This window comes from Mytilus californianus, unplaced genomic scaffold (assembly GCF_021869535.1).
Source record: "Mytilus californianus isolate M0D057914Y unplaced genomic scaffold, xbMytCali1.0.p SCAF_15, whole genome shotgun sequence".
NCBI lineage: Eukaryota > Metazoa > Mollusca > Bivalvia > Mytilida > Mytilidae > Mytilus > Mytilus californianus.
In genome coordinates, this window is record NW_026262637.1 from 3,904,917 (window position 1) to 3,977,005 (window position 72,089).

The window sequence follows — 72,089 nt, forward strand, 5'->3', positions numbered from 1 at the left end:
TGCGTATTTAAACATCGCAAACAAACGGCCGTTAAAATATAATAATAAATTTTGACTAAGGTTAACTAGTTGAACGTGGCTTGGTACTTTTACATCCCTCAAAAAATTAAGCAATTTAAATTGGTATATTCAACAGATTTATATTAGAGATGAGTAATTTAAAGAAATAGAAACAGAGACTGTAATGATAAGTAATATAACCCAAATGTGAAGCACTGCATGGAGTCGAACTACATCTTTTCATTTATCCCATTTGGTGCCAAAGTTGTTAATTTTCTTATCCAAAATCTTTCCCGAGTGAGTCTATCCTCCCTAGACCAAGCAGAGTTATGGTCAATGATTGTAATGGTCAGTCGATTGAGATCTGCCTTAGTGTGGCTAGGGGGTCTCAAATGTCGACTGAGAGGGAGGTCTGGTTTGCATTGGTAGTCGCTACGATGACCGTTTATTCGTTTGTGAAACGGCTGTTCTGGCTCGCCAACATACTGTTTACCCCATTTACACTGTAGGAGATACACAACATTTGTAGTCTTGCAATTAACATTGCAAAATATGGTGTATTCTGTACCAGTGGAGTGACTGTTAAAAGTCTGGGTAACCAGTATTTGTTTGCAAGTCAGACATCGTTTGTTTCCGCAACCAGCGATCCAGCGCACTCGTGGGAAAAATCGTTGACTATTATTCAGACGTTTTATATATACCGTACGTATATATATATATATATACCTACAAAGCGCCCACAAATTAATGAAATAAAAATATATTTGTTCTGTCTGTATGAACCAATTAAGAGCTAACAAATCTAAGAATATATGTATACGTTGAACATGTAAAGGAATATTTTCAATTTACAAATATACCGAAAATATGTATGTTCCATTAACTGTTTATTTCCTCTCATTAAACAAGCGTCTTTAAATTAGTACATGTTTGAGACATTGAACTAGTTTACCGATTTACTTTATTAGGCATATTGAATGTACCTTTTATGTACATTTTGATTATCCAATGATCAATATTAACAAGGGGAGGGTTGAGATCTATTCCCCTCATTTTTACGTGTCTGTCTAAAAGCTAGGCACATTGTTAGTCGTTGTCTTATGATATATTGTTTTTTCTTTCTTTTTTTATGTTGATGTTAGATCTTTTATAGTTTCTATTTATATAAAAATAAAGGGATGTGGCCTTTTGACAATAAGAGATTTATCAATACAGACCAAATGACCAAGCTTTGAATAATAACAGGTTACCGCACGGCTATTTACAATGAGTAAAGCCCATACATTACATGAGTAAGCATTAAAATGTCCAGGTTTTTAATTTATCAACAACCAGCTTTGACTGGGGACGATAATAATTATTTCCTATATAGCGACATGTCTATTGTTTGAATCCTTATGGCAACATCAGCAAAAGTCATCAATTGTATAATAATGCCCTCTAAATGATTATTTACTATATAGCGACATGTCTATTGTTTGCATCCTTATGGAAACTTCAGCAAAAGTCATGAATTGTATAATAATACCTTCTAAATGACGTTCGGTTATTGCTAGCTTTTGATTGCTGTCTCTTTGACAAATACTTCAAATCTCCATTTAATGATACAATTATATTATACAGAGAAGTCTCAAATCCGTGTAAAGGTTCAAAAATACAAATGTATGATTTGGTGAATTTCTGTGAAATGTTTGAATAAAAACAACATAGCTAACTTCAACAATTGACATCATAAAGTGATATTTGTATTGTATCCATGATAATGATACTAAGTTTCTCTCTATTATCAATTCTAATAGAAAATGTCATCTTCGCCAGGGAATTATTATTCGTGTTATACCATTATATCCTGCTTGATTGATTTCATAAACAGATAACATGAAATGCACACTTTACAAACAATATAAATGTTAATGCATATTACAATAAATGCATGTGCGTGTCTCTTCGCGTAGGATCTTTTCCAACGAAATGCCACAAAAATGAATGGGCTTATTTTAAAGTTGTACAGTATTTTCATTTTGACTCTACAAACAGATGGTTTCATTTTACCAAACCAGACCGAATTCCACAGTATACAAGATGTTTGCATGAATGATATATTCAGCTTTGATTTTTTGACTCGAAGGAGCAATGGCCTGTTAGTGCATTTAGAGTCCAACAACAGCAAACAGCATCAATTTACGGTAACTATTGAAGATGGTGAGTTGGTATTCACTTATCGGAAAAATAGTAAAAACAGATCTTCTATAATACCCTATGATGACGCAGAAATGGTCAACAAATGGAACGACAACCGCTGGCATAAGTTGATAGTAGAACGGACTTTAGATGAAGGAAAGTATGTTTCAGTAAAAGTGCTTGTAGATGAACAGATTCATAGACTTGATTCTGTAATAGAAGTGAAGGGGCATGTTCTGGGATCAAATGATGTTTACCTTGGTGAAACCCCTTATGCTGATGTTAAAAATGCCATTTACATAAACTGTAATTGTTTAAAAATGTATTTGAAAATCGGAGAAGACAGGAGCGAAGTCGACAAATGTTGCCAGGAGATTAAAAGGAAAAATAGAGAGACTAAAAAATGTGATGGAGTCCTCGGAAAGATCAAATGCAGAAATCGTGAGTAGTAAATTATACATTTGTATACATGTAGTAAAACTAAAAAAGGCCAATATTTAAAAGCGCATATTATTCTTTAACCCACAGCACCATTCGCCAGCAATCAAAAACGTACAAAAATGAAATGTATTAGCATCTTAATCAAACACAGATATCACTTCTTCAAACAATTATTATACGTCTTTCTTTGGAAAATTGCTGTACCAAGTCAGCAAAATGACAGTTGTTTTCCTTTCGTTTCGTTGGTTGTTCAAGTTTAATGTTTGTTTTTGTCAGTTTTTATGGACTTCCCCCTTTTTGAATTTTCATCGGACATAATATAGCAATTCGAATGTACAAAAAAAAAAATAATAAGTTGAGGGATTTGTCAAATGTTATAAGGTCTTCATCATTTATATTGATACGAATAATTATTCAATTCCTTGAAATAGAAATAAACAAATACGTCTAGAAAATAGTCACAGACCTTTCTTAGATACGCTATTCGGGTCGTCAAGTAAAAACCAGCCAGTACAAAAACATATACCATATACAATAAGAACTAAGATAAAAAGAAAAATCAGCTCTCTGTATCATGTCTTTAAGAACTAGAGTGCACAAAAATCACACGGATGGCCCGTGAACGATCATGAATAATGCAGAGTGTTCCTCAACTATAATAGACAGATAGAAACTTTAAAACACAAATATGATTATCCATACAAGTTATAGAAAAAAGTCAACATGGTTGAAATAGTCAGTCGACTCTTCATAGTAGTAGTTGCCCTTAAATGCCAGTTTATATTAATGTTTGGTGTGGATGCCTATTATATTTAAACTATAACGGGTAGAGAGAAACTTTAAATAGCAAAAATGATCCACAAGACAGAGTCTTTAAATAAGTCGAATTGCTGAAATCGTTGGTCAACCCTTTATAGGAGTTAAAGACCTTAAAAGACATTTTTACCAATTTTAAACGTTTTGCTCTATAATCTGGAAAACTATAATTGAAGTTAAAAATATTTGAACGCAATAATGATCAGCAAGACAAAATCCGAAAATATGTCAGCAATATATGAAACAGTCAGTTGTTTTTTATAGGAGTTAGTGCCCTTAAAAGACAATTTTTTCCAATTATTCCATTTCTGCCCATTTATTGGAAAACAGTAATAGATTGATAGAAACCTTAAATATCAAAAGTTCAGCAAGACGAGATCTACAAATGTCAGATAGTCTATGATATATGAAATAGCCAGTTGTTTTCCTATAGAAGTAGGACAACACATAGTCTATGATATATGAAATAGCCAGTTGTTTTCCTATAGGAGTAGGACAACACATAGTCTATGATATATGAAATAGCCAGTTGTTTTCCTATAGGAGTGGGTGCACATAGTCTATGATATATGAAATAGCCAGTTGTTTTACTATAGAATTAGGACAACACATAGTCTATGATATGTGAAATAGCCAGTTGTTTTCCTATAGGAGTAGGACAACACATAGTCTATGATATATGAAATAGCCAGTTGTTGTCCTATAGGAGTAGGACAACACATAGTCTATGATATATGAAATAGCCAGTTGTTGTCCTATAGAAGTAGGACAACACATAGTCTATGATATATGAAATAGCCAGTTGTTTTCCTATAGGAGTAGGACAACACATAGTCTATGATATATGAAATAGACAGTTGTTTTCCTATAGGAGTAGGACAACACATAGTCTATGATATATGAAAAAGCCAGTTGTTGTCCTATAGGAGTAGGACAACACATAGTCTATGATATATGAAATAGCCAGTTGTTTTTCTATAGAAGAAGGACAACACATAGTCTATGATATATGAAATAGCCAGTTGTTGTCCTATAGGAGTAGGACAACACATAGTCTATGATATATGAAATAGCCAGTTGTTTTCCTATAGGAGTAGGACAACACATAGTCTATGATATATGAAATAGCCAGTTGTTTTCCTATAGGAGTAGGACAACACATAGTCTATGATATATGAAATAGCCAGTTGTTTTCCTATAGGAGTAGGACAATTTGTGCCCTTTTTTGTGTTTTTGCAAAACCTATATAGCGAGAAACTGTACACAGAGAAAATGATCAGCAATAAAAGAGATCTTCCATGTTTGAGAGTGTCCATTGTGGAAGATGTATAGTACTAGTTTATTGGCCGAAGTTGTTATGTCTTTTTCACTATAGTTTTGGTTGGTGAAATGGATAATGCGCTCATGTGATCGCATTTTTGCGTTATCATTTATTCATTGAGCAAATCTGCTTTAAATATATTGTTTGTCTATGAATTTGTACTACAAGATCTGTTAACGTGGTAGAATTCTTTAATTCAGAGACAAAGATTTAATAAATATATTTTATTTTTGCGAATTGCGATGAGTTGATGGCGTGGTCAATAGTATTATCATTTAGTTTCTGTTATGATTTATTCATTTTCGTGTCAACATCGTCAATGCCACCGAGGCAAAATAAATATAGTCAAGAGATGTGTTTGGTCTTTGCCTTTTTTAAATACCCATACAGATATTGGCATATGACGAAAGATATGTCTTCACTGTTTTTCCGTTAACATGGGAATAGTGCTCACTATTGAACATAAACCTATTGAATTTTATTTTTTTGTAAACGAGTAGACTTCCATTAAGCTTTATTGCAATCTTCATTAAAGCTTGGGGAAGTCGGTATATAGAGAGAATACAATCAGAGAAAAAACGTATATCTAGTCTGACCCCGCAATATATGCATATGCCTGTCGTAAATAATGAAGCTCGTCGGTGGTTGTATTATGTGATATTGTTTTTGTTATATGGAAAATTTCATGTTGATGGAAGTTTGCTGTTAAATTTATTCACATTTTCTTAACTTAGGACGATTAAGAGCATGATATATTGTATATAAACCTATTTTTAAGACTGTATGCTACCTTTTGTATGTGGTTGTTGTGTTTTTGACGTATACCCTACATCTCCTTTAGGATATAAATCAGGTTAATCTGGGAGTGGAGAAGATTTGAAGGGTTCTAAATAAATCATTCAAAAAGTAGGCGGTATTTATTTATGTATAATCCTATTTACATGTGACCTTAAATGAAATCTTTAAATTCAGACATCTTTTAACTCGGTAAGGAATTTATAGAGATTACTGGTTGACAGGCATTATTCACATTTCTTATTTTGAACTTATAGGAACGCCAAAACTTCGAGTTGTTCATAAAAAGATACTGCTATTCGTATATATTCATAATCTCGCTTTCAAGCTCTTCGGACAATTTGTTTTTTTTAATTTTTAGTGATATTTTGGCTGATATAAGATGCTTTCCTTCAGACCAACTGAGTAGGTTAGAAAATAGGTCTTAAAAGGTTTGTTGGTTTTGGGGTTGCAAAAAGCAAAATTATCAAATTCATGATAATACTATTACGAGATTAATTTTAGCATAACCTTTATTCGTCCGGGAAACCACAAATCTGTCAAACAAATAAAATTGAGAATGGAAATGGGGAATATGTCAAAAAGACAACAACCCGACCAAAGAACAGACAACAGCCGAAGGCCACCAATGGGTCTTCAATGCAGCGAGAAAATCCCGCACCCGGAGATGGTCCTCAGCTGGCCCCTAAATAAAATTGTGTACTAGTTCAGTGAAAATGGACGTCACACTAAACTCCAAAACATATAAATGAACTAAAATTAAAAAACACACAAAACTAACAAAGGCCAGAGGCTCCTGACTTGGGACAGGCGCATAATTGCGGCGGGGTTAAACATGTTTTGTGAGATCTCAACCCCCCCCCCCCCCCTATACCTCTAGCCAATGTAGAAAAAAGAAACACATAGCAATACGCACAGTAAAACTCAGTTCAAAAGAAGTTCGAGCCCGATGTCAGAATAGGTAACAAAAGAAACTAAGCAAAATGACAATGATACATAAATGAACAAAGGACTACTAGCAGTTACTGACATGCCAGCTCCAAACCTCAATTAAACTGACTGAAAGATTATGTCTTCATCATATGAAAATCAAGTACAATCCCTCTCGTTAGGGGTTAAGTATCATACCATCATAATATATATGAGAAGAACATAACCCGTATCATGCCAACAACTGGTTTTAGAATAAATGTGTTTATTTCCGATACAAAGACCCTATGAGTGAATCAATATTAATACCAACATATGCAATCCTTAATGACTTGACAACAGTATCGTAACTATATCCTTTCCGAATAAGTCTGTTTAAAGGTTTGGTTAGCTTTTGAGGTGAATGCCGACATTATTGTGCTTTGTAAAGAATATTATCATAAAATATTGGATGTGAAATACCTGAACGTATAAGATGTCTGCATGTTGATTTGTATTTACGAATGATGTCCTTGTATCGATAATAAATTTTAGTAAATGTTTTGACTAGTTTGTGATATCGAAAACCCTGGTGTAATTATATTTCAGTAATACAGAGATTTCTTTTGTTGAAATCAAATACGTTGTTACATACACGAGCGAATCGAACACGTTGAGATATATAAACACCATAAGATGGCGACAAGGGAACGTCATCATCTAAAAATGGATAATTAACAACAGGAAATGAAAAATCATCTCTTTTATCATAAATTTTGGTATTAAGTTTCCCGTTAAAAATAAAGATATCAAGATCAAGGAAAGGGCAGTGTTAATTGTTAGTATTAGCTTTATTTAAAGTCAATTCGGTAGGATAAATCTCTTTAGTGTACATACTGAAGTCGTCATTATTGAGAGCCAATATATCATCTAAATATCTAAAAGTGTTATTAAATTTTTGAATCAGATGTTGTTTCGATGGGTCTTTGCTGATTTTAGTCATAAATTGTAACTCATAACAATATAGAAACAGGTCCGCAATAAGTGGTGCACAGTTAGTCCCCATGGGAATTCCGATAACCTGACGATATACGGAATCTCCATAGCGAACAAAAATGTTATCTAGTAAAAATTCAAGGGCAGTTATAGTATCAAAGCAGGTCCAATTGACATAGTTCTTTTGTTTGTTGTTACTAAAAACTGACCTAAAAGAGTTTGAACATATATATTTGCATTCCGACTTTTTAAATGCCCATTTAATCAGGTGTGTGAATTTTTTCTTAATAAGATTATGAGGCACCGTGGTATATAGGGTAGAAAAATCAAAACTTTGAACAGATTCGAAATCACCAATATAATAGATATAAGAAGATGTGGTATGAGTGCCAATGAGACAACTCTCCATCCAAGTCAAAATTTATAAAAGTAAACCTTTATAGGTCAAAGTACGGTCTTCAACACGGAGCCTTGGCTATATAAGCATGTAATTTATCAAGTACTTCCAACGAATTTTTGACACAACAAAAGTAATTAATTCCACTATTTTCAAAGGCCTTATTTGAACAATTTATTACCAGGTTTTTGATTGTACCAAGTGTACTTGTAAGTAGAATAGATAGTTTGTAGTGGAACAATGACTTGGAGACAAAATAAATCTATATTTGTAAGGAGTTTTATGCAGCTTCGGAAGCCAGTACATAGTTGGAACTTTCCTTGTATTTGGTTCTGCTTGTAAAGAGGTAGCTAAAAGTTTATGTATGTTGCAGATGTCATTTTCCGAAAATGGAGTCAGTTAGAATGTTGGTGAATTCGTGATTTCCTTTTGTAGAACATCAATGTAAAATTTACGTCAAACAATAATGATATTGTTAGCAGCCTTATCAGCCGGGACAAAAATGTATTCCTTGGCGAGTTCTTTTAGCTTATGTTTGATACGGGAAATTGGGCTATTATGGTTGTTGTTAGGAGTAAAATGATCCTTAAAGATGTTGAATACATATATCAACTATGTTCATTACCGAATTAAAAAAAAATCTAGTGATTTCTTGTCAGCTTTTTCTCGTTTTATCCATTTAGAGCAGTAAATACGGAGTGAGTCTAGGATGATGTTACGACACTCATTCCAATTAATAATTGACGGGGGACGATATTTAGGTCCTTTACTGATAAATGATTTCAACTCTCGGTCGCGAACGATGTTAAGGTCTCCTGTTATAACATGGGAACTGGGGCCATAAATGTATTCGGATTTACTGCAATTTCATCAGGTAGGTGTATTGTCACTGATATTAACATCTTTACACACTTCGCTGTAATTAAACACATATTTCCGGGTAGATTTTTTTTAAACATAACAAATAAGAGGGAGTTCGGTATTATCAAAATAGCCAGGAATATGTTCTTTAACAGAATGATAGTTAAAAATACCGGCAATATTAACAAAATCAAAACCTTTATTGACATATTTAATTTTGATAAAATGTTTTTTGTGATCTTCAGGGCGATTAATTTTGGGAAACAATTTAGAATAACAATATGCAATTATAATTTGTACGATTTCATACTTATTACTGCAATATGGAATTGTGTTGCATTCCTCCAAAATTTGATGTAATTTATTAACAGGAAAGAACAGAGCTTGGTTAATAGATAGTGTCTACCGTTGTTTTTTTAAATAGAAATTAGGTCCGAAATATTAGTATTGTTATTACGAAATTTTTTTTGATTGCGATTTATTCTACGCCCATGAGAACGTTTTTTACGTACTGTTTTAGAAACTATATCCAAAATGTTAACAGAATCTGTTCTAGATATATTACCAATTCCCATGTCGTTAAGACCGAGAGGATAGACTGTCTGTATTTTTTTAATCCAATTTAATTCAATTATTTTTTGTGATCGTACAAATTTTGAATGAGATTCCCCAGGCTACTTATTAAATACTTCTAAAGGTTGAACTGTTAAATATTTAAAAGGATGATTGTGCTTCTTAAGGTGTTGATAAATGATACTTTTGAATTTATGGGGTCTTTTAAAACGATAAAGGTGTTTTTGCGTGCGTTTTGATAAATATCGTCGTTTCACTTACGTACTGAATACCGCATTCCAGTTTGTTTCATGTGAGTAAATATATGATACTGTTATTTTTTCAAGTGATATCAGTTTCAGAATTTAGGGAAAATGTGCGACCATTAAACGTGGACCTTATCGTATTGTTGGTGGAAAGACGGGGACATGTAAGTCATTTTTTGGCATGACACTTATAGATAGAAGGGTATCCACGATTTTCGTTATTGAAAATGTTAACGATTGTAGTATTTTTAGATAATCGATTTTGAAGATTGAGACGTGTAGATACCCTTTGAACGAGTTTAGTATTAAGTATTTTTCCATTTCGAAGTTTCATGATATCTTTTGAAAGATGTTCTTCTATGAATTTATAATACGTTTTGATTTTCGAATTGAAGGGACTATAATAAAGTGACTTTTTCGTTCATTCCCCTATGTCATGACAAAGACATATACTGTACAGATAATAAAATATAGATGTCAAATATAGTCGTTGAACCTTACACTGAAATTAGACAGCAAAGGCATGTGTAGTTAAAATTAATACATAAATCAATATTTCCCTGCTAAGAGTTATATTTCTTTCTCCTTATAAGAGTGAAGTGTGTACTTGATGTATTTCAGAAACAGCATCTGGGGTTTCTATGAGTGTTGCTGCATGTTTAGAAGGAGCAGATACCTGTCATGTCAACGCCAAGTATGTCTACCTTGACACTGCCGCCTGCTGCGAATGTAACACGCCGTTCTATGGGAATGGAATTCGATGTTTGAAAACAGGTTAATGTATTGAAAAAGTGTAAATTAGTATAGCAATCAAACATAGAATTCTTTTTTCTCCGTATCTTAAATTATTTAACTATTGTCTTATCTAATTTGTGTACATCTAAAGTGGTTACAAAATGACTTTTGTTTCCACCATGAGCAGTGTAAAGTTTCTTAACTCTCCTAAGGTAAGTACTGCTATTTAATATGTAATTCATAATTTTGTATATTATTTTTACGATACCTTGAATAAAATTAACCTTTTTCAAATATTTTCCAATTTATTTTTAAAATCATGGTATTGGTGCATTTTTAATCTTAGAGAAATGACGAGAATTGAAAATGAAATATCCCTATTAGCACTACGATTATTATGCTAGGCCAATCTTCGTGATCATGACTGACGATGAATTAAAACCTTTTGTCGTTACATGAATAGGGAAAAGACTAATACTGAGAGGTATTGTTAATGGTGTATTGAACAACAAAGCCATAGGGAATGTGGACTTACTTTCTTATGTATATACAACCAATGGACGAATAGAAACACTTATAAGACGTAAACAAAACACTGCGAGAGCATTGATGAAAATATTGCAGCCTATCGGTGACATCATTGGGTGGATGTTTGCTGTTCCACAGGGGAAGAAGGCTAAAAACGGATTCATGATGACAGGTGTGTTCACTATGAGATGTATTATTCTTATATGGATACATTCAAATTCAGACTATGTTTGTCTGTATTGCAAAGGTAACACTGCGCCTTCGAACACTGGAACAAAAAAAAAGATTAGTTCATAGATATTTTCCCAAACACAGACATGACACTAGACCAAATTAGGAAAATATAAGCTCTAATTTGCAGGATGCAAGATTTAGCAGACATCGCCTTTTTATATAGCGCGTCATTGTTTTTGATATCCTGTGGTGTCTGTCGTTGATGGAATATTTCGTTGTTGTTCTGTGGTTTGCATGTTGTGTCGACTATTATATTATTTGTTTGTGCGTTTCTCTGTGATGAAAGTTCTTACGTGTGTTTGTGCTGTATTTCTGTCACGTAGTGTTTTAGCGACATTTTTTAACAGTGTCATAAAGCGGGAGGTTTAGCTAGCCATTAAACCAGGTTCAACCCACCATTTTCCTTAAAAGTCAGGAATATGGCAGTTGTTATCAAATAGTTCGTTTCTATGTTTGTTGGCGTTTGTTTTTGTTGCACTTCAGTGTTCCTGTTGTTCCTTTGTTTTCCTCTTATAGTTGATGTGTTTCCCTCGGTTTTAGTTTGTAACCCGGAATTGTTTTTCTCTTAATCGATTTACGACTTTTGAACACCGGTATACTACTGTTGCCTTTATTTATCAATCCTATGAAAAGTTAAATGTTCTTTGTTAATTTAAAAATACAAATTTCAATTTAAACAGCCATTTTTTTTCGTATGTTGCTTCTAAAAAAATCTCATTAAGTGTGCATTCGACCAACAATGGAATTGTCTCTACATTGTAGTCTTAGGATAAGAGAGTTTTTTTCTTATTCAAATTAGGCCAGAAATTTCAATATACATGTATGTATAAAATTATATGCACGTTCACATTCTAGAAACAAGGGTCGGAAAAAACAGATAAGAACAAAAAATTGAATTGACAACCAATTTCTTGTTTTAGGTGGAGAACTGAACAGAACATCATATATCACATATCACAGTGGCGAGATAGTGGTAATTACACAGCAGTTCTTTACCTTTTTGTCAGAGTTAAGAGTTCAGACATATGTTAAAGGGACAGTCCCGGATTATGTCGGCAGTATATTATTCAATGGCTTCCAGGAACAACACAAAAGCGTTTCCAGAGGTATTATGATTTAACTAGATATATATGGCATTTGTATTATATTGTATAGTTTTAATCAACTTTCATGTTGGCAATACACATATGTGTATTATAAATAACAAAAATCTTACAATACAGCATGACTATTGAGGCATTTGATTAGGAATGTCGAAATCAAGCAAGGCTTCTTTCTCCTAATAAGTTTACTTTACAATATAATTCTCATTTTTGCTTCCGGAGTAAAAAGAATTTTTATTGATTAGTCATTAAGAGGACAATATAGCAACAATACAAAGCAAAGCCAGCGAGAAAGGTAGACATTTATATGAACAGAGAAAAAAATCAGACTAAACCTTTTTATGCAGTATGATCAAATGCAATACCTTTGTTTTATTGCTACCAAGAAATACACGTAATTATTTATTATAATTGTATCTTTCTCTTAGCGGGAAACAGTGAGGATTAGGAATTATGTAAACGTTAACTATGGTGAAGATCTCTATATAGTTCTTATACCTTTGGACTCTCTTATTTCATAGGCGTTATTAAATCATGTTCAACAAGACGATATGAAATGAATGGGTTAACATCCTATTTCACAGTGGACCAGATTCTAGAGTTCAGTGAATGCCAATTTAGTCCATTTAGATATATATTACACAGTATGAGACATGTTGTTACCCTAAATGATAGAAAGAACGATGTCCTTAGATTTACCTCGACCAATCAGATCCAAGCTCTTGATGGTAAATTTTATTATGCATTTAAAATTGTACACTAATGATTAAAAATACAAATCATAAAAATTGGATGGAGAATTTTGGCAAAGTAAGTCACAACTAAATTGGAACATTTGTGGATAACAATATTGCTGAGATATAAATTCAATTCTTTACTATATTGATATAATGAAAATCTGCCACATCAATTCGGGAATTTGCATAAAACTTGATATTTTGCTAGCATTATGCATCACAATTTTTCCTTTTATGTCTATATATTTAGACATTGTCGTTTGTTTGAAATTGATAAAATACAATTGCACTTTTTTGCATCAAAAAGTAAAAAATGCATTATTGGACAAAAAAATAGAAATAAATGTATATGAGGTTTAGCTAGCTATAAAACCAGGTTTAATCCACCATTTTCTACATAAGAAAATGCCTGTACCAAGTCAGGAATACGACAGTTGTTTTCCGTTCGTTTGATGTGTAAGGGCTTTTGATTTTGCCATTTGATAAGGGACTTCCCGATTTGAATTTTCTTTGGAGTTCGATATTTTTGTTATTTCACTTTTTACTCATCAAGTAAATCATACTTTATAAATTTGTTGCGTACGAAGCGCTATTATGGATTACCTTTTATCTGGAACGCTCATACCCAAAATATTGAACGATAAGGATGTATAACAACATGAGCACACGAAGAGCTTTATGACCAAAAGGGGCTAAAAAAACAACAAGTATTAAATAGTGTCAACTTTTCCTGAGGGAAGTAGGACATTTAATTTTTAAACTGATATATCAATTTATCAAACGAAAATTTAATTCAAAAAGTATTTTACAAATAATGTCAGTACCGAGCGGCAACTACAAAAGTTCCCGTTTATAATATTTTAAGTATTGTGAAACTAACCGTACAAAGTCACAAGATTTTGACATAACATTTTGTTTACTGTCTGTCTTTATTTTACATTTTGAAAAGTATTATTTCCCCTAATTTTACTTCACACTGTCATTATTTTTTTAAATAATTCTTATTATTCCTTACATTGTGTTTGAACAGTCTGAACATTTGTTTACAATACATTCTTAACAGTCTATACACTGTCTGAATTTGTTTGAACAAATTCTAAACATTCGTTATGCATTGCAGAATTAACTTATTCTGATATTGTCTGGACGCATTTTAAACAGTTAAATATTAACAGCAATAAGTGTCCTTTTCTAGATTTAGATATTTCAATTATACACCAGAAACTTTTACGAAAATGGGATGATTTTTTTCCCTATTGTTAATTTTCCTTTTTTGGACGGTGATGTTCCTTTGGCATAATCTTACTGTGTTTATATATCACAACTCGTTCGTTATGCTCAAAATTGATGGACCCGGTTTTGTCAATGTTGTTTACTACATATGGACCCGGTTTTGTCTTTCATATAGGTCCCGGTTTTGTCAATGTTGTTTACTACATAAGGACCCGGTTTTGTCTTTGTATAGGTCCCGGTTTTGTTTTGTTTTGAAACCACAAATTTATGAAAAGCAATGTTAACACGGATCTGAACATTGTCCGTCGAAAGAAATTAAATGTATGAGCATAGATGTTATTGTAAAACAAACCTGTCGTGTTAAAATTTAAAACGGAAACTTTTCGAAACAGGGAGTACACATTTTTCGAATGCTATACGTATACCTTATTGCACCTATCTTCGAACTAAGTCTAAATGGAATATGAATACTTTATACCGCGCACTTACATTAATTCTTTAATAACATTATGATGTTTGTTTGTTTTCTATACTAGTTTGAAATAAACGTATAATACAATTATGTATTTGCAAGGTGAATAAAAGTTGGTTTGCAACATACTAACGTCAATTTATCTTCGTCTTATTTAGAACAACCTAATTGGCCACTTACCCGTGAAAAATGCAATGAGTCAACTTTCCATCAGAGACCAAATGACGTAAAAGTTAGCAAATATAGATTACCGTATGGCATCCAACAATGAGAACTAATGAAAAAGGCCCCGAAATGAAAAATGTAAAAAAAATTTCAAAGGAGAAAACTAACGTCCTGATTATGTACAAAACAAACAAAAAAACGAAAAACAAATATCATATAAAGCAGCAAAAGACAACAACAACTGACTCCAGGATTCTGGAATGACACGTACAGAATTGCGGGGTTGAACGTGTTAACGCCACACCCTCCCCCACAAAAAAGAAAAGTGTTATAACAACACAACATAAGAACAAATGATTAAAATCAGTTGAAAAAGACTTAACTCATTCGATTACAGAGTCTGTGTAGTAAATGCGCGATTGGCACTCAAAGTTGTGCCCTCTTTTTTTTTATTATATTTCATAATGGTAAACAATATAGTTATATTATATCAGAGGCGGATCCAGGGGTGTAGAGTGAGTACGCCCCCTTTTGATAACTCTAAAAAATATTATATCATGTTTTTTTCACGATTTATATATGACTTTTTAGCATAAAATCGTCCAAACAAAGAACCGTTTAATTATTTATAATATTATCAACAAAATAATCACTATTGTATTTTCCGGATGGCCTGAGACTATTCTACTATTTTATATTTAGTAAAGTAGTTACAAGGAGGGGCAAAAAAATTTGTAACGCATTATTATTGTGATTCTTTGCGCCGCATGGAAATTCATTTTCTAGGGCGATTCTGAATGCATATTCCTTTATCTTATTCTCTTGCGTTCTAATGAACATTTTGTGTTCAGAATATTCATTTTCAAACGATCACACTGCTGCCGTCGGTAGAGTGTGATATTTATTGATAACCATCCTGCTGTCCAAGAAAATCACATATCAAATGTCCGTCCTTCAATTTTCAAGGCCGTACATTATCCTAGTTTGGACACTTAGATTTACATCATTCATATAAAAAAAAAATCAAATCAAATTGTGTTACAAAACCTTCATTTCTTTGTATTTCGCCGTTAAAGTATTCCAATTTAAACAAAGCAAAAATGAAATTATTTTTGTTCCATTAAAGCAGGAATTCAAGGGTTTACGGATTCAAATAAATGATAAGTTATCCTCTGAAAGAAATCGTTTTCCAACGATCCACCAAAAGTCTCCCGATTATGCATTATTTTCAATGAGAAAACCTGGTCCTGATTTGTGAAATTTTAGGAATAAACCGGGTCGTACACATTGACAAAACCGGGTCCTTCAATTTTGACATGACCTTTTTCTTTTGTTCCTTGCACAGAAATACAAATATTGAGGTGATCAAAGTGACTAGTCTTGCGATCTCCGTGTTAATATTTTTCTTTCCGTACAATGTTCACAATTTAAAGAGAAATTAAACAAATTCGAGGCAAGGTTCACTCAATTTACCATTTTGATGTGCCTTTTTACTTATTTCCCCCTGAATCTAGAACGGTTGAAGAAAATATTACATCTCACAATCGAAAATAGTTATACGTGTATGCATATTCTTCAATATCATAAAAATAACAATTAAATTAACAGAAATCCTACCTTTTCACTGGCTGTTTATTGGTCCGTCACCGTACCGGATATTAGATACTATTGAGTCCAAGCATTTTTTGCCGTGGTAGTTTAGAAACAGTGGTAAACGGGTTTATATAACAGCACTGCTCTTGTTTCATAATCCCAATTATTGAATTACTTGTGTATTTCGTATGTATTTACCTTTGTAGGTATACATAACGAATTCCTAAATTAAATATGTTTACACTAATGTCAAAATTAACACGGATGTACGGCACGCCATAATCACTTTATTTAAACCTTACTTATGTAACTTAGACCTGGATCTCCTCGAGTCAATCCCAGATTTTCTTACAATTTTGCGTAAAGCTGAGATAAACCGCGATAATTTTTGGATGAGCTCTACTTAATTATTTTCATTAATATTTTTTAAGAAAAAAACCTCTTAAGAAGAATGTCAGAAGCTAGTTGCTGATGACTTTTATCCAACTGAACTTGCAAAAAAGTATACAAAAAACACACTTAAGTCTGCTTTATATCTTGAGAGTCGGTTGAAAACTAAACTTCAACAAAAATATGAATTTAATTTTCCTATTGTGAAGTTGTTCTCGTATGCAGCATCACTACATCAGGACGTAATACGATATTCCAGAGTCTGCATGTCTTTTCATGATTTAACATGCTTCTTATAAATTGAATTAAATTAAATTTAATGCTTTATCTTATTACAGTGTAACCATCCATTAAAATATATATACATACACAATTTCATAAAAGTATAACATTAAAAAGATGCCAGCCGAAATTGAATTATGGGACTCTTTCACTTATTGGGAATACATTTTCGAATATGGCACCTCAACTTATATTCCGTATCACGTTTCCTTTGGGTTAATAATGAATATCTCCACTGTAACGTATAATTATTTGATATATTTTAATGATACACAGAGTCCCAGTTGTTTTTTTTATCATGTCTGATAAACGTCTTAATTATAAACAACGACATGGAGAGTGCGTTTTCACCAAACAATCCTTTTTAAATTCTTAAACAGCAGTACTAACTTTTGGTTATTATTCGTCGTTGATTTGCTTTCTCGTTGACTTATACCACACATCTCTTTTTTATTCAATTAAGAACTATCAATATTATCCAATTAATGTTATATTTATCAAATTTCGCTCAAGCTAAAAGAGCTTTGTAACACGTATGCAGAAGATTTATCAGATAGTATTGGCGTACTAGTATTTGGTGAAAATATATTACATCAATTGTACTCAATGACAACTTTCTTTGTTATATTATAAATGTTTGTCGTGTGCGACTAAAAATCAATTATCAAAATACCATAACAAATTTACACGTTAAATATTTTCGATACCAAAACACAAATTTCCCATAGCTGATGTCCTTTTTAGTGATGCTTAAGTTTCTATTGCTCTTCAACATTTGATATTTTCTGATTTCCGATATTGCTTTGGAGCACCGCTAACAAGGGAGAAATAATGAAATGCGCACATGTGAACTGATTTTGTAGAGACATTCCTATATGTGTTAGCATGATATTTTTTTCTTCCATATCGAATTTCATATATTATTATCTTTTTACTCAGGCTACAACGGATTAAATAGAGCCGTAGATGAGGAATTCTCGAATAATATAGGTATGTGTCATAACTTTAGTTTACATTATTACTTTTTCCTGCGTCAACATCTTTCTGAATAATGAATAGCAATTAACTGATAATTGTAAGCATATCAATGATATTTCATGTCAACACAGAATGCTTGGCTATCTTAAACGCCGTGAACAATTTTTTACAACACGAAAAAAAAAAAAAAAAATCAGGACACAATATCCGATAAATATTTTGAGCAAAAACAATTAAGATAAATCGCTTCACAGACGCCATCAAGTATAAGATAGGATCGCGGTACGAACAAACATCACACAGATAAAAACCTTTCTGTAAATAGTGTTTTTGCAACACACATGAAAACACCAAGACAAGTGTCACAAATGCAAGACAGACAAAGCCAGAAATCTAACTGGTTACCACGAAAACAACATTTACAACCCTAAAATTCACAGATATATCACTTAAACACCTTCTAGTAAATAAGGTGAGCGCGCACAAACACCAGCGACGTGAACCATCCTGTAAGTAATGGTGTTAGCACAAATTCAAAACGCACACAGAGGGAATAAGTACATAAATATAAACACTTGCATATTTTGGTAGTGTTGTACTTTTTAGACACTTTCCTTTACGCTGTGGCTATCACACACAAACACAAATAAAACGGATTCCGACCAGTTTATTGCAGCATCACGTATACATCAATGACATCATTAATTTTCGGCTTGTCATTGTTACTTTTTTTTACCATAACTAAACCGTTCAATAAGTGTTAAAATATTTCGAAATGCCGACATTTTCTACAGGCAGGCATACGTAGAAGATAGCCTTTACCAGATTTGGCACAATTCGGTTGATTGTTTTTTTTGTTTTCAATGCCTTTCACTTTCGTAGTAGACATAGTTTTCTAATAATTTTGATTTATGTGACTTTGATAAAAACTAATGTAAACTAAACTAGGGTCTGTCATTTGAAGTTATAAATCGGGTATCTTTGATTACTTTATATTTTTCTTCTGGTCGTTTATTTTGATGAAAAGGACATAATTCTACGTTGCCTTGTTGCACTTGATAAAACAATTGATGTTCCCTTGAATATATATATTTTACAATCTTTACATGCTCTACTGGTTTTTACACTAGATTCGTCAGGGATGATTAAAAGTTATTGTAGACCTGATGATGGTTTTGGTAGGTACAATAACAATAAATAGAACATTATATAGGTACTGAAACAAATATGTAAATATTTAGCTATGTAAGAACAAATGCGTTTAAGAAATAAACAACCTAGACCCTATAACTGTAAAGTTCTATGTCATTTGGTCTCTGTTGCAGAGTTGTCTCATTGGCAATCATACCATATCTTTTTATTTTTATATAACACACACACAATATATATGGTAGGGGATATCAAACTAACTATTATGATGAGAGAATTAAACATTCAGTGGATGATACACGATTCGAGAAAAAAAAAATAGTAACAAAACAGGTGTACTTACCATACTTCAAAATAAGTCGATTGGTTATAACATACGTCGAGCCTTATACTTCCCAGCGTCTAGAAGAGTTGTGAATAACGGAACTAACGAAAACTCAGTCAACACCAAATAAAAAAAAACCCCACATAATATTAACAAATAACTTAAGACAAAATTGTCGAGGTTCATTTCATGTTGCGGGGTTACTAATTTTAAAGTTCCAACTGTCTTGCCCTTTTTAATACCGACCAGTGAGAAATTCTATATAAAAGAGAGTGTTATAAAAATCAGTTCAGAAAACATAGGTAGAAGTAAAACGAGAATAATCATACACTATCAATTGATGCTTTCAGATACTAAAAGAAACCTCTTTTTGAAAATCCTGTACTTGGGGTGAAGTCTCATTTTACAATAAAAATCATATATTTGTAAAATAACAATAGAAATATTGTCACATTTTTAATATCTGAATCCCTGTTGTTAAATTTTGGGATAGAGTTAAATATGAAGTAATATTACATTTACCATGAGACTGTATGCAGCGTATCATTGTGACCCTCGTGAGACCTTAACTTTGACCTTAGATTTCCGTAACCGTAATATACCTTTTTATATACTTTGACATAGGGATTGATATTTAGCTCTTCAGTACATTATCTTAAGACACTGTGTTGTGTTCAAATGAAGACGACCTTAACCTCAACAAATAATGGACTTTATGTAGGAACATTGTCATAGTCACCATACAATCATAGTTATATTTGCTTTCTATTACAAACCTTTTAATTGTGCCTCAGGAAATGGCCCGGGGTCATGCCCATCACCCTCATATAATTAATTGTTCAATATAATGCAATGGTATGTCAAACCCCAACCCTAAACACATATTGGTGAATGACAAGATGACCTGCTCAACCCAGACTTAAATTGTCAACTTGCAGAGTTTATTTGAAACTTATCTATGTTACATATTACATATTATCGTCCTGAATATGAGAGTAATATTGGCTGCTGGATGTTTGTCATCAAATCAAATCAGCTAAGATGCCCGGCTTATAATGTTGAACACCAGACGCACGTTTCGTCGTAAAAAAAGGCCCGTCAGTGACGCTCGAATCAGAAGACTTAGCTTTAAAGGCAAAATCAAGTATGAAGTTAAAAAGCAATTCCAAAAGATTTTGTAAAATAAAGCTAAGGTAATCTGCTCCTGGGGTGGAAAATGCTTGGTTTTCAAACAGTTATCTGATTAATAATATCATATCAATGTTATTTCATGTCAACACAGAATGTTGGGTCGTCTTAAACGACGTAAACAATGTTTGAAAAAAACAAAAACAGAGCAATATCCGATAAATGTTTTGGGAAAAACAGTTAAGTTGAATCGCCACACAGAGGCCATCAAGTATATGACAGCGTCTCAATACGAACCAACTTCACAAAGATGAAAACTGTCCTGTAAATATTGTTATCGCAAAACACGTGAAAACACCAGGACAACTGTCACAAACGCAAGGCAGACACAAGCAAGGAATAAAACTGGTAACTACAAACCACACATTTACAACACTACGAATGAATAGCAATATCTAGTAGATAATGTGGGCAAAAAACCTACAAAAACTAGCGGCATACACCATTCAGTAGGACATGTGATTAATAAACATTCAAAACACCAGGGAGAAAGAAAGCACATGAATACAAACGCTTACATATATTGGTAGTGTGGTACTATTAAGACACGATCCCTTACGCTGTGGCTTCCGCACACACACATACACACAAACACACACACACACACACACACACTCACATAAAACGGATACCGACATTTGTTGTACAATTTCACGTAAACATCGATAACTTCATTAACTTATGACCAGGCAATGTTTTTTTTTCTTTTTCTTTCCATAACTTTAACGTTCAGTTTTAAAGTTTTTAAATATTTAGAAATACCTATTTTGTACAAGCAGGCATTCATTGTAGATGACAATATTCATCACCATTTAGATGATTTATTTTGTTTCAGTACTTTTTACTATGTGATTAATATGGTCTTCCAATTATACTGATTTGAGCGATAATGATGAACTCAAATGTAATCGAAACTTGGGTCTTGAGTGCGAAGTTATAAATCTGAAACTTTGATCTAGTTATTTATTTTATTAAAAGGACATGTTTTTACGTTGCATTATTGCACTTGATGTTCCTTTGATTTTATATTTATTACAATCTATACAGGTCCAGGAAAAATAGGAGGTGGTGGTGTAGATAGTGGCTGGGACAATATAATATTATGTAGGTACTAAAAATAGTTGTGAATAACGGAACGAAAGTAAACTATGAAAGATACAAATCAACACCAAATGAACAAATGATATTAAAAAAAAACTATAGACATCAATTGTTGAGATTCATTTCATGTTGAGGGGATAGGTAATTGTAAAAATCCAAAAACGCTTACAATTTTTAATATCAACCATAAAGAAATGATATATATAAGAAAGTGTACAAGATTCAGTTTAGAAAAACACTGGTAGAGTTAAAACGATAATAAATATAACAATATCAGGAGAGAGGCGAAAATACTAAAGGGATATTCAAATTCATAAGTCGAAAACAAACTGACAACGCAATGGCAAAAAACGATAAGAACATTAGACAAACAACAGTATACAAAATATAACATAGAAAACAAAAGACTGAGCAACACAAACCCTCCAAAATCCGCACTGATACTGAAAGCAACCTTTTTGGAAAATTCTGTAACTTTGTTAACTCAATTTTTACAATAAACCCATATATTTGTATAATAGTCAAATTGTTTATCAATATTTAATATCTTAATCAATATTGTTAAACGTTTTCGTTCACTGAAAGTATAACGTTTATTGAAATCTGAAACATTATTGCTAACACTTGCATAACGAAGTAGATGCAAAATATACAATAGGTAAAAACTGTCAACGGTTCCTTACCACTAAGGACAAGAACGCTAAAATTAGAAGAGGAGAAGTAGTGCAAATGTATATAAAATTTAGGATAGAGTTTAGCATTATTTATTATAAATACATTGTCCTAAATATGAAAACGATGATTTTTACTTTCGCTCCTGAATTTATCCATCTGTTTGAAAATTCCGAGAAGAAAAAAGGGAAATATAGATATCATCCAGGAAATGGTAATCTTACCAAGTATATATTGATGAGATATTAATGCGTAATTATAAACAAAATCGGTCGTGTTTTTCCTCAAATGCATTTATTGAGAACAAGCGTTAGTGGATTTGTATTCTTTACCCTTATAACAGCACTATTGATTTAAACTGCGATAACTTCCTGAATTCATAATGCCCATAGCACAAGTCATTATTTTGTTCTTTTTAAGTACATCAATGATTCAGGAGTTATTTGACATAATTAAAGTAATTGTTTCCCCACATGTTTCCAATATCAACTACAAGCTCAATTGAAGGTGTACTTAGAAGTTTCTAAAACACTTATATTGACCAATCGTATCAGTCTATATTACAGCCGCTTACCACATACTTATATATATTGTATTATATGAAAATTGTAGTACTCAAAATACAAAGAGAAAAGCAAATTTTTCTTGTTAAAATTGGATAGCGTATTATTATATCACATTTATCAGTACGTTATTTATATCAGGTTATCTAACACACCTGAATACATCACATATATGTATATCATACTTTTTTTTAATATGATTTCAGTTCCAAAACCAGATTATAATGCACGTTCATCGGAGAAAAATGGAAACCATCAGTCTTCAACTACTGTGATCACGACTTCAACCACGACTAGCTCTCCAGAAATATCTTCAGGCAAAGTTTATTTCAGTTATATTTCGAAATGAATTTGTGCAAAATATTAATCTATTGATAAACTAGAATCTTGATCAGTTTTACAGAAACAAAACTCAAAAGTTATCCTATATGTGGCGTCATTTTGTATCAAATATAAAACATTTACACCAAAAAAAGATGGGATATGAATTCCATTGACACAACTTTCTAACAGACACCAAATGAGGTAGATTTAGACAACTATAGGTCACCGTACGGTGTTCACAAATGAGCAAAATCCATATCGAATAATAAGCAATAAATGTAAAACAAGTAAATTGAGATAACTAACGCTGGTTTATGTAGACAACAATATTTGAAAAACAAACATGATAGACAGCAACAACGACAACCACTGAATTACAGGCCCCTGATTTTGGACAGACACACACAGAATGTAGTGGATATTTATTTATGTATTTCTCTGTCCTGAATGTTCTTACATTTATTTGTACTGTATTCCTGTCACGTAATGTTGTCATTTTAGCGGTATTTTTAACATTGCCATATAAGCGGGAGGTTTTACTAGCCATAAAACAAGGTTCAACCCACCATTTTTTCTTAAAATGTCCTGTACCAAGTCTTGAATATGGCAGTTGTTACCACATAGTCCGTTTTCATGCAAGTTGGTGTTTGTTTTTGTAGCAGTTCAGTGTTTCTGTTCCGTTTTGTTTTCTGTTATATTTGATGTGTTCTCTCAGTTTTGGTTTGTGACCCGGATTTGTTTCAGTTTAATCGATTTATGACCATTGAACAGCGGTAAACTACTATTGCCTTTATTTGCAAAGCGCAACCCTTTGCCTTACCTGGACAACGGTATTACAGCACAACAGACGCCCAAGAATGTGTTCATTTGTATTTTACAGCTTTATGTTGAATTAGGAATTTTCAGTGTCATTTATTGTTGTTTTTTTGGCGGGGGAGACATTTTTGTTTAAAATTTCATGTATAAGGTTATCATTTCCGTCGGGTTATCACACGGGATTTCAACTTAATAAATATTTTTATATTCAAGTAATTGTAATCAAACTATCTAGTAATTTAACTATCAGAAATGAAGGGTTACAAAAATTATACCTCAGTCCTAGAAATCGAACATTCTTGTTTGCCAATTAAAAAAAAAGGTGGCTTTAATAAAGAATTTTTTTTGTAATATGTGGGTTTGAGGATTCTTATACACAGTCCGAACAATTTCGAAACAAAAAAGGACGAGAAATGAATAAAAAATCTCACAAGCTATGGCTTTATGGCTACAAACGGTACAGTGCAAACGATCTAGTTATTAAAGTATCAAAGAATTTTGCAGTTACTGAAAACAAACTCAAATTACTTTATTATGTTGATATGCAAGAAAATAAAACCCACTTTATTCTTTCTTATTCGCCGCTTTATTTTTCAATAAATCTTATACTGCACCATAACGAAAATAGATATACGCGACCTTGTACAATTTCAATATTTGACATTTGTGGATCAGCGTCTTAAAAAGTAGACCCCTCATTAAAAGATAGAATATCTATCAATAATGATATTTCTGGACTTACTGTGACCTTATCTGCAACCATTATTTGTTTGTGGTATCTTCCAACAGGTTATATTATTCTATGGACTTTACCAATGAAACGAAGGTATTTGATGAATAAAAATAACCATTATTTTAACATATCTTTTCTTGACAATGTCGTGTTCACTTCTATAGATTCCTTAATTTATTGGAAAAATACCTCGCTTGGCTTTCATATCTTCTCATAACCTTCTGTATCGTCTCTTTGAATTTCAAGTATAAAGAAATATTTGTTGACATTTCATAAATGAATAATTTGCATATCATATAAACACATACACATACACCAGATAAGTTAACCATCCCGACGATTAGTAAATAATAGAATTTATTAAGAATAAACATATGTATTTAACTTTCCATCTGCCTTGAATCAAGTACCATATAAAAACAGTGATATGTAGAGCGAAATCATAATGGACTTGAAACTTGACGTATATGATAAAGAATAAAAAAGAAGACAACATCACTTTCCAAATACCCAACTCAATCAAAATAAAAGGACGAACATCAATAAATGACAACAAAACAACCAGATTGCACCAACGTTTCTGTGGTTTTTTTTGTGGTTTTCTTCTATCATATGCACTAACTCATTAACGCATTTTCTATTGGGAACAATCAAATCTGCTGATTACTTGGACATTTGATTTGGTACCTTGGTCATGAAATATTGACTCATAATGGTCTTCACAATTCTCTCGGGTTATTCGAGTATGTGTTATCTGATGACCCTTTTAGGTCCCTATTTGCTGTTTTGTTCCTTTACTTAAGTTATCGTTCTCTCTAAAACTGATTCATAATTACGAAGTGTGTCTTGTTCAATTGTTGAAGCCATAAATGACATCATTTGATACAGTTGAGAAGGGGGCAATGACGTAAAAATGACGTCGAATAGTGAGGTTAAAATTTGGACGTCGATTTGAGAAAGAATGAAAGGCGTCAATTAGATTTGGAATATAATTGGCCGTCGATTTGGAATCTGTTTGTTTTTTTCATTTTGACGTCAGATTTGACGTCTATTCGACAAACGGACGTCGATTAGAGACCAGACGTCGTTCTGAGTCTTACAAATATGGGCGATTAATTTTAGTTAGGCGGTCATGATAATAGTTTCTTCTGTTATCAAGGACATATTTTAAACTTGCATATGTTCGGTTGGTTTTGCGAATTGAAATGTACCGAGTGTGCATTCATTTCAGAAAAATATAAACCTGATTGATTTAATTGATGAGGGATTTACGGGCCGCAAGAGTGCTACCATAACCACTTGTCTGAAATATATGTACACTGGTGTGATATACTCTCATATCTTTGTAATAAACTGCTATTTTTTTCATTTCAAATGTTTAGAAAACGGGCTAACGGCCCTAGAACCTGAAACGCACCACGCATTACACATTTGTTTTGTATTTATAAATGTATGCCTACCCCTCCATGCATGCATACATCATTCGGCATTTATGCAAACAAATAATGAAATAGAATAAAATTAAATCATGTGAATAAATATTAGAACCTTTATAGTTTGCAACAAAAATGTATATTATCAAGTACCTTAATTTTTTTCTGTGTAGGATATTTGGGATCAAACGAGTTTAAAAGCACTAGGGAGGAAGTATTGGATAACATGGATGAGGAAGAGGCAGAATTATCGGATACCATGGGTATGTTTCTTGAATCCAGTTAAGGTCATGTATTTCCCGACATTTTCCTTATCGACAAACAAAGTGTAACTTTGAATAACTAACAACGTTATGATATGTTGGTTTAATGTAAACGTTTGACCAGTCATTATTACAACAAACTTTTAGACACACTCTAATCAGTTCCTGTCTATTTTTAAAGCATACATGTATACGTATAGATGTATTCTAATAACCATGTTTACTGTACTTTTCATGGTAAACTTTTGTCTTTTCCTATGTTATAATCATTCTGTTCTGGAGATGTGATATCAATGTCAATAAGACAACCATCCACAAACCCACAGGAGATCAAATGACGTGGATGTAAACAACTATAGGTCACTGTACGACCTCCAACAATAAGCAAATCTCATAAGTTATAAGCCATGAAAGGTCCCAACATGACAAAATGTAAAAAACGACTGCCTCATTTATGTACAAAGAAAAGTTAAATCACAAAAATACTGAACTCCGAAGAAAATCCAAAACGGAAAGTCCCTAATCAAATGGCAAAATCAAAAGCACGAACACATCAAACGAATGGACAACAACTGTCATATTCCTGACTTGGTACAGGTATTTTCTTGTAGAAAATGGTGGATTGAACCTGGTTTTATAGCGCTAAACCTCTCACTTGTATGACAGTCGAATCAAATTTCATTATCTTGACAACGATGCTTGAATCAAACAAACAGACATAATAGGTAAAAATGTAAAATAGGGGTACAGCAGTCAACACCGTGTCACAATCTTAATCACAACAAAAACGAACAAATATTTAACAAAGAAGTACAAAAAAGCATATATTACAATTAACAACCTCGTTTATTGCTTACTTATTTTTGTATTTTATTTATGTATGCCAAATCAACCCATAAAGGATCGAGGGATTTTAAGCTCTTGGACCGAATCGTAATTTTAACATTAACTCTGGCTTAGAATAGCGTGTTTGACGTCAGAATGTAAACATCACATAAAACAATGACCGACCTAGTGAAGATATATCGCTTCAGATTTATTAGCAATTGGCGAAACCAATGATGTTGGACTGATATTTCCCGAAAATATAAGTAGTTGTTGGCTTGACACTAAAATGATTGAAAACAAACTTTTCATAGAACTCCCTGGTGATAAATTCGGAAAATATTAAGACACTAAGGTTCCGACTTCATCTAGAAAAGTTGATCATAAGTGGATTTTCATTTTCTCTTAATGACCCTTTAGTTATATAGGTCCTCATGTTTTTTTTAAGTATGTATACCTTTTCCTCCTCTTAAACAATCATTTATACACATTTGGCATTTTAGTGTCGGGGAATGAGCGATCTGAAGGAAGTAATTCCAAAAAGCTTCAGAAACATCAAATAAGTAAAATGTAGTTTCCACCACTCAAAAGATCAACACTTACAAAACAAAGTAAGACCCAGAATCACTTACGACTACACACTTTGATGCCACTATTTTCTTGGGTTTAAATATATTTTTGTCTCATACCACGTCACCTTATCTTAAAATGGGTAAGATGTTAACAAATCCACAAGTACACGCCATATAATAGTAAACAATACCATATTAAAGGATGCTCAAATTATCTGCAATCTGCAAGTTTTTTACTTGCTGATATAAAATCAAGAAATCCTTCTATCTAATATTGGTGGATTCTTTGCAATCATTTGAATAAACCTGTAAAGAAATTCATTACAATAAAATATTTAAGTCTTGCTTCCAACCATAAAATTGCGATTTGATGACCTACCAACACTCTATTATCGGTGTGTGAACTAAATAGAAGATTCTATACAGAATACCTTAAGCAGCTTAAAACTCACACATACATACATCATCAAGTAAAACAGCATGGAAACCTCAGGCAGCTTAAAACATGTTTGTTGGGTGTTTTAACACGCATATTGATATCATGTAATGTTATCTATGTAGAGTACTCAGGATCAAATAATAGCACTGATGAGGAAGCAGATGTATCGGATAACATATATGTAGGTAAGTTTCCTAAATCTAGTTTTTCTCATGTATGTGACGCGTCATTGTAACCACAGGTGAAAACACAAGACGAGTACTGTTTTATAAAAAGCGCAATATCCAGATGTACAAACCCAAGAAAAACACAATCAGTTGTCAAATAGAATGAGGTAAAACAGTATTGTAATCTCAGGCTGCTTAAAACTCACACGTACATACACCATCAAATGAATAGTGTGGTAACCTAAGGCAGCTTAAAAGACACACAGACCTACATCATGAAATAAAACAGCATGTTTACCCCAGGCAGCTTTTGACAAACACAGACATACATCTTTAAGTAAAACAGGCTGGTTACCTTAAGCAGCTTAAAACTCACACATACATACATCATCAAGTAAAACAACATGGAAACCTCAGGCAGCTTAAAACACACCCATACATACATCATTAAGTGAAACAGGATGGTTACCTCAGGCAGCTTAAACACACATATACATACATCATCAAGTAAATAGTGTGGTAACCTCAGGCGGATTAAAACTAACACAGACATATATCGTCAAATAATTAGGATGGTTACCTCAGCTTTAAACACATATATACATACATCATCAAATAAATTGTGTGGTAACATCATGCTACCTAAAACACGAACAGACATAGATTGGCGCCTGTTAAAACGTTTAAACCCCTTGCATGTTTATGCACCTGTCCTAATTCAGGAGCCTGTTGTTCAGTGGTTGGCGTTTGTTAGTGTGGTTTAATGGTGTTTCTCGATTCTCGTTTTTTATATAGATTAGACAGTTGGTTTTCCTGTTTGAATTGTTTTACACTAGTCATTTTTTGGGCTTTTTAAAGCTTGCTGTTCGGTGTGAGCCAAAGCTCCGTGTTAAAGACCGTACTTTGACCTATAATTGTTAACTTTTTATACATTGTGACTTGGAAGGAGAATTGTCTCATTGGCACTCATACCACATTTTCTTATTTATATATACATCATCAAATAAATAGTGTGGTAACAACATGCTGCTTAAACACCTATATACATACATCATCAAGTAAAAGTGTAGTAACCTCGGGCAGCTTTAAACACACACAGACATACATCATCAAATTAATCATGCTGGTTACTCAGGCAGCTTTAAACACACACAGACATACATCATCAAATAGAACATGCTGATTACTCAGGCAGCTTTAAACACACACAGACATACATCATCAAATAGAACATGCTGGTTACTCAGGCAGCTTTAAACACACACAGACATCCATCATCAAATAAAACAGCATGGAAACCTCAGGCAGCTTAAAACTCACACAGAAACAAATCATCAAGTAATTTAGCACGGTTACCTCAGGCAGTCTAAAACACAGACGTGCATACATTATCAAGTAAGACAGCATGGTTACCTCAGGTAGGTTAAAACTCACACATACATACAACATTAAATAAACCAGGATGGTAACTTAGGGCAGCTTTAAACACACACAGACACACATTATAAGTTAAAAAGCATGGTTACCTCATGCAGCTTTAAACCCAAACAGACACAAAACATCAAGTAAAATAGCATGGTTACCTCAGGCAGCCTTTAACACGTACATGCATACATAATCAAGTAAAACAGAATGATAACCTCAGGCAAATATAAACTCACAGAGACAATCATCATCAATTAAAACAAGATGGTACATGTAACCTCAGGCAGCTTGAACTCACACATACATGCATACACTATAACGTAAAACAGCATGGTAACCCCAGGCAGCTTATAACTCACACAGACATACATCATCAAGTAAAACAGCATGGTTACCTCGGGCAGCTTAAAACACACACAGACATACATCATCAAGTAAAACAGCATGGTTACCTCGGGCAGCTTAAAACATACCCACACATATATCGTCAAGTAAAACAGCATGGAAACCTCCGGCACCTTAAAACATACATATATTTACATCATCAAGTGAAACATGTGGTGAGCACAGTTGCGAATATCTTACAAACAGATCCAATTGTGGAAGTCTTGCGGTCATAACAAAGGTAAACGCAGTTAACCGCGAGTGGCTGAAATATACCACCAGATAAGCAAAATCCTACTTACTATTATTATGTTGTGAAACCACGTTCATACAACACAACATGCATAAACCATCGTTAAAGCGTTAAGTAAACACACGTACAAACACAACAGAACGAAACAATTTAGTAAAAGGCTTTGGCGCCACATACACACACACAAACCAATTCACTCGTACAATCACTGGATTAGTAAAATTGGAGTATGAACTTAGTCAATCCTACAGTAGCTACGAGTTGTCTTAGATCGGTAGTTCGTGTATTTTTCTATTTGTTAATTATATTGTGCTTGGTACCAATGCGATGAGTGAAACTCTTTCCAAATGATATTATAACAATTTCCTCTTCTATTGTGCTGTAACACCGGTTACAGGTTTAGGGCAATATTGAGAGGCCACAAAAATGTTTAACCACGCCACACACTCCATATGCCTGTCGCAAGTCAGAAGTATGTAATTCAGTGGCTGCCGTTTGTTGCTGACTGCCATAATTGTTTCTTCCGTTATAGCATCAACTGCGGTTACTTTTAATTTTGCATTATTCATATCTATTTACTTATGTCAGTGGGTGTACAAGAAGGCATAAATGAGTCCTTTTTCTTTTCACCCTTTACTGAAGGCCCTGTGACAATAAACACGATGTCGCCAACTGCAGGTAATGATAAAATGATATGAATTTTGTTCTGGTAATATTTGATGTATTTTAGCAATCGGATTGCATTCAAGCATCTAGTCAATTAACGTATAGTGAATACACTTATACTTAAAATAGGGAATAAAGGGAAGATAGATGTTTTTAAACAATTGAAAGAGGAAAGAGACATAGATTGCACGTATTTTAACAAGTCTTTGAATGTTTTTTCACAGTATCCAAATTTCGTGTTATATTATTTCCGTTTGAAACTAATTCAATTCAATAGTTAAATAACACAAAAAAAAAAAACGATCTCCATGGAAAATCAAAACGGAAAGTACCTTCACAAATGGCAAAATTAAAAGCTCAAACACATCAAACGAATGGAAACCGACTGTCATATTGCATATCGAAGATATCACAAATAAAGAATGTTCTTGCAAATTGATAGTGTCATCCACCGTCTTTGTTAGACAAACTACGCTCCTGTTTTAAGAGAGTGTTGTATGACAAGCTGAGGACCGGTCTCACTCCTTTTGGAAATCATTCAATTCCCTCAGTTGTTTCTGTTTCTTACCTTGATATGTCTCTCCTTTACCAATTTACGGTATTTGAATATCAGTAAACTATTGTCGACTTCATTAAAAGAGCATAAATGGCAAACTGAGTCATTATTTTAATTCAAAGGAGCAAACGGAGAGATCGAAATTTTGTACAGTTAAAGGAGTCCTTGTGTCAAGGACATTTGTATGAAAACAAATTCGCTTTGCTTTTTCTCATTCATGGTAGTTCTTAAGTTTGCCAGAAATAGAAGTAGTGAAAAAAACTGGAACTAGTATGAAAATAAAACAAATACGGTTGTGATAACTATAAAACTCGATATTCATAGTTGAAATAAAAGATTCGTAATGGTAGGTTTATAATCACTATTATTAATTGATATCCTTCCGTTTCATCCGAGCTATATTTGAAAAGTGTAAACAAAGGAAATCTTAAATCATACTTTTCTATAGTTATCAAAGGTACCAGGCTTATAATTTCATACACCAGACGCGCGTTTCGTCTACATAAGACTCATCAGGGACGCTCAGATCGAAAAAGTTAGAAAACCAAAACAAGTACAAAGTTGAAGAGCATTGAGGACCCAAAATTCCAAAAAGTTGTGCCAAATACGGCTAAGGTAATCTATGCCCGGGAAAAGAAAATCCTGAGTATTTCGAATAATTCATACTTTTGCAATTAGTAAATTTATAAAAATGACCATATAATTGATATTCATGTCAACATTTTTTCCAAGTAGAGCAATTTTAGGCAACAGTATTTTACCGATATTCGAATCTCGTAAATCTATTAAGAGAAAACTCAAGGTAACGAACAATAACTGGGGTAATAACATGAACTCCAAACGTAGTTAGACCGGGTGTATCAATAGGGTGAGCCTTTTTTGCTATGTATTGATAATCTGCTATTCGAGTCCATACTCGATCAAGATGTCACAATCGGGAATAGAACAATGTAATTAAACCGCACATCGATAAAATGTCTCAAAACCTTTCAAAAAGAAAGTAAACAAACATAAACATAGTCGTGCTCCCATCTGAATTCAATTACAAAAAAATGAATAAACCATAGGTTATATAAATGATCAATAAGACAAATATGTAAAATATAACACATCTGATATTTGCCTCCTAAAAACCTTAATGTTTAAAAATGATGTAGTTGCTACTTTTTTTAATATCGTATTTTTATTGGACAGGGAACGTCACTGAAGAAACACATACATCAAAAAAGGCACTTGAAAATGATTCTCTCCAGAGGAGATCAGTGTTTACATGGATTCTTGGTTGCTTAATTATGTCTGTTTGGTCTTTATCTGTTTGAAGATGGTTGATCAATAGAACAGATATATAGTACCAAGAAGAAAACATTTGATTTAACTTTATGTGATTTATTTGTTAGCTCTAGATAAAATGATCACAAAATTGTTGTTATTCTTTGATATTTTAAGAATTAAGTTATCATGAATTGATTATGAGAACAACAACAAGATGAATACTGGGAATTTTATGAAAACAAATTTCCTGTAAACAATGTCCTTATAGTAGCAGTCATTTTGGGTTTTGGGACAAATGACTATTTAGATATCCTAGTGAAATTATACATTTTGTTTTCTTTTTACTGGTTGATATATAAAATAATGAGATGATGTATGATTGTCAATTAAACAACTATAGGTCAACGTACGGCCTTCAACAATTAGCAATAATCATACCGCATAGTCAGCTATAAAGTGCCCAGTCATGACAAAATGTGAAACAATTCAAACGAAAACGGCATAGTTTATGACAAAACAATAAACAAAAAGCAACCAACAATGTTCGTATTTCTGGCCATGATGCTGCATGAAATATCATTAGTAATGTCATTTTATGAACATTTATTGTTCATACCATGTAAAAAGTATTCAAACACTATGGTTTAACAAATCCAAGGATGACCTAAGCCAGATCAGGCTCATATTTTTTTGAATGTTTGGTTTACAATTCTTTTCAACTTCCTAAATAATTTTGTTTCGGAGCTGAGTCCAGTTGGTATGTCTGGAGTAGACAATACGCGCGTCTTATTTTAGATATAAACCTGATATATTTGATAAGCTTAAAATAGAAACGCAATATTTATGTTCCACTTGTTGTAAAAACAATCCCCATCATCCCCCCCCCCCCGCCATGATTGTGAAATCACCTGTGTGACTTATCATCGGATTAGTACTTGCATGAGCAACACGACGGATTTGTCACATGACCAGTAGGAACTACTTACCATTCCGGAGCACTTGAGTTCACACCAGGTTTTGTATTGGGTTTGCGTTTGGTTCAATCTGTTTATTGTAGTATTTTGTAGACTTTTTCGTATCTTCGTCAGTTTTCGTTTTTGCCATGGCGTTGTTATTTTTAATTCATTAGTTTTGAATGTTCTCTTAGTTTCTTTATCCTATGTTTTTCTATCATAAAACTGAAACTCTTGGTTTTTTTTTTTTTATTATTTTACATACTTAAGGTTTGCAGGTCGTATATCCACAGAATCTACAAGCAAAATTTTGTTTTTGTTTTAGAGGGTTTTTAAAGCTTTGATCATGAGCACATTTGATTGTATACAGAACTGCCTAGCGTGCACAAAATGCGCTTTGGCAAACTATTTTATCTCACAATAAACAATAAAATGAAGCATTCAATTCCTGTATGCACACGAGCAATAATTTTAATGTGAAATTAGTACACTTTACTTTCAACCATCTTTACGTAAACAACATAACTATTGCGTGGCACATTTGGATGGTAATTTGGGGACTAACTGTGGTTCCATAAGAAACCTAAATAATCCAGACTTTGCAAAGAGACTACATTTTATTGTTGTTAACTAAGTCAAATATTATAACTGAACTACATGACAACACGTACAAGAATACAACGGTGGGAAAATGCTGACATATTAATATTGCACATGGTTAAGGTAAACAGATACGGGATACATACATGCTTGTGGTCATGCCTCTCCAAGTTTAATTACAATTCCAAATGTCTGATAGCAAAAGTATTCTTTATCTATAATTTCTCAACATGTTAATTTTACATGAATAAATAAAGGCAACAGTACTATACCGCTGTTCGAAACTCATAAATCGATAGAGGTAAAAACAAATCCGGGTTACAAACTAAAACTGAGGGAAACGCATCAAATATAAGAGGAGAACAACGACACAACAAAAACACAACATTAAAATGTAACACACACAGAAACGAACATGAACTAGATGATCGTAACAATAACAAAACATGCGGATAAGAATTTTGCATAAAAGGTTACTGTAATGTCTTGTTGATCCTCTCATGCGTTAATACCCTAAGTTATCAGTAGCATCTACGGAAACTCTTAGAATGCTTTTCACTCAAATGGCCGAGATGGACGAGTCAACCTTGCTTGTAAACTTTGCAAACTCATCAAATTAGCATTTTCGCAGACAATGCTGTTTTATAATAAAAACACTTGTTTTTGCTTATATATATATAAATATTTGTTATATTTTGACCGTATAAATGAATAGGGATAACGTTTATATACTTATATGTGTGTTATTATAAAGATTATAAAGATCAGTAATGTTCTTTGCTTGATCACGTCTCTTGTTTTAAATGGCTATTGTAATATTACGTTCAGTTATCATTAGCAACGTCAATTGTTTTAATCAGCCATAATTATCTGACACGAGTAGATGAAAAACCTCAGTGATCTCAATTCACGAATTGGTTAATTCATACGATGTGTCTTTGTCCAAACTAACAAAGGACATTTTTACCACGTGTTAGATTGTGGTTTGCCATTACGTCGTCTGATCTTTTAAGTACCGAACGTGACTTATTCCCGATTGTGACTGTTTTGCTGAGTGTGAATTCGCATTGCTATAAGACGTGTCACGGTATTTTTCTATCCAAAATCCATGTATTTAGTTGTGATGTTATATTTGTTATTCTCATCGGATTTTGTCAAATGTCTTATCGTTTGTAGTTGTAAATCTTATTTTTATCTGTTCTATTCGTGTGTTAAGGTAAAGATAATTAATCACCCAGTTCATTTATAAGATTTTAGTTTGGGTCAACTAAATTTATACGATGTATTTGGTTTACAGTTTGATTTAGAAGAAATACCGACATAGCTTGATAATACAATTAATTATCTAATTACTACCACAACTGTATATTAATAAGTTTTGTAATTTGCATTGTTATTTATACATGTTATATCAGTATTACAAACATAATATTGAACTCTATCCTATTTTTTTGGGAATTTATAGAAGTTTATACGTCACATTGTGCGTCGATCTCTTCGGCTAACATATAATAAGTTGTTCGGCTGTGCCTTTTTTATGTGCTGATTAAGGTTGTTTTACGTATTCGTTTTTTTTTCTTTAGTTAGTCACCACTTTGGTGTTAACATATATATCTATTATATAGTCATTTTTATAAATTTACTGTTTGCAAAAGTATGAATTATTCTAAATACTACGGATTTTCTTATCCCAGGAATATAACCTAAGCCGTATTTGGCACAACTCTTGGAACGTTTGGTCCTCAATGCTCTTCAACTTTGTATTTGTTTTGGCTTTCGAACTTTTTTGATCTGAGCGTCAATGATGGGTCTTATGTAGACGAAACGCGCGTCTGGCGTATTAAATTATAAACCTGGTACCTTTTGATAGCTATTATTTGTGTGTGTCTCTGTCCTGTATGTTCTATAATTTATTTGTATTGTAGTCCTGTCATGTAATCTTGTCATTTTAATGTTATATTTAACATTGCCATAAAAGCAGGAGGTTTGGCTAGCCACAAAATCAGGTTCAACCCACCATTTTTTCTTAAAATGTCCTGTACCAAGTCAGGAAAATAGCCATTATTATATTATAGTTCGTTTCTGTGTGTGTTGCATTTTAGTGTTGTGTTTCTGTTGTGTCGTTGTTCTCCTCTTATATTTGATGTGTTTCCTTCAGTTTTAGTTTGTAACCCGGATTTGTTTTTTTTTTCTCAATCGATTTATGAATTTCGAATAGCGGTATACTACTGTTGCCTTTATTTAAGAGCATTCGCATCCCATATATATATATATATATATAAATATGTGTGTGTGTGTGTGTGTGTGTGTGTGTGTGTGTGTGTGTGTGTGTGTGTGTGTGTGTGTTACAAAAGCTGCATATATATGCCATACATTAATCAAGGTCTTTCGGTGTTTTCAAACTCCTTACAAATCAATTGACTCATTTTAAATTTCAAAGTTCTTTCATTTATTTATGAACTGTAATCTATTTATCAGCATATTATATGTTTTAAGAGTCTTTCGTCGATCTGTTTTGTATAACTCACGTCGGTATGACAAAAACATATTAAAAAATCGGGCTCTCTGCATTCACATTTATACGATATAATTTGTTTATCTTATTATTATTTTCACTGAAATAGAGAAACGATCAGACTGTACACATGATCGTAAAAATACTTTTAATTTTTCGCACAAAGTATGCGTATAGGAACAGGTACCGCTAGTAGCATTTACAGAAGCTACAAAAAAGCACAGGAAACACCACTCCTAACGATTCGAAATCCCCCAAAATGCATCAAGAGGGATAGGGTTAAAATACCCTGTCATCTTGATAATTGATATAAAAATAAGGAGATGTGGTATGATTGCCAATAAGAACAATATCCAACAAAGTTCAAATGAAGTGGATGTAAACAATTATAGGCTACCGTACGGTCTTCAACAATCAGAAAAACCCATACCGTATATTTGGAGATAAAAGGCCCAGAGTATATTTTAGTTTTCAAAATGAAATGGATTATTTATTTATTTATACACTGCAAATGTACATTTAAGGTTAAGCAGTTGTAATTGGGCATCTGGAATATCACGAAAAGTAAAATTGATCCCTATGTTCTCTTCATCTACATATACTTACAAAGAAATAAATGGATACATTGATGGTTATCTAACATGAAGCTGCAATTAAACCCAACATTATTGATATGCTCTAAGGCAGTAAATGCAGTATGCTAATTAGGACAAACGTCATGTACGATTCAGCCTTGGTAGAACTCTAAGTTAGTAGGGTGTTTTAAAGGTAGACATGTATTAGTCATTTAATGTTCATACTGAAACTTTCAAAACTGAACTTTAAGGTTATTGTTTAACTACCTACTCTAACTATCCACCAGACATCTAACGACGTGGATAAAAGCAACTATAGCCTCCGACATGACCTAATGTAAAACAATTCAAAAAAGAAAAAAAAACGGCCTGATTTATAAACAAATCAAGAACAACAAATATGACAGGCAGCAACCAACGACATCCACATAATAATAGACTCCTAACTTGGGACAGGTGCATACATAATGTGGAATAATATAAATGTTTGCGAGCACTACTCAACCTGCCACGTAACTTTGGACAGTAGTGTGACAGCAAAACACAAGAACAGACTGTAAAAAAGTTGGAAAGGGATGACTTACCAAATTTGCATGAAGCAAAAAAGAACTAACAAAAAGACAAAAGTACCGATCTAAGTGTACGTGCAATTATTACAAGTAGGCTAATTCAAAGCTAATCACAACTAATAGATAAATCATATCTTCCAAGATTAAACTATCAATCAGTACACACCCAACAGGTTAAGTGTAAAGACATCATACATAATGCGAGATTAATCAGGACCTTGTGCGCAATGCAATGAGTATCGATAGAATGTGGGACCCTAAAATAATAATGTTCCTACAGGTACAGCCTAACTGCCAATATCTATGTATCTATGGAAGACAAGCAAATGTTTAAGTTGTTTTGGTAACGAAATCAATGAATAAATCATTTAGCAGTTACATAAAGATAACGCTAATAGAAATCGTAAACGTCACTACAGACACGGGCATGGCGAACGAATAAGGAAACATACATATCGTAAGAAGGAGCAATCGGAACATCACCTCCAGAAAAAAAAGGTAAATGAAGAATAAAGAAAGAAAAATCGTCTCTTTTGATGTAAATATTTGCTGTTTTCCACCTGAAACTGAAGTCTCCAAAGCAAGAAAAAATACAATTACTGCACCAAATTTGCTCTTACCACACGACGTGTGTAAAATTATGTTGAGCAGGATATGCTTAATCTTCCAGAGCACCTGACATTATCCCGGTTTTTATGTAGAGTTAAAGCTCCTCAATGGTTAATTTTTACGTAGTCTGTTGTAGATTTTTGTGTTTTTTTCGTTTTTCGTGATTTTCCATGATTTTGTTACTGTCTTTTCGACTTATGAGCTTTGATTCTTCCTTTGTTATCTTTCACTTTTTGTATTGCTGTTTATATTATATTTATTCTAGGTTAGATCCCTTTGGTAAAATTCCGGAGTATAAATCGAGAAATTCTTGATAATTTAAACCAAATATATCATCATGGTTACGGCAAGTGTTGTCAAATTTATCAATTGAATGGAATTTAGTCGGATTTTTACTGAGTTATGTCATAAACTATGTCATAACGATACAGGATGTCTGTTTTAAAGGGGCATAATATGTGCCCATAGGAATACCTACAACTTATATTTACCACAAATAATATAATTACATATGTTATGAATTACACATGTATTTTTCTTTTTCTATGGAGCAACATTCAAGCAACGCCTGCATATTGAGTAGGGATGTCACCTCTGTGAAGGATTTCTAATCGAGAACTCGTTGGTTTTATCGAGACATACTCGACAAATAAATCAACAAAATTGGTAATTTAATGAATACCTATCGAATAATTACCATTAGTTATTGCAAAGAAAACACATTAACAAAGATCACAAGAAGTCACTGATGCGTTCAACTATTCCATTAGGGTCACCACAGGGGCGACGGATTTGATGTATCTTGTCAATTTCATCAGGGGATGGTCGGGTTCACCATATTGCAATTACTATTCCTGAAGACCTAGATAATTGTTCTGACAGTGCTGACGTGTCGGGAATTGCGATTGAGTCTTGAAGCTTGTCTCGCGTGTAGCCCACTATTTTAAAGGATATATTTCGTAACTTTGTTAGATTTTCAAAACGGAATATTGTGGATCTTTTAACAAGAAAATTTAGCACACACATACGAAATGTATTTTCACTATAAAAAAAGGTTTATATAACTATTTAACCCTCCGTTGGTCGTTCACGACGAAAAATTATCAAGTTTATGAAAAGAAGAGGACAAAATCTTACAAAGAAACCGATTAATCGATTAAAATTTTGGTATTTGAAATTCTGTACAACCGAGCGATACTCGAGTATTCGAGTACTTGTTGACATCCAACTACAAACAAGTAAAATCTAAAATGGGCAGTATTTGTACTCGGCTGCACTGATTTAAACTCGACCATTCTGAATTGGTCTGAACTGTATTCAATATTACTCGACTCTAGTGTCTGAACCATACTAAATGGTCTGAACTTGTACTCGACCAGTTCCTAACCCTTTTCAAAAAGTTCATCGGAAGATATCAAGACTTTGTTGATAAATATTCCGTATCAACTTTACAAATAATACATGATGATCTTGAAGTATAGATTCTAGGTTCTGACGTTGTTTATCATCTTATTTACGTGTTATCGTGTTCTTTTATTTGTCTTTGTAAATTATTAACCTTTACTGTTTAGTCCATTTGTGGTAATATCCTTTTGGTGTGGCTCGGTACTTATACATCCCGCCATTGTGTTATTGTGCTATGGTCAATTTTTGTATTCTTGTCTTTCATTTTTGCTTATGCGCTTTGTCTATAGGCCTTTTTGTTTTTCTTTGTTGACATTTTTGTTTGTTTTTATAGTGATTAAGATTATAACACTATGTTGACTGCTGTATCCATATTTTTGAAAATTTTTCCTATTGTGTCTGTTTGTTTTGTTCCCACGTTGTTGTCAATATAATGGATTGCAATGCGACTGTCATACAAATGAAAGGTAAAGCTAGCTTTAAAACCAGGTTAAATCCAACATTTTTTAAAATAAGAAAAGGCTAGTATCAAGCTAGGAATATGACCGTTGTTTTCAATTCATTTAATGCGTTTGAGCTTTTGATTTTGCTATTTGATAAAGGATTTTCCGTTTTAAATTTCTTTGGAGTTCGGTATTTTTGTTATCTTACTTTTTAAAGGGTCCCAAACATAATCGACTAAGTCTGAACCGTACTCTTCCAAGTCTGAACCATTTTAGACCAAATCTGAACCATATTCGACTAAGTCATAACAATCCTTGACCTATTCTTAATCTATCTCTCTTATTTTGTCTTTTTTACAAGATTTGATTCCCTTGACGAGAAATTTTACCAAGAGGCACCTTATATAAGATAACAAAAATTTTTGTTGACCAAGAAGCACTATATAAGATAACAAACATTGTTGTTGACCAAGAGGCACTATATAAGATAACAAAAATTGTTGTTGACCAAGAGGCACTATATAAGATAACAAAAATTGTTGTTGACCAAGAGGCACTATATAAGATAACAAAAATTGTTGTTGACCAAGAGGCACTATATAAGATAACAAAAATTGTTGTTGACCAAGAGGCACTATATAAGATAACAAAAATTGTTGTTGACCAAGAGGCACTATTTAAGATAACAAAAATTGTTGTTGACCAAGAAGCACTATATAAGATAACAAAAATCAATGTAAAAATTGTTGAATAAAGTTTAGTTATATCTATTTAGTTATGAATTCAAGATTGATTAAGTAGAGGTTTATTGGTCAAGTCAGACTTTGGTCGAGTATGGTTTAGAACTCAAAGTCCTTTGGTTGAGTATTTTAAGACATTGAAAATAGGTTAAGTACAGGTCAAGTGCTAATTGTTGCTAATGGTAAGTACACATTCGGTGCAATTATTGTATTTTGACTTCCTTTGGATACGTCAGTTTTAGGGGGGAAACTATACAAATGTTCATAACAAAATAGACAATTTTTCTTTCCTTATTCTTTGTTTTCCTTTTTTTTGGAGGTGATGTTCCGTCTTCCTCTTCTTACGATGTGTATGTTTCCCAACTCGTTCGTTATGCCTGTGTCTGTAATGATGTTTAAGATTTCAATAAACGTAATCTATGTAAAACTGCTTAATAATTAACTCAGTCATTTCGTTACAAAAACTACCTAAAACCTTTACTTAAGTCTTTCATAGATACAAAACATGTTTGGAAGTTAGGCTGTACCTGTATGAAGGGTGCTACATGTGTAGCAGATATTTTTTGGGATTCGTGTTGCTCAATTTAACTTTCTGTGGAGTGTTTTGTAGATAGTTGTGCGCTTTTTTGTCTTTTTTCGTTTTCCCATTGTTTTATCGGTATTTCTTCGGCATATGAGTTTCATTGTTTTATTGGTATTTCTTCGGCATATGAGTTTTCATTGTATTTTAACCTTTATTCTTTTTCCCTTTTCCTTTTTTTTGATGTTGTGTTTGGTTGGAATTTGCTAATTAGATCTTATTTGGTCATAGAAACAAATTGTTATCTATGCAAGAACTAATCTCCGAATCGTCAAAATTTATATTGCGGACTCTAGCAGAAGAAATACAACCAAACTCTAACAATTTGTTATATTTGCTGGTGAATATTTGTAAGTAATACGAGCAAATTCTTTCATCTTCTGAAAATGGTCACCCCGTTATGTAGGGCTTTATACATCAAGCTGTGTTCCTTTTTGTGTTGCCCATGTCATGTACACTTATAGTTAATCACCTAATTTCTTCATAAACACAAATTGTGATAGTTTAGAAAAAAGTCTGTACAACTGTTATTTTTAAAGTCCAAAGCTCGTAATTTCGGCAAAAATCAGCGAAGCGGACCAAACGTTAACTCGATTTGTAACTCATCATTGTAGAACAATCCCTATAAATGTTCGTTGCGGAATGACGGAATGACAGAATGACGGACAGGGCTAAATCTATATGGCCTGACCACTTTATGATGGGGCCATGCAAACATCAAATATAGTCTCTTTCACTCGAAAAAGATCTATACTAAAACAAATAAAACAAAATAAAGACAAAAGGAAGTGTGTATATCAATTATTTATCAATTTTGGAACGCAGTTAAATTAACATTGTAGGTAAAAGCCTTCACATATTGAGTTGTATTTTAGTATGCTAGTCTACTATTATGAGTTACAGATCGAGGATACGTTTGGTTGCGCTCCACTAGTTTTTGCCGAAATTACGGGATTTGGACTTTAAAAATAACAATTATACGGACTTACATTCTCAAATTTCACCCCTAAAAATGGCTTCAAGCTTTTTTTGCGGGCGGAGCCATTCGTGTCGTTCCGACACATCTAGTTTATTGTTTCTTTTCTTTTTAATTATATGTTGCCGTTGAGTGTTTTTTTAAGAGGAGGGTTGAGATCGCACAAATTAGAAAAATGCCGTAACAAATAGTGCCTGTCGAAAGACAAGATCTATACTTGTCTTTGTTATGTGTGTATGAAGATTGATGCTTTATTGTTAATGTTTTGGCCGATTGTAGACATTCCCTAGCTGTTTGTCCTTTTTCTGATATAAAAGTGTAAAATGTTATACGTAAACGTAATAAATGTCAGTGTAAAATCTGGTCATCAACTTTTTTTTTTTATGTATTGAGTAACTGTGTTTTCTGCAGGCTGAATGCAGTCCCCACTTATTGTGATTTGATTATGGTGAAATGCTCCACAAAATACACAGAAAACGAACAGCAAACGAAGCTTATATAAATTTATACATTTCAGTAACATAATATGTTTTTTTTTCCTTTTTTATCGGTTTGTAGCTTGGAAATTTGAGCCCAACAAATCCTCACCGCGTCCCACTTTCAGAAGGATAAAAAATAAGTTTTGTTTGCAGGTGGACAAGAAACATATAAAGAGCCAGTTATATATTTTTCTACGCAAATATAGGAAATTGTTGAAATTAATTTTATTTTCGCCTCAATATATAGTTATTGAAATTGTCAACCTTTTAAGTTGATTCCTCTATAGATTTTTACATTTCGAATATTTGATAATAACATGATTGCTGCTTATCTTATATTTACAACATGTTCAAATAGCTCCTAGTTTTCTCTCTCAAACTTTTTATATGTGTAGCTGTCCAAACGTTTGGGGATGAGCTGACCTGCATAAAATATAGGTATATTGATCCAATATCCACCCGTTTATAGTATGGATCACATTTCCGACCTAACATTGATTACGTGCTACGGGTACAATGTTTCGAGTTCTTTCGGAATTATATTCCAGGTAACTCTCTTCAGAGGTCGTCCGTATTGTTTTTATTCTTTAAATGTTTATTTGTTTATTATTGTACATTTTATTTATTATTTTACGTTTTAACAAAGTATGGACTACTGGTTTGTGTAATTAGATTAAGTTTAAGATACGTTTCAATATGCATTTTTCATTGTCAGCGCACCTTCCTTTGGTTTTAGTGTAACTGTCTAATTAATTTCTATTTGGCGACATTCATTTATTTCAAGTGTTTCTTAACGATTGCTCCAATGTTCCTGTTTCTTTTGAATGCTATTGTAGGTTTTTTATCAAAGTTTTTGAACTGTGGGTTGTCTTGAATTATATGCCAATGTTTTCTTATAATGGTTTGTAAATTTTTCGCATTAGCGTGGTATTGTGTTATGAAAGATATATTATAGTTATCTGTGTTTTTGTTTATGCGTGTTTCTTTGTTTGTTAATTTGTTTAATCTTTCTGTATGGGAAATATTTCTTAATATTTTATTCACAAAAGCGATTTTGCAACCTCTTTGTATTAATTTTTCTATAAATAAGTTTTTTCTTTCATTAAAGTTGTTAGGATCAGAGGTGTTTCTAAGAATTCTTATTCCTTCACCTTTAATAAAGGATTTAAAACAGCTTTTAGCGTGGTTTGAATTTTGGTGTAGATATTGGAATTTTTCAGTTGGTTTTGTGAAACATTTAATATCTAAGATATTTTCTTTTCGAAATCTCTGTCCTTTATACGTTTCTAAGTCTAGAAATTTCAAACTTTGTCTGTCAATTTCATAAGTAAATTGCAGTAGGTTGTGGTTTGTGTTTGCTATTTCGAAAAGAAGTTTTACTTCTTCCGCGGTGCCTTGAAATAAAATATATCCATCATCTTTCATACGTTTATGAAATAATATTTTGTTTCTGTGTGGAAAAGTATTTAAAATTGTATTTATATGTTGGTATATGGCTATATCTGAGATTTGAAAACTGCTACATGTCCTTGGCTAGCTCCTATAATTTGCCTATAACATTTTTTGTTGAAGGTAAATTCATCATTGAGGAGAATTAAGTTTGTTATTTGTAGTAAATAGTCAAAACTAGGTTTTATTATATTGTATTCTAGGTTTTCATATATCCCCGTAACACTATTTAAAGCGTCCATGATTTCACTAAATCTTAGATTTGTGTAAAGGGAAGTGATATCATAAGTCACCAGTAGAGTATCGGTTTCTATCTTTGATTTTTTGAGTAGACGAATAAAGCTACCTGTATCAGATATGTACGTCGTTTGTGTTTTAACTATTGGTAATAGGAAGAAATCCAAATACCGTCCGATTCTTTCTAAAGGACCGTTGCATTGTGAAATGATAGACCTTGCTGGTACTTGTATTTTAATTTCAGTTTGTTTTTCATAAATGTTTTTCAGTATTCCGTTATCCAGTTTATCGATTTTAGGCAGAAAGTAGGCAAAGGGTGTTTTATGTATTGGTTTTCGTATTTGATGTATTTAAATGTTATTTCGTCTAAGTAATTGTCTTTGTTCATGTTGTATACAATTTCATTAATTTATTCATGGTATTTCTTATGTTGATTTCTTGTATTTCAACATAGTGGAGTCCGTCGTTTGATTGACGTTCGCCCTCATCGGCGTAGTCGTTTTTATTTTGAACTACTGTTATGTTATTTTTATCTGCTTTATGAATAGTAATTGTTTCAATGTGACGTAAAGTATGTAGACATTGCGTTTCTTCTTTCGTCATGTTTTTGGTTTTGTTTGGTTTATAATTTGAAAGTTCCATTTTTGTGTGGAATATGTACTGTTCTATAGGATTGTCGCCTTTAATAGGAACACTAAATTTAGACTTTTCTTTAAATGGATGATTTGGTTGCTGAATAGTTTTGTTTTCATGAAAGAAATGCTTTAATCTTAGTTTTCTTTCGAATTTTTTGAAATCTTTGAGGATATTTGTCCTAGAGATTTTTTCCGTAGGTATGAAGTTCAAGCCTTTGCCCAATGTCATAATTTCTGTGTTTGTTAATTTTCTATTTATGAGGTTTAAAACAAATTGTTTGGCATTTTTAAGGTTGTTATTTTGTTTAGCAATATTTAATTGCTGTTTTTTGTGAATGAATTTATAAGCATTTTTTGCTTTTTTGCTTTTTCGGCTGAATCGTCTGTGTTTAGACATGTTTCACAGTTAGACTGTGTGGTATCATAGATGCATGGTGGTATTAATTTACATCTGTAGAGATAACACAATTTTAATTAGATAATTGTATAGTGATTATCTGATTGGTCAGTCTATTCCTCGCAAATGAGAAGGCGTGATAACGTTTTGAAAGACATACAGTGTATCATGTAACGATTCCTCTAGGTGTCCTGATTAGTCAGGGATCATTGGTTTTAGATTATCTAGTTTTCCTCTATCAATTATGAATTTATTTCTATCAATAGTTTTATTGGCTAAGTGTGTTGCGTTTCTTCTTTCGTACATCTGTTAGAATGATTGTGTAAAGATAATTGTGTAGTTTGAGTCGTTGATGTCCAATTGAAAATCAATAAAATTACTAATTCAAGATTTGCAATTTTATTGATTTGCCGTGTAAAATCATCAATAATCCAAACATCATAATTTCTTTATTTAACTCTGTATATTGAGCAGATTAGTGTTATATTCTGACTTAAATTGTATGCTCAATTCAATTACTTTCTGTGAAAAACGCCAGTGAATTTAGGATTTATAAACAATTCAATTACTTGGATATTAATACCAAATTCACCTTGTAAGTGTCATACTTTTTTATACTTTCATATATTGTCTCGGTAGACTTGAATAAAAATGAAAATAAAAATATATATGTAATTTATATTTTAGTTATATTTAAAAAAAAAAAAAAAAAAAAAAAAAAAAAAAAAATTGTCTATATTTCAAAACTGTTACTTAAATTGAGCATACAATTTAAGTCAGAATATAAAACTAAACTGCTCAATATACAGAGTTAAATAAAGAAATTATGATGTTTGGATTATTGATGATTTTACACGGCAAATCAATAAAATTGCAAATCTTGTATAGGTAATTTTATTGATTTTCTATTGGACATCAACAACTCAAACTACACAATTATCTTTACACAATCATTCTTACAGATGTACGAAAGAAGAAACGCAATCCACTTAGCCAATACAACTATTGGTAGAAATAAATTCATAATTGATAGAGGAAAACTAGATAATCTAAAACCAATGTTCCCTGACTAATCAGGACACCTAAAGAAATCGTTACATGATACATTATATATGTAATTTATATTTTAGTTATATTTAAAAAAACTTCTGTCTATATTTAAGAACTGTTACTTAAATTGAGCATACAATTTAAGTCAGAATATAAAACTAAACTGCTCAATATACAGAGTTAAATAAAGAAATTATGATGTTTGGATTATTGATGATTTTACACGGCAAATCAATAAAATTGCAAATCTTGTATAGGTAATTTTATTGATTTTCTATTGGACATCAACGACTCAAACTACACAATTATCTTTACACAATCATTCTTACAGATGTACGAAAGAAGAAACGCAATCCACTTAGCCAATACAACTATTGGTAGAAATAAATTCATAATTGATAGAGGAAAACTAGATAATCTAAAACCAATGTTCCCTGACTAATCAGGACACCTAAAGAAATCGTTACATGATACATTATATATGTAATTTATATTTTAGTTATATTTAAAAAAACTTCTGTCTATATTTAAGAACTGTTACTTAAATTGAGCATACAATTTAAGTCAGAATATAAAACTAAACTGCTCAATATACAGAGTTAAATAAAGAAATTATGATGTTTGGATTATTGATGATTTTACACGGCAAATCAATAAAATTGCAAATCTTGAATTAGTAATTTTATTGATTTTCAATTGGACATCAACGACTCAAACTACACAATTATCTTTACACAATCATTCTAACAGATGTACGAAAGAAGAAACGCAACACACTTAGCCAATAAAACTATTGATAGAAATAAATTCATAATTGATAGAGGAAAACTAGATAATCTAAAACCAATGATCCCTGACTAATCAGGACACCTAGAGGAATCGTTACATGATACACTGTATGTCTTTCAAAACGTTATCACGCCTTCTCATTTGCGAGGAATAGACTGATCAATCAGATAATCACTATACAATTAACTTATTAAAATTGTGTTATCTCTACAGATGTAAATTAATACCACCATGCATCTATGATACCACACAGTCTAACTGTGAAACATGTCTAAACACAGACGATTCAGCCGAAAAAGCAAAAAAGCAAAAAATGCTTATAAATTCATTAACAAAAAACAGCAATTAAATATTGCTAAACAAAATAACAACCTTAAAAATGCCAAACAATTTGTTTTTAACCTCTCAAATAGAAAATTAACAAACACAGAAATTATGACATTGGGCAAAGGCTTGAACTTCATACCTACGGAAAAAATCTCTAGGACAAATATCCTCAAAGATTTCAAAAAATTCGAAAGAAAACTAAGATTAAAGCATTTATTTCATGAAAACAAAACTATTCCGCAACCAAATCATCCATTTAAAGAAAAGTCTAAATTTAGTGTTCCTATTATAGGCGACAATCCTAGAGAACAGTACATATTCCACACAAAAATGGAACTTTCAAATTATAAACCAAACAAAACAAAAAACATGACGAAAGAAGAAACGCAATGTCTACATACTTTACGTCACATTGAAACAATTACTATCCATAAAGCAGATAAAAATAACATAACAGTAGTTCAAAATAAAAACGACTACGCCGATGAGTGTGATCGTCAATTAAACGACGGACTCCACTATGTTGAAATACCAGAAATCAACATAAAAATACCATGAATAAAATTAATGAAATTGTATACAACATGAACAAAGACAATTACTTAGACGAAATAACATTTAAATACATCAAATACGAAAACCACTACATAAAAACACCCTTTGCCTACTTTCTGCCTAAAATCCATAAACTGGATAACGAAATACTGAAAACACATTTATGAAAAACAAACTGAAATTAAAATACAAGTACCAGCAAGGCCTATCATTTCACAATGCAACGGTCCTTTAGAAAGAATCGGACGGTATTTGGATTTCTTCCTATTACCAATAGTTAAAACACAAACGACGTACATATCTGATACAGGTAGCTTTATTCGTGTACTCGAAAAATCAAAGATAGAAACCGATACTCTACTGGTGACTTATGATATCACTTCCCTTTACACAAATCTAAGATTTAGTGAAATTATGGACGCTTTAAACAGTGTTACGGGGATATATGAAAACCTAGAATACAATATAATAAAACCTAGTTTTGACTATTTACTACAAATAACAAACTTAATTCTCCTCAATAATAAAATTGAGAATGGAAATGGAGAATGTGTCAAAGAGACAACAACCCGACCATAGAACAGACAACAGCAGAAGGTCACCAACAGGTCTTCAATGAATTTACCTTCAACAAAAAATGTTATAGGCAAATTATAGGAGCTAGCCAAGGACATGTAGCAAGTCCTCAAATCTCAGATATAGCCATATACCAACATATAAATAAAATTTTAAATATTTTTCTACACAGAAACAAAATATTATTTCATAAACGTTTGAAAGATGATGGATATATTTTATTTCAAGGCACCGCGGAAGAAGTAAAACTTCTTTTCGAAATAGCAAACACAAACCACAACCTACTGCAATTTACTTATGAAATTGACAGACAAAGTTTGAAATTTCTAGACTTAGAAACGTATAAAGGACAGAGATTTCGAAAAGAAAATATCTTAGATATTAAATGTTTCACAAAACCAACTGAAAAATTCCAATATCTACACCAAAATTCAAACCACGCTAAAAGCTGTTTTAAATCCTTTATTAAAGATGAAGGAATAAGAATTCTTAGAAACACCTCTGATCCTGCCAAATTTAATGAAAGATTAAACTTATTTATAGAAAAATTAATACAAAGAGGTTACAAAATCGCTTTTGTGAATAAAATATTAAGAAATATTTCCCATACAGAAAGATTAAACAAATTAACAAACAAAGAAACACGCATAAACAAAAACACAGATAACTATAATATATCTTTCATAACACAATACCACGCTAATGCGGAAAATTTACAAACCATTATAAGAAAACATTGGCATATAATTCAAGACAACCCACAGTTCAAAAATCTCTTTGATAAAAAACCTACAATAGCATTCAAAAGAAACAGGAACATTGGAGCAATCGTTAAGAAACACTTGAAATAAATGAATGTCGCCAAATAGAAATTAATTAGACAGTTACACTAAAACCAAAGGAAGGTGCGCTGACAATGAAAAATGCATATTGAAACGTATCTTAAACTTAATCTAATTACACAAACCAGTAGTCCATACTTTGCTAAAACGTACAATAATAAATAAAATGTACAATAATAAACAAGTAAACATTTAAAGAATAAAAAACAATACGGACGACCTCTGAAGAGAGTTACCTGGAATATAATTCCGAAAGAACTCGAAACATTGTACACGTAGCACGTAATCAATGTAAGGTCGGAAATGTGATCCATACTATAAACGGATGGATATTGGATCAATATACCTATATTTTATGCAGATGAATTTGATATCGGACCGTCAGACTACCGGACTGTCGGGATTTCGGGATGTCGAATTAATCGTACGCTGCCGAAATTTCTAGTAAACCTTTTTATTACCAAGACCTTTGGGACATCTTTCTAATATATAAATTTGTAAAATTGTATGATTTATGCACAGAACAATCTACTGAGGAAAAGTCAAATCAAGTTTGAACCGAAATTACTGTATACGTCGAATAAAGAAAGTAAAGTGAATAAATACTTAAAGCACAAATGTATGGACCTTTACGTTGAGGCATACAGGCAAGAAGAAATATTAAGTTTCGATGGGACTTGTCTATAGATACAGCTGTTTGTAAAACATTAAACGTTTTTTGCTAGAACTGGCATCCAAGAATAGAATAATTCAAAAGCTTAATGAAATATGAAAGCGACGTCCCAATTAACAAAATATCAAACTAACTGATAACACCATCAGTACAAGCAACAGCTGATCGGTGTAGTAATTCTACTTAAGTAAAGACAACTTCCTTATATACACAAGTATATAATAAAGTATCTCTGTCAATCATGCATGCGTTCCCCCTTTTATTTAATTTTAAACCGTCCTTTCCACTCTGTTAACAATAATTTTGTCGGAGTCTGTCCATTTTGCTGCATAAAATAGGTGTCATGAATAAAAAGTTGGTCTCTTCATATTGGGTCTCTTCATATTTGGTTGATTTGCATACAATCACAGGATATGCTTCGTTAAAACTACATTTAGCCTCGGAGTAGGTTCCATTGTTATTGTCTACAGAAATGTGTAATGCTTCTAGACAAAAAGAGGCAGATGCACTGTCGTGATCGGATTCTTTTTTATAGATTGATTTAAGTTTTTTATAGTCGTTTAGTAGTCAGTGTTACTTTACTGTCATAACCAAGTTGTATTCAGGAGGAATTTTGTGCAGTCGGCGCTCCATTAAAAAAAAAATGTTCGGAACATACAAAAACCTGTTTATGCAAAGTTTTTCTGTTTATAGCTTTGATCCGGTCAAGTTTTTGTTGGTTCGTTAGACAACATAAAATGAAACTTATATGGAATCAAAGAAGAGCAGTCATTTTGAGCACTATCAAAGTGATTTTTTCCACATCTGACGTTTTCTACTATTATTTGAACAACTATATTTGGCACAAGAAATGCTTCTTTTTTTTTTATAACTACTGACACTACCCATAATAAAATGAATCAGAAAATAAAAGAAATGCAAATTTAAACAAAAAAGTCGATAATGTTTTGATTAATGCACGTCTTTAATTTTTCACGATCGAAATGGCGGGTCGGTCACGTGAGTGGTTAATGGATGCGCCCAATTTTTCTATGCTAGTTATAGATAAACTCGTCTATTGATAGGGAACACTTATTTGAATGCTAGCAAGGAAAGATGATATTTCTTTCTTCAATACAGTCTCGCGGGATATATTGGCTAAACAGAGTCAAATTCAAACTGTTTGAATGTTTATTCAAAGTGTAGGACACTCTCTATATATAAATATTGAAGAAAGTTTGAAATCACAAGACCATGATTTTTTTATTGTTCTGGAATATCAGTGTTACAGATGACAACGGATATGTTTCAATTCAAAGCCACCATTTCATTCCCGGTTGTGACATCCCCGAACCCTCCTTACCAAATTTGTTTTTACTTTTTATAAAAAAAATGACGTACGCCACTAGTGAAGTAGGAACTGCTTATCCTTCCGGGGTACCTGAGATTCATCAGGGTTTTGATTGGGTTTGTGTAACTCTATCTTAAGTTTCGCAAGTTAATTATGTTTTCATCGTTTTTCTTGTGGCCATGGTGTTGTCTTTATCATTGTTTCTTGTCATCCATCGTCTTTCCCTTAAATGCAGGAGAATTAAAATATCCAAAATGGGTTTTCTCAATTCAGATTGTCTCCGACAATTGACTTATTTTCAACAAAATCTGCAAAAAATATTCAATTTAGTACACAGAGTGATGTGCACATCTTTAATGTTAATATAATGATACCAGAATGTTTGGAGGCTATTGTTTCAAAATTTGTAGGACTTGATTGAAAAAAACAACGTATTCTGTTTCGTCAATTCCATTTCCTGTCCAACACTTACCAAACTTAAAGCAGGATTGGCACTCCTTGTACAAAATATGAGTTAATTCTATGAAAAATTATTATGATATTTTGTTTGCCTTGTTGAAAATCAAAAATCACAAAGTGTAATAATGAATATTTATTGAATATATTTGTTACAAGATTACCAAAACATACAATGTATTGAAAGTTTATTTGCTTATCTCGAACGAGTTGTTTTCTTCTTTGTGTTTTTGAAACGTTTATTGAGTTATTTCAGTTGAGTTGCTTTTCTTCTCTGTCCTTTTGGAACATTTACCAATCCTTCCAAGTTGTTTTCTAAACATTTCTCTTATCTGTTGACTTATGAACAAATACGCAAAAAAATTGATCGAACATCCAATTTGTGAACTAACTGGTCTAATGTTGGCGAAGATATACCACCAAATTTCCGAATTGGCAAAATCCCCGCTGTATGCATACTTGATGAAGAAAAAAAGGTTTAACAGTTCTGATGCAATAAAAACAATGCATATGATAACAACTGTAGTAGCTGATTTGAGGTATTTCGCTTTAGTTGACGATGAATCGCTCCAAGGAAGATTTTTTCTTAGACATGTTAATTTACAGCATATGTATGTGGTACAAGCGGTAACAACACACATAAAAACTATGAATATTGTATGAAATCCCTTTCTGAAATGAATATGGACATTGTCCACCGTGTAGGAAAATGAATAGCAACACGTGCAACTTAATCGGCGCGAGTTCTTAGTCATTGCAACTATTTCCGGAATCTGGAGGAGATGCGATATAAAAAATATGACCAACGTTGTCCCTATGGAACACTTCAAGGTCATGATTATTTTCCCCTTAATCGGAAACATAATAACGATCACTTTTTGAGCACAAAGCGCAACAGTAAGCCACGCTGACATCATGTGAAAGGAGCTGGCAAGGGCATTCAAGATTAAGATCATGTCGCACATCGTATATGGAAGGTTCCAATGCAAAACGTTGTACTGACCACGCTCCATATCATCTGGGTATGAATGTATTCCAATTGCATCTGGAATTACTGTCAAGAGATTGGAGAGAGAATCTGATACTGCTAGTGCTGACAACAATATAGTAACGGGTGATCGGTTCTTCTTTTGAAGAAAAAGAAAGCAAACAAACGTATTAACCAATGTTATTTCAGTTGTCAACATAAGCTGAATATAATGCCAAACAGGTTCCGCCATGAAGATCCATTTCTTCTTGCATTCTAAATTGATATCAAACGAACAACTACCAGGTTTCCATGCGTCATTAACGTCGAATGAACTGAAGTACGTGTTTGGTATCTGAAGACATTCTAGGTTAGGCAGGCGTAACACGTTTGTATCAATGATATCCAAAGCACTAAATTCGAGGTTTTCCCTATCATTGCGAGGCTTAGTTTGCACGAAATTTTTCTCCTCGTTAAATCGAAGATATCGCTTACAATCAAGTTTGTCATATTGTAAAACTTTGGTGAAATCTGATAAAGAAAAATTGTTCCCTTTCCGTTCAATAACTGATAACAGTGACTCTGTGCAGTATTTGTCTACATAATACACGTTTAATTCTGAGAAATAAGGAATGGGTTTTGTATCTACGAACCGAACCGAGAGTCCATGAGTATTGTTGGACATGTGGCAGAATTCACTTTCATTTCGACAAATGTCCTTTTGCAAGATGCTTTCAATATCAGACGATGATATTTCTATAAATCTTCTAACCTTCTGTTTTTCCTGAAGATGAGCCATGCATCCTGCTGTGAGTCGTAGAAAGAAAAACGAAAAATGTTCTGAATCAATGAACCGGAACAAATTGAAATCTTTGAATTGTGTTATTCGATAATATTTGCCATCTAAATTGAGTCCTGTTTTCACTCTGTGGCAATCTAATACATTAGAACCATACGTTAGAAAAGTCCTTGTAACTAACAAGAAAACAAAATAACGAACACCAACCATCCTTGTGAGCGGACACAAATCATCTGCAATTAGAAATAGATGTGCTGTTTCCTATCTGCACCATATATAATATGTTCCATTTGACATTTTCCATTGGTCCCACTGTGAATATAAATATTGGGAGGTAGTCGTTAGTGTTATGGTTTTAAAACGCTGACATTTTATTTACATGGGCTGATTGTAGAATATCAGATTAGAAATATAGATAAAAAATTTGTCCTTTATTGTTTTATATTTCTACGATTTACCGTGTATATGTTAGTTACTAAATAATTTCATCATAAAATTAAGGATAACAATGTTGTACGCCAGATGCACGTTTCGTCTACAGAAGACTCATCAGTGACGCTCGAATAAAAAAAAGTTTAAAAAACAATATAAGTAAAATGGCAGATTTAGATAGTATTAAATAAACAAAAGCAAAATGCAAATCATACAAACAGCATTTATTACATTTGCTATGACGACTTTAACAGAAAAAGTACTGTACCTACTGTCAATTACGTCACTGATCTGTCAAGACAAAGTATTTTGCACCACAATAGCAGTTTTTCAGACAGATTTTGGTCGACTATAAGTCAAGAACCAATTAAGTCAGACATATTCACCCTCCCAATAAACGTCAGTATAAGGAGAGGAAAAGCAATTCAACATAATAAATTAGTACTGACTTACCTATGTAGCCTTCTCCTAGTCAACCCATATGTACCTGAGCCAAACCCAGGTCCTACAAAGTACACATGTGGTTCTTGTGCCAAAGCAGTCACATAGCGACAAAAAGCAGTCTGCTGTGACACATGCGATGAGTGGTATCACATTAAATGTGAGGGTATTGAACAGCACATGTATGAAATCCTAAGAAATAGCAGCATCCCTTTGAAATGCCTAAAATATGGCATGGCAAACTTTTCTACCACGTTTTTTAACAGCACCATTGAAACATCTAATAGCTTCGCAGACCTCAGCACGAATGAAAATGACTTAGAACACATTGGAACACCCACTTATACATCGTACAGTTCCACCACTTCGAGTACTCAATATCAATTTTTAATCAATAAAAACATAAAGTAAAGACTTGATAACAATCTCATGCAAACCTAAGGTAATCATTGGTTCTGAAACCTGGCTCTCAAATGACACATCAGCATATGAATATATTTCACCATCCAAATACACCATCTACACTAAACACAGGAATGATGGCTATGGAGGTGGTTTACTTAAAATCACTAACACACTCACTACATCACAGGTGCCTGAACTAGACACAGATTGCAAATTAATCAGGGCAAAATCAACTACAACAGGAAATAAAACCACTTATCTTGGAGTTTAGTATAGGCCACCATCAGACAAAAGGGAATCATTTGAACATTTTAGTACCTAACTAAATAGGATATGCAATTCATCCAGTGCAAATATCATGCTCAGTGGTGATTTCAATTTAGACAATATTGACTGGTCAAATTCATCGGTAATACCTATCAAACCAGATCCTTCTCTTCATCAACACCTATTAGACATACTACAAGATCACAATCTCACACAGGTAGTAGAACAAGAAATGACCACACACTCGATCTACTGTGCATGTCAAATCCATCCCTAGTAAACAGAGTCGAAACATTACCACCACTAGGAGACAATACTATAATTTTCAGTGAAATTAACCTTTCTCTTTCGAAAGCAAAACAGTCACCACACACAAGAATGCAGACTGGGAAAAATGGTAAAAATTTGAAACATACACACATATTGAAGAACACCAGTTAGAACTAAATATACAACAAAAACAACAGAAAGTATCCAAAATGCATATACCAACTAAGCTGATAGGTACCAAAACTCACCTACTATGGATAGATTCAAACTTGAAAAAATTAATAAATAAGAAAAAATTATATTATACAAAAAGAACAAAAATGATGGTAAACACCTTAAAAAATTCAAGCAAATTAAAACATTATTACAGAATGAAATGAGAAATGCCTACTTGAAATATATTGAAAACATGATATTCGACATTGGAATACAATAACCTGAAAATCAGAGATTCAACAAACAACCTAAAAACCTCTTTTCATACATAAAAGACCAAAACAATGAAATCACTGGTATTGCACCTCTTAGGAGTAAAGTTTTACTATATACAGATCCCTTGAAAAAAGCAAATACTTAAACGAACAATTTAAATCAGCATTTACATCTGAGGCTAATACATGTACATGCAGTAATCCTTTAAAAGGGTCCATCAACACATCCAATAGTGGGCAACATAGACAACAACAGAGAAGGCATCTATAAATTAATTCAAAATATAAATCCTAAAAAAGCAACAGGACCAGATAATATAACTGGAATAGTGCTAAAAGAAAACATTTACACATGCACAGATATACTCACTCTAATTTTTACAAAATCAATACAAACAGGAAAAGAACCTCGTGATTGGAAGCACTCAAACGTAACACCTGTTTCAAGGCCAAAACTAGAATAGTGCTGCACTGTCTGGGATCCTTACACAACAGAGAACATTAACTCCATAGAAAAAGTCCGAAGACGTGCAGCAAGATACGTATGTTCTAAACACAGTAACAATATACTGAAAACTATTGTTACAAACATGCTGAACACGCTTCACTGGTCATCATTACAAGAAAGAAGACTTAAAAGTCGATTAAACAGTATCATTAACAACAAAATTGCCATAACATATACTGACATTCTAATTAAAAGCGAAGCAAACGCCGCGTCTAACCACGAACAAACATACTGACAAATTCGATGCAGCAAAGACAGTTATAAATTTTCTTTTTTTCTGCCAATCAATGCAAGACCAGTGGCGGATCCAGGGGGTTCCCCTTTTTTTTGGACGATCAATGCATTTGAATGGGGACATATAGTTTGAACCCCCCCTTTATCCTGGGTTTGACCCCCCCCCCCCCCCTCGCCTTTTAAAAATGGCTGGATCCGCCCCTGCAAGACTGCAATAAATTACCTGAAACTATAGCCTGCAGCACCACTTTTGAGTGCTTCAAGGAGAAACTCACCAGACAAATTCTCCTTGACACTTACAAATACCTACATGCATAAAGTATCTTAATATACTTTCTTTCTACAGGTATGAATCGCCGTTCTAGATCGGCGCACTCCTACATAGTAGGATGGCTAATGCGCTATATAAAAATATACACCCGCACCCACTAAAAACTCATATTACACACAAAGGAACGTGCCACTAATCCACCAATTCATGCATATAATTTAGTGGTTGTTGGTTGTTGCTGTTGATCATATATTCTGTTCGTTTACTGTTTTTTACAGTTTTTGTGTTGTTTTATTGCACCACTGTCCCAGAATTAGGGTAAGATTGGGCGCCCGCTAACAAAGTTAACCCTGCCACATTATGTATTTTCCTGTCCCAATTCAGGAGCCTGTAATTCAGCGGTTGTCGTTTGATGCTGTCTATCATATGTGTTTTTCGTTCTTTATTTGGTACATTAATCAGGCCGTTAGTTTTCTCGTTTGAATTGTTTTACATTTGTCATTTCGGGGCCCTTTATAGCTGACTATGCGGTTTGGGCTTTGATCATTCTTAAAGGCTGTAATGTGACCTATAGGTGTTAACGTCTGTGTCATTTGGTCTCTTGTGAAGAGTTGTCTGATTGGCAATCATATTACATCTTCTTTCTTTTATAATGGAATCGTAGAGCAAATCTTTAATCAAATATGAACATCCAGACTTTTGAAACTACCCATAAATTAAACATTGATAATTATGAAAAAAGAAGTTATATAAATAATTAATGACAATCATCAAAGTAATAACTCTGACATTCGTTTTTGTTAATAAACATAATTTGTATTATAAAATTTGTTTAGAATCTTTATCTGAACGTCAACAAAATAAATGTTGAGAAATGGTGATCAGAATGATATACAAAAGTTATAAAATGGACAAATGTTTAACCACTAGTTAATTTTCAAAATAAGAAATTAAACACAAAAACGGAAAAAAAAAAAAAAAAACATTGGAAGCTGAAAAATGGAAAACGGTGGCCGAATAGTTTGACATAAACATTTCTTTTCAATGATTGCTAAAAACGAATAAAGACGTCCAGATCACAAAATAGGGATAGTAGACTGACTGAATTTTAATTAAGAGAAATAAACAAGAAAACCAACAACACAAAATATATGACCAAACTGTAGATATAAATCTAGATCGTTGGAACCTCAAATGAGAATCCCTTCTTTCAGGTCCGGATTCTTACTTTTGGTTACTTATACGTAACGAATACGTTCAATTTATAGATCAAGAAGCATTTTTCACTTTTTACCGCTATTTGACTTACGCAGGGAAGAGATTTACAACTCAGAATTTGATCCGAGATTACAACTTTTTGGACTTGCTCGGTCGTAGGACGTCAGAGCGCAGTACATATTGAAATCATGAAAATTGCAAACCCAGATTATGGGCCGCAATTTTCTGTCTCGATATCGTAAGATATATTGAAAGTAAATGTTTCAGACGCTAAAAAAAACCGAATTGATAGAAATTCATATTTGAAATACACGATGATTTGAAGATAACAGGACAATTATAATAAATTATCTTTAAATCTATGAAAAAGATTTGAATGTACAGTATTGGATTATAATGCGATATACATAATATAAAAATATATGGATTTGAAATATAAAAGAGAGGAGAAAGATACCAAAGGTACATTCAAACTCATAAATCGAAAATAAACTGACAACGCCATGGCTAAAAAAAGAAAAAGACAAACAGACTAACAACAGTATACAGTACACAAAAGACAACATAGAAAACTGAAGACTGAGCAACATGAACCCAACCATTAAATGGGGGTGATTTAAGATGCTTTGGAAGGGTCAGTAGATCCTGTTGTACATGTAGCATCCGTCGTGTTGCTCATGTTATGGATCGTAGTTACGACATTTGGAACATATCCGCTCTCATCTGTGAAACGGATATTCCATAACGGTCAACCAACTCGAGATGTCGTCTGTAAAATTTTCGATGGGATGATTTCAACTTCACCACTTGGAACTCTTGTTTTAATAGCTTCTTGTGAGCAGCAACCCCCTATCAAGGAAATCATGTTAAGAAATGCAATCCCTCTACTACCGTATCAACTGGGAGATATATACTCGGTATGCAGACGCTGCTGGAATGTTGGTACATAGAAATTGAATAGTAGTTCACAATTGGGAAGCTGAAATCATCTCTTTTTGTCGTAAAGTTTTGTTTTCAACCGACCCTCATTGTCAATTTCTAGATGTAAGTCAAGATATGAGGCAGACTTAACTGTATCTGTTGTATCCTTAATCTGAAGTTAGACGTTGACATATTTGGTTTTTTTTAGTGATTTTAAGTGATTAAGATTATAACACAATGTTGACTGCTGTACCCTTATTTTTGACATTTTTACCTATTATGTCTGTTTGTTTTGTTCACACATTTTTGTCAACAAAATGGAATTCTATGCGACTGTCATACAATTGAGAGGTTTAGCTAGCCATAAAACCAGGTTTAATCCACCATTTTCTACATAAAGAAATGCGTGTACCAAGTCAGGAATATGACAGTTGTTTTCCATTCGTTTGATGTTTTTGAGCTTTTGCTTTTGCCATTTTATAAGGGACTGTCCGATTTGAATTTTCTTTGGAATTGGTTATTTTTGTTAATTTTACTTTTTTTATCAAACAAAATATCTGTTTTTAATGTGAATACGTATCCTTTTGAAATGAAAATACATCTACTGCAATACAGTCTTCCGTCGTTTTTAACAATCGGAGTTAATTTAGTTGTTGAACTTCCGTCGAAGTTGATATATTCTTCAAAATATTTTGCTGGCTTTTTTATTATCAATTTTGTGACTATCCAGTATTATTTTTCTTTCCGTCGTCTTGATTTAAAACAGAGTTTCGGTAAAAATGTGGTTGAGAGAGGGATATTTTGATAAGTTTGCAAAGTTTACAGGCAATGTTGACTCGTCCATCTTGGCCCTTTGAGTAAAGAGCTTTGTAAGAGTTTTTCGTAGATGCTACTGATAATGTCAGGATATTAACACATAAGAAAGAACAACAAGCCATTATAGTAACCTTTTGGCAAAATTAGTACCCGTATGTTTGTTTTGTTGGTAAGGTAAAGGTGAATAAGTTTAAACGTAAATTGTACAAATTTCACATTAAAATCATCGCTCGTGTGTATATAGGAAACGAAAGCTTTATTTATTTATTTTTTATTATTGTGATATAAAATAGTTTGCCAAAACTATTTGAATACGCTAGTCAGAGCTTCACACAATAAATATGCGTATGCTCAAAGATTTTCCACCCCTCTAAAACAGAAAAAACAAGACTTTGCTTGTAAATTTTGTGGATCTGCGACCTGCAAACTTTGAGTATGTAAAAAAATAAAAATACCAGTTTTATGATAGAAAAAAATAGTTTAAAGAAACCAAGGGGACAAATGTAGTAAAAATGACAACCACATTTTGTCATATCTTGGAACTTGATAGCTGACTATGCGGTATGATTGCTCATTTTACGGCCGTATGGTGACCTATAGTTGTCTTATTGGCAATCAGACATCGTCTTAATTATTTTATATATCAACCAGTAAATAGAAAACAACTTGTATAATTTCAACAAGATATCGGAATAGTCATTTGTCCCAAAAACCCAAAATGACTGCTACTATGGACATTATTTACAGGTAAATAAATCATAAAATCCCAATTATTCATCTTGTTGATTTTCATAATCAATTCATTATAGCTTAATTCTTTAAAAATCAAAAGATATAAAATCAATTTTGTGATCATTTTATCTAGAGCTAAAAAAAAATAAATAAAGTTAAAGCAAAAGTTTTCTTCTTGGTACTATATATCTGTTCTATTGGTCAACCATCTTCAAACAGATAACGACCAAACAGACATACCAAAGCAGCCAATAATCCACATCAATGCTGATCTCCTCTGGAGAGAACCATTTGCAGGTTCCTTCTTTATTGCATGTGTTTTCGCAGTGACGTTCCCTGTCAAATGAAAGTACCATACTAAAAAAAAAACAGGTTTGAACTAACATAAGCAACACAACGGGTGTCATTTGTGGAGCAGCATGTGCTTATCCTTCCTGAACACCTGAGATCACCGCCAGTTTTTGGTGGAGTTCGTGTTGCTTAATCTTTAGGTTTCTATGTTGTGTTTTGTGTACTATTGTTTGTATGTTGGTCTTTTTCTGTTTTAGCCATGACGTTGTCAGTTTATTTTCTACTTATGAGTTTGAATGTCCCTTTAGTATCTGTCGCCTCTTTCTAGCAACTACATCAATGTAAAACATTTCATTTTTACAAAGGCAAAGATCAGATGTGTTATATTTTACATGATCGTCTTCTTAATTATTTAGAAAACCTATGATAAATCATTTTTTGTAATTAACTTCAGATGTGGAGCACGACTATGTTAATGTTTTCAACTTGCTTTTTGAAAGTGTTTGAGACATTTTATCGATGTACCGTTTTATTACGGTGTTCGATTTCCGATTTTGCCATCTTGACCGAGTGTGGATTTGAATGGCAGACTATGAATACATAGCAAAAGAGGCTTACCCTATTGACGCAGCCGGTCATGTTATTACCTCAGTTATTGTTTGTTACTTTGAGTTTTCGTTTTAATTGATTTATGAGATTCGAACATCGGTAAACTACTGTTGCCTAAATCTATACTTCTAAGAAGAAATGTAGAACAGTATGGTTTATGATTTTCTTTGCTTATATGCTTTTTAATGTATGCTCCGATGAAACAAAAGGATATCAATTATTAATAGTAATTAAAACCTACCAATAGGTAACTTTAATTTTAACTACGAATATCGAATTTATAGTTATCACAACCGTATTTGTTCTAATTCTAAACTAGTTCCTGGTTTTTGACTGCTCTTTTTTATGGCAAACTGACGAACTACCATGAATGAGAAAAAGCATAACTAATTTGTTTTCATACAAATTTCCTGAAAACAAGGACTGTTTTAGTTGTACACAATTTCGCTTCTCCGTTTGCTCTCCTAAATTGAGATAAGGGCTGAGTTTGGCATACATGCTCTTTTAATGAAGGCGACAGTAGTTTACCGATCTTCAAATAATTGATTAGGGAGAGCCAAATCAAGGTAAGAAACAGTAACTACTGAGGGATTCGAATGAACTTCAAAAGTACCAAGACCGGTCCTCCGCTTGTCATACAACACTTTCTCAAAACAAGAGCGCAGCTTCTCTAACAAAGACCACTTCACAAAATAAGTAAGAATCATATGCAATTTGAGATACAATCAGTTTGCAAGAAAATTCATGATTGGTGAAATCTTTGACTTGAATAAGTTTCACATTGAAGCAATATACCGTATAGCGGTTTATTTTTCGCGGGTATACAATTTCGCGATTTAGGGGCAACATATAAAAAACTTTTGGCGGCTTTTATTTTGGTGGATTCTTAAATCCCAATTAAATATTTTTGCGGATACTGAAATTGTTGCAGATAAAAAGTTGTAAAAATTGAAAAACAAGTGTCTATTGTTATGGTTAATTGATTTTTTTCCCTCAATGACGTCTTATTTATTGGTTATATTCTGATACAGTTAATCAATAGAATACCGGTAACTTAGAGATTTGTCACAGGTATACTCACTTCTTATACATTTTACGGTTGATTAGTTACGAAATTGACCGAACCAATGATGTACTTACTAATTAGGTTATAAAATTATCAAGAGTGACTTACAACTCTTATGGAATTTGACCCTTATTAATAAGGGTAATTACTTGATAGAGTACCTTACACTCTTAATCTATTTGACACTAATTGAATAGGGTATACACACCTGACAGTCGTTTTATAAAATACATGTATGTACATTGCCCTTTGGCATTTATGTTGTTAAAACTAACATATACCGTTATTGACCTGCCAAACGGGGAAAAATAGATTGTTTACAAAACGCTTTAGCTATTAGAAAGTACCGAACGTATGCATAAATTTTCGTGGAATTTATTTTCGCGATTTTCATTTATCCGCCAAAATAAGCGAAAATAAACACCCCGCGAAAATAACCCGCTATACGGTAACACAAACTTTATATACTGTGTATACAAAATCAAAATATCTATTAGAATACATGCAATCTAGGTCTCTGTCGTTTAGTAAATAGTGTGGCCTCCACACCCACACAAAATATTATACACTCGTACAATCACCGGACAAACATAGTTAACAGTCTAGTAAAAAGTACAATAACAAAAATACCGAACTCAAGGAGAAATTCAAAACGGAAAGTCCTTTATAAAATTGCAAAATTTAAAGCTCAAACATATCTAACGAATGGAAAACAACTGTCATATTCCTGACTTGGTGCAGGCATTTCCTTATTTAGAAAATTGTGGATTAAACCTGGTTGTGTAGTTAGCTAAACCTTTCACTTGTATGACTTTTCGCATTGAATTCCATTATATTGACAACAATGTGTGAGCAAAACAAACAGACATAATAGGTAAAAACACTGTTAATGAATTCGATAAATTCGGGTTTGAACTTTGCATGTAATCCAAATTTTTTAATACATCATATATTCTCAAAACAAAATTCATATCATATTATTTTTACCTGCAGTTGGCGACCTCGTGTTCATTGCAACGGTGTCCTCCGTAAAGGGTGGAAAGGAAAAGGACTCATTTGTGCCTTCACGTTTTCCTTGTACATCCCCTGCAATAAGTAGATAAATATGAATTATGCAAAATTGAAAGTAACCGTAGTTAATGCTAAAATGGAAGAAACAATTATGGCAGTCAGCAATAAACGGCAACCACTGGATTAGATACTTCTGACTTGCGACAGGCATATGGAGGGTGCTGCTGGTTAAAGGTGTACTTTGGCCTGTCAATACTCCCTAAACCTGAAATAGTTGTGAATCTGCAAAATAGAAGAACAGATTCTATTAATCAATTGGAAAGGGTTTGACTCATCAGACCGGTACTAAGTACAATACAAACAACAACTAGACAGAGACAAAAACTACTATCGAAGAATGTTTGCAGTTAGACAAGTTCAAGTCCGTATTTTATCAAATACATTAACAATGTTTTCCTAGACTGTTAACCATGTGTGTCCGGTGATTTTACGAGTGTATAATATTTAGTGTTGGTGTGGAGGCCACACTATTTACTAAATTGTTTCTGACTGTGTAGTGTTTGTACGTGTGTTTTTACAATATATCCCTAATGGTGTGTGTATGTTGTTTGATAAATAAAGGCAACAGTAGTAAAACGCTGTTCAATAGTCATAATTCAATTAAGCAAAACCAAATCCGGGTAACAAACTAAAACCGTGGGTAACACATTAACTATAAGAGGAAAACAACGGAACAACAGAAACACTGAACTTCAACAAAAGCAAACACCAACATACATAGAAACGTGGTTTAACAACATGACAAGCATGATGCTGCATATATGGTGTATATACTTTGGCCACTGTTTAAAGCGTTTGACTTTGTTGCGACCGCACGATTTCCGCGATTGGTTCTAATTGATTTGTGTAACTGTGCTTACCACACTATTTCTTGATGATGTATTTCTGTGTGTGTGTTTCAAGCTGGCTGAGGTAACTATTCTGTTTTACGTTATTGCATATGCCACTTGATTTTGTATTTCGAACTAGTGTTTGTACATCTGGATATTACATCTTTTTTAAATGGTACCCGTCTTGTATTCCCATTTGTTGTTACAATGACATTTTGCATTTCATCCATATTATCACCAATCAAATCTGAGGTTCAGAAAACTGTAAAACTACCTTCTCTAGGGGCGGAGTGAATCAAATGTTGATACCAAAAAACATGACATCTCTCTTTCCTTTATACCAGTATCCCCCATGCTAAACTTCAAGACAGATTGAAATAATTAGTCCAACTTTGTTTCATAAAAAGAATGTCCAACGCAGATACAAATATCTTGTTTAAGGTGGTATGGGAGTATAAATTAAAAATGATAGAATTTGTTCATACTTTGTTAAAACGTAGTATATAATGTGATATCATAAAAAATATAATAAAAATGATAGATCACCGAGCTTTTTCTCAAGCTACAGGTTGTGATAAAATGACACATGTTGTATGGATTATACAGTAAAAACATCTTTTTGTGAATAGAACCTAAACAAAATGATAGAATTGTAAAATAAAATACGAGAAGATAGCTTTTAAAAAATGCTTTCAGAATATCAAAAGAAAAGATAGGGTAACCGTACGTTTTTTTCTGCTAAAACATAAAATAGCAAGATTTCATGTAGATTCCTTTAGAAAATGTACTATTTCAGAGTTACCTTCCCTTAATACACCATTTAAAAAAAAAACATTGCAAATCAAGCAAAAATAATCTACGTTTGTAAAAACATTAGTAATTATTAGTTAAATCATCTTATAAATTTGTTTATTTATAGAAAATTCACATTAGTAAATTGCATTTCTGCATAAATTTTGCTGAATTGATTGAACATTTGGACCTTGTTTCTCTACTATGTTACAATCCAAGATGGCGAAAGACACCCATACCACCTTAAGGAAGATATAAATCATACTTTGTAAAAACAACACTCTGATTCTAAAAACAAATTATCTGAAACTGAAATCATCAAGATGCTTGGATTTTTTATTGAGAACTCATTTGTTATGTTTGGAAGACGTTTTTGTTTTTCTTTCAGACTTGATATCGTCGGCCAAAGCTTTATTACGCCAATAATATCTCAGTGTCAGACTCGATATCGTCGGACAATGATTTATTACGTCAATGATATCTCAGTGTCAGACTTGATATCGTCGGTCAAAGCTTTATAACGTCAATGATATCTCCGTGTCATAATTGATAATTGTTTGTTTTACGTCTTTTACGACGTCATAAAACCGACATACGTCAATTTTCGAAATGCAGTACAGAGTGATATAGACAAATGAAAATATCAGTAAGAGTCACAAAAATAAAGCATATTACGAGTGAGCGCAGCCAAGGGGCATATTCAGTTTCTTTATATTGTAAAATACTGAAAACATGTTAATCTAATCATTAATTTGAGTGTTTTCTAGAAGTCTGTCGTGATAACGTCGGGTCATATAATATTGTTCCATAATTACATTATGGCATCGTTAATGATTCATGGGGTCAAATAAAATTGTTCCATGAATACATTATGGCATCGTCATAGATTCCTAGGGTCAAATGATATTGTTCCGTGGATACATTATGGCATCGTTAATGATTCATAGGGTCAAATAAAATTGTTCAATGAATACATTATGGCATCTTCAAATATTGAACGAGATTAAACAAACCAATATAAAAATTAAACGAGATTTAACATACCAATATCAAAATTTAAACGAGATTTAACATACCAATAAAGAAAACTAAACGAGATTTAACATACCAATATAGAAAATTAAACGAGATTTAACATACCAATATCAAAAATTAAACAAGATTGAACATACCAATATCACCTGAGAATTCTTCATCTTCGGTGCTGAACTCTTTTGATCCGGAGTACACTACAAATATTATATTTTAGGATATTAAATTTTAAAGTAAATGGTTTTATACCGCGTTTGTATTGATTGTCATGGAATTACAATGATGTGAACATCAAACAGGGTTCGTACATTATGACATCGTCAGTGATTTCTAGGGTCAAACAATATTGTTCCTTGATTACGTTAAGGCATCGTTAGTAATTCCGGATAGACTTTGTTAGTCTAAACAAATCTCTGAAGACGTCTAAAGGTCATAAAACGGGATTGTCTGAAGGAATGACTAAGACGTAGTGTTACAAATGAAAGTTAACGAGATTAAACATACCAATATCTAAAATTAAACGAGATTTAACATACCAATATAAAAAATTAAACGAGATTTAACATACCAATATAGAAAATTAAACGATATTTAACATACCAATTTCAAAAATTAAACGAGATTTAACATACCAATATCAAAAATTAAACGAGATTTAACATACCAATATCACCTGCAAAGTCTTCATCTCCGGTGCTGAATAACTCTTTTGATCCGTAATACACTACAAATATAATATTATAGGATATTGATTTTAAAGTAAATGGTTATATACCGCGTCTGTACTGATTGTCAAGGGATAACAATAGTGTGAACATCAAAAAGGGTTTGGCGCGCATTCTGTATGTGCCTGTCCCAAGTCAAGAGCCTCTGTAAATGTTATTAAGTATTTGTCGTTTGTTGCTGTATATTATGTTTGTTTTTGTTCATTATTTGTTACATACATCAGGTCGTTAGTTTTCTCGTTTGAATGGTATTACATTTGTCTTTTCATGACTATTTATAGCTGAATATGCGGTATGGGTTTGCTCATTGTTAAAGGCTGTACGGTGACCTATTGTTGTTAACGCCTTTGTCATTTGGTTTCTAGTGTGGTGAGTTGTCTTATTGGTAATCATACCACATCTTTTTATTTTTATACCCATTTCACCTAAGTTTTTTTCTCTCTCAAGGACATTTAAATCTTTTGATCCCGGGTACCCTAAGTAGATAATAGTAAATGCTATCAAATTTGCAAATAAAGTGTTATATACAGAGATTACATATCTCCTATCCATTTTATCCATTTTTTGCAATCTTTTTTTGTTAGAAATGTTAGACTTAACGCATTTAAACATACTCATCTTTTGAGTTTTGCAAGGATCCATTACCGAATTTTTTAAATCAAATTCCAATAGCAAAAATGTCAAGAACTACATGTTTATATTCCGTTTAAAACACGTTATACCTTAAATAGAAAAACAAGGAAGTTAGTGTTATTGAGATTAGCATGCTTTGATGCACATTATAACTGTACTAAGACATTAGGTCTCGGTTGTATTTTGTGCCGACCTGATTTCCGTAAAAATAAATACTTGAATACGACGTGAGGAATATATTACCAAAAGGTAGCAAAATATCGAGATGTTCGATTTGAAATTGAAACACAGCTTTAAAAACTTTAACGTGACTGGTGCAGAATGCATAAACGACATAAAGCCGCATGATAACCTTTAAATTTGACTCCATTTGGGCGTAAACATATGATTTGAACTGCTATAGTCAATTCAATGGTTGTAATACCCATTGTTAAAACAGAAAAAAATACTCTATAACATGACACAAATTATCATTTGATTTCGTGCACAGTGATTCTAGAAACGCAATTAAAAAATATCTGCAGTTGAAGGCCAATTCAACAAATTAACACGAAAAAAATACTCCAAAAACTGGACAGGTAAATCTGTTAATCGGTAAAAAATACAATTTCTCAAATGTAAATGAAAATGAAACAGCATGCCTGATATCACTGGAGTCTGTTAAGTACACGATCAAAACATCAACGTAATCATAATAACCTCTCAAAAACACATATTATATATACTTTGCTACAAACGCGACACGATATCAAAATATCATACAAGACGCTGTTCTGATATTCAATGATATCACAGATTTACAAAATTAGATGTCGAATTTAATTTCAGGCACATGTGCGCATTTCGAAAATTGGTGTCTGATCAAGTTGAGCTCTTAATCGAATATAGTGAATCTGAAAGTAGGCAAAGTTGACGAGCAATCAACCCAAAACAACACCATAAAGGACACAAGACAATAACCAACTAAGGAAAACCTTTACATCGAGAGGATGTACTTAGGATTTAACATTTGTTACAACTGAAAATGTTAAAAAGACAGTATTACTATGCTAGTACAAAAACACCGAGATTGTGATACTTGTTGACTATTAATTTATCCAAATTGTCATCGACTCCATGGTAGTAATATTAAGTTACCAGATAACGAATTTAGAATGTGTTTTACATTAAATACTTCCCGAACAAAATGCATATCACATTTCCATTACCTACAGTTGGCGATATCGTGTTCATTGTCACAGTGTCTTCCACATTGGGAGAAAACAATGAAAAAGAATCGATCTTTGTGCCTTCATTTCGTCTTTGTACGTCCACTGAAAAAATGATAAAATGATCAAGAAATACAATTATGATTATGACAGTCAGACAAGCGACAACATCTGTATTACAGCCTTTTGACTTGCGAAAGGCACATGAAGGATATTGCATGGTTAACATGTTTTCGATCGCTCAATCGTGTCCTAAACCTATAAAAGAGAGGCAAAAGATACCAAAAGGATATGCAAAATTATAAGTCAAAAACAAACTGACAATACCATGGCAAAAACAAAAAACGATCAAAAGACAAACAACAATTAACAGTATACAAAACACAACATAGAAAACTACACCGGGAGACAACATGTGCTCCGGAATGGTAGGCAGATCCTGCTTCACATGTGGCACCTGTCATGTAAGTACAAACTCGATTAATAAGCTAATTCGGTAGGTAACACTCCGGAAAAGTGAACGAGATTATGGTTACGACAATTGGAACATATCCGTCGTCATCAGTGAAACATATATTCCAAAACGGTCAACCAATCGTGATGGCGTTCGTAAAATGTTCGAAGGATAATTTCAGCTTCACCACTTGGAACTTTTAATTAAACAGTTTCCTTGTGAGCTGTAAACGTCTATCAAGAAATCATGGTAGGAAATGTAAGCCCCGGAATATCGTATCAACTATAACAGTTGTATAGAAGAAGAAATTGTAAAAATCAGCTGGAAATTGTTTGACTCATCAAACCGTTATTAAGCACAAGACAATTTGAAACAAACTACTGACCTAAGACGACACATAGTTAATGGAAGCTAGACTAAGTTCAAAACCTAATTTTAACCAATACATTAACAGTGTATTTCCAGACTGATTACCATGTTGGTCTGGTGATTATACGAGTGAATAAGATTTGGTGTGGGTGTGGCGGCCACATTATTTACTAATTTGTTTCTGACTTTGTGGTGTTTTGTGCTTTTTACTACTTTTGGATCGGTACCGCTGGTGGACAGTTCCCCGAGGATACCATCCGCAAAATAGCAAGTGCTTCGGTTGTTGCAATATTTCTTATACTTTTTTGTCTCCATATTTCCAGTACACAAATTGTATCACTTTCACTTTCTGATGCAAAGTTTAATACCTCAGTTGAATTTGGGTGTCCCCTTTTGGCCCTTTTTGTCTTTCAAACATAAGTATATTTTTTCACTTTTTGTAATTAGCGTACTTGAAGTAATTGATGTTCTAATGTTTTGATGTTTGAATGTTATTCTAGTCTTAAATACATCTTAGGTTATTATCTTTAGAATAACTTGTGATCATACCTAAATTTTACGATGTCTTGTTCACTGGCCCAATCATATCAAAAGAAGAAAGCTTATTTTCTGTGTTTTGTTTTTAAAATTCTTCTGAGAAAAACAAATTATAATAAAAATGTAAAGCTATTAGCATGAAAAAAGTCAAGTTTAACTTTTTTTTATATTTCATGAAGAATGCAAAATTATTTGATAGTGGTTCTCATAACTCAGATTTTTTAAAATCATATATATAAACATAATACATGTAATAAACAGGAGGAAGAGCAACATATACAGGATATTTTGGCATACAATATGAATATAACAATATTTCATGTAATATACAGGACTAAATGCAACAAATACAGATTTTTTTTTTTGCATAAAAAATAATGACGAACACATACATGAAAAATGTAAACGATAACATATGGTATAAAATTATAAACAAAACATTTATACAATGTGTTAATCGCCATTTGAATAGATTAAAGTCAAGTTTTTTTTCAGCATATACCTACTCAAAAAATCCTAAATAAGAAAAGTGCAACAGTTCATCAAAATTCGAAGCAGAATACGTTCAAGTCGTCATATCAAAATGTTTGGATCGAGGAAATAACACGTCGTTCATTGATGATGACACATTGGTGTATACGTGCGGTTAAACTGCCTTTATTAGACATAATTAGTGATGTTAATTTAGTAGTCACTATTTACTGAATCGTGTCCATCTTGTATTGTAAATAAAAGCAACAGTAGTATACCGCTGTTCAAAAGTCATAAATCGATTAAGAGAAAACAAATCCGGGTTACAAACTAAAACCGAGGGAAACACATAACTATAAGTGGAAAAAAACGGAACAACAGAAACACTGAACTGCAACAAAAACAAACGCCAACATACA

The 72,089-nt window shown here is 32.7% G+C and overlaps 1 protein-coding gene and 1 long non-coding RNA gene across 2 annotated transcripts; both read left to right on the forward strand.

Moving 5' to 3' along the window:
- The first annotated feature begins 1,941 nt into the window (after positions 1 to 1,941).
- On the forward strand, positions 1,942 to 23,332 carry LOC127725942 (uncharacterized). Its single transcript, XM_052233247.1, has 9 exons — positions 1,942 to 2,622; positions 10,157 to 10,309; positions 10,734 to 10,970; positions 11,953 to 12,138; positions 12,657 to 12,863; positions 17,947 to 17,997; positions 19,116 to 19,163; positions 21,695 to 21,751; positions 23,190 to 23,332. The coding sequence occupies exons 1-9, from the start codon at positions 1,983 to 1,985 to the stop codon at positions 23,330 to 23,332; spliced, it is 1,722 nt and encodes a 573-aa protein (XP_052089207.1). The 5' UTR covers positions 1,942 to 1,982.
- Positions 23,333 to 26,433: 3,101 nt separating this feature from the next.
- Positions 26,434 to 33,263, forward strand: LOC127725883 (uncharacterized). The gene is made up of 3 exons (XR_007993254.1): positions 26,434 to 26,552; positions 28,511 to 28,573; positions 33,034 to 33,263. It is a non-coding gene; the product is annotated as an uncharacterized LOC127725883 (long non-coding RNA).
- Positions 33,264 to 72,089: the final 38,826 nt, after the last annotated feature.

Bases quoted from the DNA above. Each gene is read 5' to 3' on its own strand.
- LOC127725942 (XM_052233247.1), top strand. From the start codon at position 1,983: ATGAATGGGCTTATTTTAAAGTTGTACAGTATTTTCATTTTGACTCTA. The intron at 10,310-10,733 runs GTTAATGTATTG...TTACATGAATAG, and splicing joins AATTCGATGTTTGAAAACAG to GGAAAAGACTAATACTGAGA. The intron at 21,752-23,189 runs GTAGGTACTAAA...ATATGATTTCAG, and splicing joins CTGGGACAATATAATATTAT to TTCCAAAACCAGATTATAAT.